Below are 57,128 nucleotides of genomic sequence, written 5' to 3'. Positions count from 1 at the left end.
CTAAAGGGATAGTTGCCATAAGGGGGAAATACTACTGTTAGTAAAGGACCATGGATAAGGTCGTTAATAGTTGCCATTATGCACATATTTTTTGCAAGGTGTTCGCCTTGAAGGGCAGACTGACAGGGACTCAACCCCAGTTCTCTTCGCATCCAGTGACAGTGCCAATAAAGTTTTTTGGTTTGTGCTCATAACTCACAATGGCCGTTAGAAGAGTGTATGCCTATAGTCTGAAATTGCCAGGGGGAAACTTGGTGTTTGTGTGTGCGTGTGCATGAAAGGTATTCGATCAGGGTCTCAACTTACTTTTGAGAGTTAGAATAAGGTTCAAGTATCACATTTGGTTGTGTATTGGCAATTTTTATCTTGTTATGTCAGTCACTGACAGTCACTCAATTACCAATGTCAGCTAACAATTTTTAGATTGGTAAATTAGTCTAGCCAGCTATCTAAACTTGTAGAAATCATGCGGAATACCGACCGGTCAAGCAGGGCACATGCCCAGGGGCCCTGACCTCCAGGGGGCCCCCATTGATTGTATTAGTCACTCTCACTCAGATGACGTTAACATGGCATAGGTCATGGCAAAATGTGTAGAATTGCAGGAAATTTGCTTTAAAACGGAAAAAAGTCATCTCCATCCCATGGCAAAATGTGTAGAATTGCAGGAATTTAGCTGTAAAACTGACATTTTTCTCTCTCTGACCCATGGCAAAATGAGTAGAATCGGATCATTTAGCTATTTGATTTTGAATTTTAGGACCCCTTTAGGTATGCTTATTTTTTTTATAAAATATTGAATTTGGCCTTTACTACTATAGCCCATAGAAACACATTGAATAACACATTCATAAATGGCAAAAAAGACAGTAAAAAAATCTATCATAAGGAACAAGGTTTTGAAGTGTCTGTCCTATATCTAGGAGATATAAGAAAGCTAATTAAATATTTTTGTTTTTTGGACACATATTTAACCCCTTATTTTTGTTGGCACAAAACTACCTCCATACTTCCATTCATTTGTATGGGTTACCTTCAGACGAGTCCCGTGACACTTGTCCTAGAGTGGTCACAATAGTTTGTAGGCCAAACCTTTTGAACACTACAGACGTTTTTGTGAGAAGACCAATTTTCGGGCTGTTTCATGGTCTTACAAACACAGCTGTAGCTCAGCCACCTTCCACCGGAAGACCGCCATAGGCGGATGCGGTGGATTGAGATGCAGACCATGCAAAAAAACGGATATCTCTAGCTTAAACTGATGGATTTTTATGGGGATTTTTTAAAATTATGCATCAATAGACTCTTAAACAGAGGGTTTCTACCTCCAGGCCATAATACTGTTGAACAGCTAACCCCTGGCTGTCTATCTGCACATACTGTAACTGTCATCTACCTGCACCTTTAGACTACTTGCACAGACTGTCAGTGGTAGAAAAAGTACCCAATTGTCATACCTGAGTAAAAGTAAAGATACCTTAATAGAAAATGACTCAAGTAGAAGTTAATACTACTTGAGTAAAAGTCTAAAAGTATTTGGTTTTAAATATCCTTAAGTATCAAAAGTAAAAGTATAAATAATTTCACATTCCTTATATTAAGGAAACCAGATGGCACGGTTTTCTTGTTATTTTAATTTACACTCCAACACTCAGACATAATTTACAAACAAAGCATTTGTGTTTAGTGAGTCTGCCAGATCACAGGCAGTAGGGATGACCAGGGATGTTCTCTTGATAAGTGTGTAAATTGGACAATTTTCCTGTCCTGCTAAGCATTCGAAATGTAACAAGTACTTTTCGGTGTCAGGGAAAATGTCTGAAGTAAAAAGTACATTATTTTCTTTAGGAATGTAGTGGAGTAAAAGTAAAAGTAGTCAAAAATATAAATGGTAAAGTGAAGTACAGATACCCCAAAAAACTACTTAAGTAGTACTTTAAAGTATGTTTACTTAAGTACTTTACACCACTGACTATTTTCACTGATTCTCTGCATTCCCACTTCTCACACACACACACACACACACACACACACACACACACACACACACACACACACACTCACACACCACTGCTGCCTCTATTTATTATTATTATTTACCACCATACCTTGTTCCTAATTAGTCACTATTCGCTTTACTACTTGTACACTGACATTGTATATTCACAGTATATTCTGTACATTTTACAATATATACTTCTTGTTTTGATTTTAAAAAACATTACTTTATTCTCTACTTTTTTCAATACTTTTTGTATTACTGACATAGTATTTGTATTTGTGACTGCTCTAGTTTTACTGCTCATTTTATTATTTACTGCAATGTTGAGGAAGCTCACAAGTAAGCATTTCATTGCACCGTTTACACTGTATCCTGTGCATATGACAAATAAACCTGATTTTAAATGTGTTTTGAATTGGCTCTAGCATGTGTAATGAAGTTGGAGAGGCTTTGATGGCTTTGGGGTCAAAGCAGTTTGTTAGTGCCCTCCATACCTGGGTTCAAATACCTGTGTATTTGAGTATTTGTTATTTAAATTACTTTTTTCTGTGTATTTTATTATTTTCAAATACACAGCCCAAAACAAGTATTTTTATTTTAGTATTTTAATGGTTATTTGTAAAAACCAAATAGTCTTCCAAATTGTATTTGAAAGTATTTTCAAATATTTATTTCAAATACTACAGTGCCTTGCAAAAGTATACATCCCCCTTGGCGTTTTTCCTAATTTGTTGTATTACAACCTGTAATTTAAATTGATTTTCATGTAATGGACATACACAAAATAGTCAAAATTGGTGAAGTGAAATTAAAAAAATAACTTGTTAAAAAAAATTCTAGATAAATAAATAATGGAAAAGTGGTGCGTGCATATATATTCACCCCCTTTGCTATGAAGCCCCTAAATAAGATCTGGTGCAACCAATTACCTTCAGAAGTCACATAATTAGTTAAATAAAGTCCACCTGTGTGTAATCTAAGTGTCACATGATCTGTCACATGATCTCAGTATATATACACCTGTTCTGAAAGGCCCCAGAGTCTGCAACACCACTAAGCAAGGGGCACCACCAAGCAAGTGGCACCATGAAGACCAAGTAGCTCTCCAAACAGGTCATGGACAAAGTTGTGGAGAAGTACAGATCAGGGTGGGTTATAAAAAAATATCAGACACTTTGAACATCCCACGGAGCTCTATTAAATCCATTATTAAAAAATGGAAAGAATATGGCACCACAACAAACCTGCCAAGAGAGGGCCACCCACCAAAACTCACGGACCGGGCAAGGAGGGCATTAATCAGAGAGCCAACAAAGAGACCAAAGATAACCCTGAAGGAGCTGCAAAGCTCCACAGTAATTGGTTGCACCAGATCTTATTTAGGGGCTTCATAGCAAAGGGGGTGAATACATATGCACGCACCACTTTTCCATTATTTATTTTTCTAGAATTTTTTTTAACAAGTTATTTTTTTCATTTCACTTCACCAATTTGGACTATTTTGTGTATGTCCATTACATGATATCCAAATAAAAATCAATTTAAATTACAGGTTGTAATGCAACAAAATAGGGAAAACGCCAAGGGGGATGAATACTTTTGCAAGGCACTGTATATTTCAAGTACAGAGGAAAGGGGAGGACGGCAGGAAGGGACAGAAGAGAGGAGGCTATTTTTACAAGATTAAGGGTGGGACACAGCCAGTTGAATGAGACATTAAATGTGATAGGAAAGCATCCAACAGGAAAGTGTGATTATTGTCAGGAAACAGAGACTGTGGAGCATGCATTGCTACAGTGTAGCCAGTATCAGAGGGAAAGAGAGAGGATGAGATCTAGTATGAGGGAGAAGGAGATACAGGAAATTAGTTTAAAGAGTATATTGAGTAGAACGTCATTATATATACTCTCAAATATTTAGTTATCTTTTTTAAGAGCAACGGGGCTAGCAGGTAGGATTTAGTTTCTCCCTGTCTCTGGCCCACACTCCAGTACAGTAGGTGGCGGTAATGCACCATAACGTTGGATGCCAACCGCCGATAAACCCCACTGAAGAAGAAGAAGTAAACAAGATTTTTAACTGAAAGAAGTGATATTTAAACCGTGAGCTGTGAAGGAGGTCGACACATTATTTGTGGTAGGTAAATGATTGGTTCTTTCATACTCTTTTATCTGAACAGATAATACAATCAGGAATGCATAGTGATGGGGAAACGAAGCTTCATGTGAAGCATTGAGGCTTTCCTGACAGTTGTGTAGGTTCGTTACGCGAGGCTTTGATCAACACTGTGTAACGTTTCACTAGTCAATGAGAGAAGTGAAAAATTATTCCTTAGTTGTTAATTTTCTCGAAATGTAAAGGAAAGGCACAACCTAGATTTGAGCCAATGTTTTATGTAGTTGAACATGTTAGTACTTCAACCTCGTGAAAGGGACAAACTGACACGTTTTAATTTTCGTCAAACACAACTTTATATCGAAGGACTGTCTTTGAGTCAGGGTTGCCAGGTTTAGCAAAAATGTCTAGCCCAAGACATTTTCCATCAATGGATTTCGATGTAACTTGTTTTGACTGCTATGATTAAGCAATAAGGCCCGAGAAGGTGTGGTATATGGCCAATATACCACGGCTAAGGGCTGTTCGTTGGGACATAGCCCTTAGCCGTGGTATATTGGCCATATACCACAAAGAACAGCCCTTAGCCGTGGTATATTAGCCATATACCACAAAGACCAGCCCTTAACCGTGGTATATACCGCAAACCCCTGTACCTTATAAACTGGTTACCAACATAATTAGAACAGTAAAAAGTATGTTTTTGTCATTTCCATGGTACACGTCTGATATACCAATCAGCATTCAGGGCTCAAACCACCTAGTTTATAATCGTAAATAAATCCAGTTTGTACATCCGACAGGAGAGTTTGAGTGATAAAAGTTGGACAGAGGATCTCGAAATCTCTGTGCAAGAAACACTTGGACGAACTTCAAAAAATGAATGTTGGGCTATTTTCGGGCAATTGTGCCGTTATTATGTGCCAGATGTTAAGACTACAAACCATTATAAATGGCCTATTTGCGAGATTTGAATTGGCTACTGACTAAAATCAGGGTTTATAACTTTGCCATGGTTTGCTGAGCTAGATGCAGGTAGCCTATAGGCTCTGATAGGCCAACGTCTCATTTCAGGGAACAGTCCACAATGAAACTGAATTAAATGTGGAGAATGATACATTTGCGATAGGGCTGCAGCACTCTCTCAACCAGTGCTCTCAACGCACACACCCCTCCTGCTTTCCACCACTCACTCGCAGCAGGTCACAGTGAAATATATATTTTTTAAGAGAAATTCCAAGAAGGAGCCCAAAAACCCGCCACCCGCGACCAATACATTTTCACACCGACATCGTTTTCAAAGTAGCCCAATTTGGCAGGAAATCTACGAACATGGCAACACTGCTTTGAGTTGACAGCGAGACGACCTTTAGCCCCGATGACGCATTTCTGCACATTCCCTTAGCTAGCCAACGTCGCCATGACATCGCCTACAAGTGTGAAAAAAAAAAAAAAGTGTGATCTGGGATTTCTATTGGAGAAGCTGTTTCTGCCTACCATACTGTACCGTCTTTGACTGAGCTATAATAAAACCGAAACCAATCAGGTGGTTGTTAGACTAAATAAACATCATTGATCACGTACTTCTGATAAAGCGATTGATGCATCGGCATACTGCTTTGAAGTACACTGCTTAGAGATTTTTATGCATGCCTCGGAGCTCAGGTATCAAACGTAACATATGGGAATGCAATGTTCATATCTCGTCTAATAAAGCTTTACAATGTATTTGACACAACGAAATTGACAAAATATCAGGCAAACTTTACACCACGCCGAGTGCAATCGAATCGGGCCTGGCTAGCTATCTCAAGTATAAGTAGCTTGCTAGCTGCGCTCGTTTCACGCACCTGGTGTGGTATTAGCTGGCAGCATGCTTAATGCAAATGTTGGTGGTCAGTTAATTTACACAAATCGTTAATGTTGCTAGCTAGATAGCTTACTTGCTACTTTGCATTCTAACCAAGAATAAGAGTGGCAAGTGCTTCTAGTTGTAAGCCATGAAGTCGACGTGTCCTAGCTAGCTAACGTTAAATGGCTAACAAAACCATGGCAAGCAAGCCCCAGAGCTAGTCTATTGCATTGACCCAGACCCATATATGGCCCTGTACAGAAACAACCCTGAGCACTAGGCACTTAGACCTGAATTAATTGAACAGGTAGCTAGGTATAGCCTTTATAATCATTGTTTTTGCTGCACCTTTCCCTCTCAGCAACACCACTTGCTCATTATAAAACTCTTTCACAGGGCCACTGTTAAATCAAAGTGTGGGACACAGAACTATGCAGCATGTATGTCTCCAAAAGGAACTCCAATGCCTATTTTGTCTCTGAAAGAAGGCCTACTTTGACCTCTGCCACAGAGACATGCCCACACAACTTTGCCGAAATGCTGCCCACGGAAATGAGCTTGAAGATTTTCAGCGAACTGGACATTGACAGCTTATGTAGTGCATTGTTGACCTGCAAACTGTGGCACCACATCATTGAAGACAGCGACCACCTCTGGAGGAATCACTGCCTGACTGTGCAAGCTTTCTGTCAACAGGAGATTGATGGGGACATACAGAATGGACTGTCATGGAAGGTGGGACTGTTGGTTTTAAAATATCTTCACCTCAATTATGCTAGACTACTGGAATGCCTGCCTACAACATCATTGCCAGATCGCAAATATCATAGACGTATCATAGACATCACATCCCCCTTACAAAACATTAACACAATAATGCTATTTGGATGAGTGTCATTTATCTCAATAACACAGGCCTTTGTCATGACTTAATTCTTTCTTATTAGGTCACCCTGGTGCGGAACTACAGGAGAGGCTTTCTGAAGAGCGAATGGTTAAGGGGACGATACAGCAACATTCGTTCTGCTGATGAACTACTGGACAGGAACATGTGCTCATTGGATGTCGAGACTTGGGGTGAGATTCTGGAAGCAGAGCTGGAGAGATAGATGCAATGCTGTAAAGAGATATGAGTGAACTCTTTAGATTTTCTTTTATAATTATGTCTTAAGCACTTATTGATTTGTTTTATACCTTTATTCTGTTTTTAAATGTGATTATGGTTAATAATCACAAACTTGTATATATTTTTTGTTATACATTAATATATGGTAGGCTACAAATATGGATACCCTTTAAAGAATTCCTAAATCAGTGATACAATTGTTCTTTCATTACACTGAATAAAGTGGGGTCATTAAGATGTTCATTTGCGCTTACATCTTTGTTTATAGTATAGCACTAAAGTGAAGCACTTTTGCTATTTGTCAGTATTTATTAGCTATTTAAACACCTTTGGTTGACTTCTAATTGGAGTTATACTGTATACAATAATACTCATAATGCACTGTATCAGATATATGGGGCTGGAGCCCTATATTTGCTATTTGAATACATTTTTACATGACTGTTCATGTGTTCACTTTATGTACATCCATGCATGTACATGTATTACTCACTCACTGTAGGCTATATCACCACGGATCACATACATTCATTGAGAGACATCATGATTTTGATGCACAAACAAATCTGGTGTGGTGCATAATATCTCCAATAGTCTAATTCAATTATTGTAGTTAGTACCATAATTATAAAGACAAAGTAAATTGCCATATTTAAACTCTCTGCCACTGTATCAAAAGCCACATCCCCAAATTAAACAGCAATGAAACTTCGGGCTACACTTTTGAAGGTTCTTTAACAAAGTTCCACTATTTCAGCAGCCTGGACAGGGTCAATTCGAATCAATTGACAGACTTTCTAAGGTTTCGAACAATATACAATGTCAGCACTTCGTACAGGGATAGCTAACAATATTCAAATGAATGGATTCAGACATCGCGCATTAGGATAGTTCACCCTCCATTGTTAATTGTTGTTTTATAGTTTAATACAGTGTGTTGGCCTACATCCTGCCGGTATGTCCATGCAAAGCATATAGCAACCAGAAACACCATCGAAAAACCTAAAAACAAAATACACTGAGTGTACAAAGCTCTTTCCATGACAAGGAATGACCAGGTGAATCCAGGTGAAAGCTATGATCTCTTATTGATGTCACCTGTTAAATCCACTTCAATCAGTGTGGATGAAGGTGAGGAGACAGGTTAAAATATTATTTTTAAGAGACATGGATTGTGTATGTGTGCCATTCAGAGGGTGAATGGGCAAGACAAAGATTTGCAGTGCCTTCAGAAAGTATTCATACCCCTTGACTTGTTCCACATTTTGTTGTGTTACAGCCTGAATTCAAAATTGATTCAATTTTTTTATTCTTACCCATCTACACACAATACCCCATAATGACAAAGTGAAAACATGTTTTTAGAAATGTATTAGTATTTATTTTATTTAAACTTTTTTTAAATACAGATATATCTAATTTACATAAGTATTCACACCCCAATACATGTTATAATCACCTTTGGCAGCGATTACAGCTGTGAGTCTTTCTGGGTAAGTCATAGGAGCTTTGCACACCTGGATCGTACAATATTTGCACCTTTAATATTTTTTGTAATTCTTCAAGCTCTGTCAAGTTGTTTTTTGAGCATTGCTAGATAGCCAATTTCAAGTCTTGCCATAGATTTTCAAGCCAATTTAAGTCAAAACTGTAACTAGGCCACTCAGGAACATTCAATGTCATCTTTGTAACTCCAGGGTATATTTGACTCTGAGTGTCTGTTGGAAAGCAGACTAAACCAGGTTTTCCTCTACGATTTTGCCTGTGCTTATTTTCATCCTAAAATACTCCTTAGTTCTTGCCGATGACAAGCATACCCATAACATGATGCAGCCACCACCATGCTTGAAAATATGAAGAGTGGTACTCAGTGATGTGTTGTGTTGGATTTGCCCCAAACATAACGCTTTGTATTCAGGACATAAAGTTCATTTATTTGCCACATGTTTTTCTGTTTTACTTTAGTGCCTTATTGCAAACACAATGCATGTTTTGGAATATGTTTATTCTGTACAGGCTTCCTTCTTTTCACTCTTTCATTTACGGTGCATTCGGAAAGTATTCAGACCCCTTGACTTTTCCACATTTTGTTACATTATAGCCTTATTCTAAAATGGATTAAGTTAATTGTTTTCCTCATCAATCTACACACAATACCCCATATATATATTTTTTTAAACAACAACAGATACCTTATTTAGATAAGTATTCAGACCCTTTGCTATGAAACTCAATTGAGCTCCGGTGCATCCTGTTTCCATTGATCATTTCTTTATTTTATTTTTTATTTAACCTTTATTTAACCAGGTAAGCCAGTCGAGAACAAGTTCTCATTTACAACTGCGACCTGGCCAAGGTAAAGCAAAGCAGTGCGATAAAAACAACAACACAGAGTTACATATGGGGTAAAAAAACATAAAGTCAAAAAAATACAACAGAAAATATATATACGGTGTGTGCAAATGTAGCAAGTTATAAATAAAAATAAATAAAAAGTTATGGAGGTAAGGCAATAAATAGGCTATAGTGCAAAATAATTACAATTAGTATTGACACTGGAATGATAGATGTGCAAGAGATGATGTGCAAATAGAGATACTGGGGTGCAAAAGAGCAAAATAAATAACAATATAGGGATGAGGTAGTTGGGTGGGCTAATTACAGATGGGCTGTGTACAGGTGCAGTGATCGGTAAGGTGCTCTGACAACTGATGCTTAAAGTTAGTGAGGGAGATAAGAGTCTCCAGCTTCAGAGATTTTTGCAATTTGTTCCAGTCATTGGCAGCAGAGAACTGGAAGGAATGGCGGCCAAAGGAGGTGTTGGTTTTGGGGATGACCAGTGAGATATACCTGCTGGAGCGCAGACTACGGGTGGGTGCTGCTATGGTGACCAATGAGCTAAGATAAGGCGGGGATTTGCCTAGCAGTGATTTATAGATTGCCTGGAGCCAGTGGTTTTGACGACGAACCCGTAGTGAGGACCAGCCAACAAGAACGTACAGGTCACAGTGGTGGGTAGTGTATGGGGCTTTGGAGACAAAACGGATGGCACTGTGATAGACAACATCCAATTTGCTGAGTAGAGTGTTGGAGGCTATTTTGTAAATGACATCGCCGAAGTCAAGGATCGGTAGGATAGTCAGTTTTACGAGGGCATGTTTGGCAGCATGAGTGAAGGAGGCTTTGTTGTGAAATAGGAAGCCGATTCTAGATTTAACTTTGGATTGGAGATTCTTAATGTGAGTCTGGAAGGAGAGTTTACAGTCTAACCAGACACCTAGGTATTTGTAGTTGTCCACATACTCTAGGTCAGACCTGTCGAGAGTAGTGATTCTAGTCGGGTGGGCGGGTGCCAGCAGCGTTCGATTGAAGAGCATGCATTTAGTTTTACTAGTGTTTAAGAGCAGTTGGAGGCTACTGAAGGAGTGTTGTATGGCATTGAAGCTCGTTTGGAGGTTTGTTAACACAGTGTCCAATGAAGGGCCAAATGTATACAAAATGGTGTCGTCTGCGTAGAGGTGGATCTGAGAGTCACCAGCAGCAAGAGCGACATCATTGATATACACGGAGAAAAGAGTCGGCCCAAGAATTGAACCCTGTGGCACCCCCATAGAGACTGCCATAGGTCCAGACAACAGGCCCTCCGATTTGACACATTGAACTCTATCTGAGAAGTAGTTGGTGAACCAGGCGAGGCCGTCATTTGAGAAACCAAGGCTATTTAGTCTGCCAATAAGAATGCGGTGGTTGACAGAGTCGAAAGCCTTGGCCAGGTCGATGAAGATGGCTGCACAGTACTGTCTATTATCGATCGCGGTTATAATATCGTTTAGGACCTTGAGTGTGGCTGAAGTGCACCCATGACCAGCTCGGAAACCGGATTGCATAGCGGAGAAGGTACGGTGGGATTCGAAATGGTCGGTGATCTGTTTGTTAACTTGGCTTTCAAATACTTTCGAAAGGCAGGGCAGGATGGATATAGGTCTGTAACAGTTTGGATCTAGAGTGTCACCCCCTTTGAAGAGGGGGATGACTGCGGCAGCTTTCCAATCTCTGGGGATCTCAGACGTTACGAAAGAGAGGTTGAACAGGCTAGTAATAGGGGTTGCGACAATTTCGGCGGCTAGTTTTAGAAAGAAAGGGTCCAGATTGTCTAGCCCAGCTGATTTGTAGGGGTCCAGATTTTGCAGAACATCAGCTGTCTGAATTTGTGTGAAGGAGAAGCGGCGGGGGGGCATGGGCAAGTTGCAGCGGAGGGTGCAGAGTTGGTGGCCGGGGTAGTGGTGGCCAGGTGGAAAGCATGGCCAGCCGTAGCAAAATGCTTGTTGAAATTCTCGATTATTGTAGATTTATCGGTGGTGATAGTGTTTCCTAGCCTCAGTGCAGTGGGCAGCTGGGAGGAAGTGCTCTTATTCTCCATGGACTTTACAGTGTCCCAAAACTTTTTGGAGTTAGTGCTACAGGATGCACATTTCTGTTTGAAAAAGTTAGCCTTTGCTTTCCTGACTGCTTGTGTATATTGGTTCCTAACTTCCCTGAAAAGTTGCATATCGCGGGGGCTGTTTGATGCTAATGCAGTACGCCACAGGATGTTTTTGTGCTGGTCAAGGGCAGTCAAGTCTGAGGAGAACCAGGGGCTATATCTGTTCTTAGTTCTGTATTTTTTGAATGGGGCATGTTTATTTAAGATTGAGAGGAAATTACTTTTAAAGAACAACCAGGCATCCTCTACTGACGGAATGAGATCTATATCCATCCAGGATACCTGGGCCAGGTCAATTAGGAAGGCCTGCTCGCTAAAGTGTTTTAGGGAGCGTTTGACAGTGATGAGGGGTGGTCGTTTGACCGCGGACCCGCTACGGACGCAGGCAATAAGGCAGTGATCGCTGAGATCCTGGTTGAAGACAGCGGAGGTGTATTTAGAGGGTAAGTTAGTCAGGATGATATCTATGAGGGTACCGATGTTTACGGATTTAGGGTTGTACCTGGTAGGTTCGTTGATAATTTGTGTGAGATTGAGGGCATCTAGTTTGGATTGTAGGATGGCCGGGGTGTTAAGCATATCCCAATTTAGGTCACCAAGCAGTACGAACTCTGAGGATAAATGGGGGGCAATCAATTCACATATGGTGTCCAGGGCACAGCTGGGGGCTGAGGGGGGTCTGTAGCAAGCGGCAACAGTGAGAGACTTATTTCTGGAAAGGTGGATTTTTAGAAGTAGAAGCTCAAACTGTTTGGGCACAGACCTGGATAGTATGATAGAGCTCTGCAGGCTCTCTCTACAGTAGATTGCAACTCCACCCCCTTTGGCATTTCTATCTAGACGGAAAATGTTATAGTTGGGGATGGAAATTTCAGAATTCCTAAGCCAGGATTCAGACACTGCTAGAACATCAGGGTTGGCGGACTGTGCTAACGCAGTGAATAACTCAAACTTAGGAAGTAGACTTCTGATATTAACATCCAAGAAACCAAGGCTTTTGCGATTACAGAAGTCAACAAATGATAGCGCCTGGGGAGTAGGAGTGATACTGGGGGCTGTAGGGCCTGGGTTAACCTCTACATCACCAGAGGAACAGAGGAGGACTAGAACAAGGATACGGCTAAAGGCTTTAAGAACTGGTCTTCTAGTGCGTTGGGTACATAGAATAAAGGGGGCAGATTTCCGGGCGTTGTAGAAAAGATTCAGGGCATTATGTACAGACAAGGATATGGAAGGATATGAGTAAAGTGGAGGTAAACCTAAGCGTTGGGTAACAATGAAAGAGATAGCATCACTGGAGGCACCAATTGAGTCGGTCTCCGCGTGTATGGGGGGTGGGACAAAGGAGCTATCTAAGGCAGGTTTAGCTGGGCTGGGGGATCTACAGTGAAATAGTACAATTAGAAATAACCGAAACAACAATAAGCTAAACATATTGACATGGGAGAGAGGCATAAAGCAATCACAGGTGTAATTTCAGAGAGCTAAGACAACAGCTGGTAATGACGACACAGTTTGGGCTGAGGCTAAACATAAACAGGATGTGGTACCGTAAAAAGGAACAGTCCAGCAGGCATCAGCTGTATAGCTGAGTTATCATAAGGTCCGGTGAACAGCAATAGGATAGTTCGGAGGTAGTTCGGGGGCTGCTAAAGCACTAGCGAGCAAGAGGCCATGGCTAGCGTGTGCTAGCGGGCCGGGGCTAGCAGATGGAATCTTCGTGGTCGACGTCGTAACGGGAAGCCTGTTGTAACCACATCAGACGATTTCGTCGGCAGACCAGTCGTGTAGGATCGGCGGGGCTCTGTGTCAACACTAGGTGGTCCCGTCCGGTTGACAGAGAGGTAGATAGCCAGGAGATGGGCCTAGCTCAGGATGATTAGCCAAACCACAACGTCCATTTTGTTGCAGCTAGCTGGTAGCGATGAATCCGGAGTTAAAGGTCCAGTGATTCCGGCAGAAAAACTGATACGTTCTGGGTCGATAACGCGCTGTGCAGACAGTGCAGACTGGCCGAATAATAGTCCAGGCTAGAGCTGGCTGGTAGGTGGTGCAGGCCACGGACAATGGTGAAAAACCGCTAACGGTAGCTGATAGCAAGTAGCTAGTTAGCTGGCTACTCCCGTCCGGTAGACCGAGAGGTAGATAGCCGCGATATGGGCCTGGCTCTAGGCTAGCTCGAGGCTAACTGGTGCTTGCATCGGGGGCAGTGGTGATTAGCCAAACAGCAACATCCATTCGGTTGCGGCTAGCTAGTTGCGATCCGGTGATTAATGTCCAGTGATTAAATTATTCCGGCAGAAAAATCCAATGTTCTGGGTGAAATACCGCTAACTGTGGCTAATAGCAAGTAGCTAGTTAGCTGGCTAGCTAGTTTCAACTGGAGATTCTAGATAAAAGGTAAGTCAATAATAGAATCCATTCCACATTGAGTGAGGTGGGTTGCAGGAAAGTATATTTTGTAGAAGGATGAAATGTCTGATAGGGAAATATGTACGAAAAATTAAAAAAAACAGGGTATTTACAGGCTATTTACAGACACACGACAAAAACAGGACTGCACTACTACGCCATCTCGCAAACATCCTTGAGATGTTTCTACAACTTGATTGGAATCCACCTGTGGTAAATTAAATTAATTGAACATGATTTGGAAAGACACACCTGTCTATATAAGGTCCCATGGTTGACAATGCATGTCAGAGCAAAAACTAAGCCATGAGGTCGAAGGAATTGTCCGTAGAGCTCCGAGACAGGATTGTGTCAAGTCACAGATCTGGGGAAGGATACCAAAACATTTCTGCTGCATTGAAGGTCCCCAAGAACACAGTGGCCACCATCATTCTTAAATGGAAGAAGTTTGGAACAACCAAGACTCTTCCTAGAGCTGGCCACCCAGCTAAACTGAGCAATCGGGGGAGAAGGGCCTTGGTCATGGAGGTGACCAAGAACCCGATGACAGAGCTCCAGAGTTCCTCTGTGGAGATATGAGAACCTTCCAGAAGGACAACCATCTCTGCAGCACTCCACAAATCAGGCCTTTATGGTAGATTGGCCAGACGGAAGCCAATCCTCAGTAAAAGGTACATGACAGCCCGCTTGGAGTTTGCCAAAAGGCACCTAAAGGACTCTCAGACCATGAGAAACAAGATTCTCTGATCTGAGAAACTAAGACTGAACTTTTTGACCTGAATGCCAAGCGTCACGCCTGGAGGAAACCTGGCACTATCCCTACGGGGAAGTATGGTGGTGGCAGCATCATGCTTGGCACAAATACAGGTGTGCCAAGCTTGTAGCGTCATACCCAAGAAGACTTGAGGCTGTAATCGCTGCCAAAGGTGCTTCAACAAAGTACTGAGTAAAGGGTCTTAATACTTATGTAAATGTAATATTTAATTTAGTTGTTTTTAATACATTTGCGAACATTTCTAAAACCCTGTTTTTGCTTTGTCATTATGGGGTATTGTGTGTAGATTGAAGAGGGGAAAAAACAATTTAATCAATTTTAGAATAAGGCTGTAATGTAACAAAATGTGGAAAAAGTCAACGGGTCTGAATACTTTCCAAATGCACTGTAGGTTAGTGGAATATTTGTATTCTGTTCCTTCTTTTCACTCTGTCATTTAAGTTAATATTGAGGAGTAACTACAATGTTGTTGACCCATCCTCAGTTGTCTCCTATCACAGCCATTAAGCTCTAATTGTTTTAAAGTCATCATTGGCCTCATGGTGAAATCCCTGAGCGGTTTCCTTCCTCTCCGGCAACTGAGTTAGAAAGGACACCTGTATCTTTGTAGTGACTGGGTGTATTGATACACCATCCAGTGTGTAATTAAAACTTCACCATGCTCAAAGGGATATTTTTTACCCATCTACCAATAGGTGCCCTTCTTTGCGAGGCATTGGAAAACCTCTCTGGTCTTTGTGGTTGAATCTGTGTTTGAAATTCACTGCTCGACTGAGGGACCTTACAGATAATAGTATGTGTGGGGTACAGAGATGAGGTAGTCATTCGAAAATCATGTTTAACAATATTATTGCACACAGAGTGAGTCCATGCAACTTATGTGACATTTTTACTCCTGAAATTATTTGGGCTTGCTCTAACAAAGGGGTTGAATACTTATTGGCTAAAGACATTTCAGCTTTTCATTTGTAAAATGTGTAAAAACATTATTCCACTTTGACATTATGGGGTATTGTGTGTAGGCCAGTGACACAAAATCTCAATGTAATCCATTTTAAATTCAGGCTGTAACACAACACATTTTTGAAAAATTCAAGGGGTGTGAATACTTTCTGAAGGCACTGTAAGTGCCTTTGAACCGGGTATGGACGTAGGTGCCATGCGCACCGGTTTGAGCATCCCTGTGGAACGCTTTCGAAACCTTGTAGTCAATGCCCCGACGAATTGAGGCTGTTATGAGGGCAAAAGAGGGTGCAACTCAATATTAGGAAGGTGTTCCTAATGGTTTGTAAATTCAGTGTATAATTACGTGCATTCAGATCAGATCTTTATTTGTAGGACTGTCTATGGCAGAAGGCTATGGATAATTTTAATCCGTATGGTGATTATCCTCAGTGAGGAACTGTGTAGGAGGGATGCAGCCATCATTATTAGTGATTTTACAGTTTTCGCCAGCTATACACGTCACAGCATCCTCTCTCTGGTGCGGTTGGAAATACACCATCGCTGCATCATTCCGCTTTCTCTTTAATAATTATAGGGGGCCCCCGAGACCATAATAGGCTACATTTCAATCATGGTCGACGATGTTCCACCGATTATAAATATTGCTATCGCGCTAAAAATTCAACCGAATGATGGACCGGTGTTTTTCAAGGTGGATGGGACCAGATTCGGCCAGAGCAGGACAGTAAAATTGCTTACAGGATCGAAGTATAAGGTTGAGGTGGTTATGAAGCCGGGCAATGCTGATGCCACGTAAGTAGAAAACACTCTAAATCAAGAAAACCACTGGAAATTTGCATTAGTAGTATTGAATTCGTTTACAATACACTCAAATTAAATTCACCAGTCAGTCTTATTATAGCCCAGGCGTCTGTGGATGCAGCCTGATGCAGGCGCTATATCCTGCCTTCCCAGAGTGTTTGATCAAATGTTTTTTTTCTGACGTATAGGCCTATGTATCTGCATGGTACTGTATCTCCAAATGGGTTGACTGCAAATGTATATCTGTATACCCCTTATATCTTACAGGCTATTTTACAATGCATAAGCTACAGCCTGGATGCAATAGCATAGGCTACAGTAGCCATCTGGGGGCCTACCCGATATTCTGCGTTAATAAATAATGTGTTGACGTGGTGTGTGAATGCATTTTTAATCAAATCAAGGACGGTGATGACAGAAAGCTGCCGATGGAAAATCAAACAAACAAGCTAGAATAAAGTTAAAATTGGTCTGCCATTAGCATATAATCAGGTAGGCTACAGGCCCATTGGGTGAGGTTGGGAATGATGCCCACTAACTAAAGGGTCTGTTTCACGATTCCCAGCACCATGAACATCGGAGGTATCACCCTCCCTCTGGAGCAGCAGTCCAAAGATGAGGAGTCAGTCGTTTACCATGGACAGTATGACACAGAGGGAGTGCCTCACACCAAGAGTGGGGACAGGCAACCTGTCCAAGTCAGCATAGAGGTAATCCAGTAGAATATTTCATCCTAATTGTATAATTAAGCGGTAACTAACTGAGTTATTGATAATTAAGTGGTGTCTTCTGGCAATATAAATGTAAATTTTCTCATATTTAGACCTAACTCAAAAGAGTGATATCATCACCAATAACTCATCAAAACTCTTATCAGGCATTTTTAAATGCATTTGTTGTAAGAAATGTGCTATTCTACAGCATAATCTGATTGAGTCCCTTCAATGAATGTCTTTCTTTTCTCTGTGTGTTTTTGTGTCAGTTTGGAAAGGCGGGCCAATTCGAGACAATATGGCAGGTAAAGTACTACAACTACTACAAGCGAGACCAATGCCAGTTTGGAAACAAATTCACCAATATCGAGTACGAATGCAAGCCCAATGAGACGCGCAGCCTGATGTGGATCAACAAAGAGGTGTTCAATTGAGGAGCACCAATCAACTCATCCTTCCAATACCCAGTAACGGAAGAAAAACAAGCAGAGGAGATGAGTTGCACACAATAACTCTTTTACCATCAACTTAAGGGGAAAAAGCCTTACTGTAGGCATGCGTTTCAAGTCACTGAGCACCATCATTGTCTGTTTTAGAGAGAGGGGGGCAGTTATCTACCATGCTGATCTCGGGGGTTGTTCTTGATTGGTTTTAATCGAGACACATAGTCAGGTTATTATCAGCAATATCATTGGGAATCACAGCTATACAACATCTGCTCTGTTGACTTTCAGCTCTGGCCACACGAGCTGAAGCTGTGGCCCTCCTGGACCAGGATTGAAGACAGCTGCGGGTGGAAATGTATCTAATCTGACTTATTACCTGTGATGTGAGTTGTATGAATAAATTGACATATGTGTTAGTTCTAGTGTTGTTTAATCATTTGAACAGTTCAGCTGTCTACTTCTGAACAGCACAATTGTGATTAGTCTATAAAGGGGTGAGACAGTTTTTTTGTTAACTTCTATATTATTTTATGGAGATATCCATATTCTAGAATCTATTAAGTGCTTCTATTCTTGTTATGTTGTGGGTCGCTATCATTGTTTTGTCTCAGTTTTGTCTGTAAATGTATGGCTGAATAAACCTATGCCTAAAGGTTTTGTTCTTCAGATGCAAAATGATATCAGATTGCCTAAAATGTTCCTTTTGTTATAGATGTAATTGAAAAGTGTGGATGTAAATAAACCCATACCAGTTATTAGCCTACTTGATTAACAGAATTGTGCAATAATTGGAATAAGTAGTTTGTTGTTGCTGTTGTTTAAATTGTTCTATTGAAGACACTAATTTCACAAAGTGTTTATGATCCATTTCTAATTTCCTTGTCCTCATTAGCAGTGTAAGCCCCCTAATTTACATGCCCACTTGCACATCCTATTCCAATCAGTTAGAAAAAATAGGCCTCATCTTTTAAATCTAGGACAGTATGGCTATTCATGCCTGTGAAAGAGAAAGCTGCAATAGTCAATCTCACAACCATACATCTTTATGGGCAAGCCTGTAGGTGTGGCATTCATTTTTACTGGTCGATTTTTCCACATATTTAAACATTAGTGCATAGGTCTACATTTAGAAAATGGATGAGGAAATAGGCCTACGTCGAAAAGCATTAAACTCATCCCTTACATTTTTTATTGATGGATAGGCTACAATTTTATGTAAATGTAACAATACATGGTTGGCATTCATACATTAAAAGAAAGAGACAGAGTACCCGGATGCACTGTATAGTCGCACCTCCCCCTATTCCCCTTTCAACCTCGCTCGCTCTCTACACCAACACAACCTCCTCTGCGGATCCACCGTAGCTACTGCAGTGAATCCGTCATCCGTAAAGAGAAAAGGCGAGCGCAAGTCAAGCTGGTCTATATTTATTACAACCAGAAATATATCCCTGAAACATAGTCTTAATTGACTGTGCAACGTTGTCCTTTCAAATTGTTTCCCTTGCGCAGTAGGTGAAGAAACCCAACCGACAGAATGGTAAGGAAAACTATAGCTAGCTATTCTAGTGTTGAACCAAATGTGTACAAAATCTTACACCATACTCATGCATAGCACTCAAGGCTATCCTAAATCTCGATGGCACTAGGTTCTACTCTTCCGACCAAATGAGCTTGAAAGCGTTTTGTCGCGTTACATTTTTGCACGCACAATTTCATGTTTACAGATATGACAATATGGCCAACGTTGTGTTTTGGTGATTTATCGCATTCTGGTGTGTTCTGAAAAGATAGATTAAGACTTCTCAAATGTGTGACAAGTAGCTAAACCAACCACCTAGCCAGTTAGCTAAGCTATAGGCACATGAATAATGGCGCGAGCTTGTGGGGGAAAAGTGAAACATCGTATCGTTTCTGAACCTGCAAGCAGGCAACACTAACAATATCGATAGGCTGTCACGCCTTAGTTTGCGCATAAATTAGATGTGCTTGTCAACTTGTATCGGCAATATTCCGCTTTATAACGCAGGTCCAACAAGGCTGGACTAGCACAAGTTACAACATAGCCTCAACAAATGGACACTTTTCCTGGTTGTCACTTATGAGAGCTGATCCGTATGTTAACGTGGTTCCCAATCAATACAGCTAACTAACTACTCGTGGAAATGTTTTAAAAAGAACAGGACTGTTAGTTAGTCAGTCACATTTATAAATGTTAAACTACATTTCCAGGAAGAAGCAATTTCTTCCCAAAGAGCCACCTTTTCTTTATATTACCTCTCGTTACATTATTTTTTTTATTTTTACCAGTCCTAGTACAGGGATCTGAAGAAATGGCTTTGCATCGGAGTTCCATTAAAAAAAATATTGATATCTTGTAGTTCACTGCTCTATTACCATTTCCTGTTCCTCCCAATTTCCAACAGTCATAGGCCTACATTCATTTCCCCTTGCATAGCCCATGTTTGGGGGGGTTAGTAGGCCACTTGATTATTAAGCATACATACCGGACCTGTATTCATTTCTGAAGAGCCTGCATTTAGCTCAGACCAAGTGTGCATAGTGGTTTCAGGAAAAAGAACACAAATGCATCAACCACAAATACCCTATAAGATCTGAATAATTGCTTCAAACTAAAAAAGCTTATTTCTCTAAAATTTTGTGCACAAATGTGTTTACATCCCTTTTAATGAGCCTTTCTCCTTTGCCAAGATAATTCATCCACCTGACAGGTGTGGCATATCAAGAAGCTGATTAAACAGCATGATCATTACACAAGTGCACCTTCTGCTGGGGACAATAAAAGGCCACTAAAATGTGCAGTTTTGTCACTCAATACGATGCCACAGATGTCTCAAATTTTGAAGGGTCGTGCAATTGGCATGCTGACTGCAGGAATGTCCACCAGAGCTCTTGCCAGAGAATTGAATGTTCATTTCTCTACCATAAGACACCTCCAACGTCATTTTAGAGAACAGTACTTCCAACTGACCTCACAACCACAGACCACGTGTAACCATGCCAGCCCAGGACCTTCACATCCGGATTCTTCACCTGCGGGATCGTCTGAGACCAGGCACCCGGACAGCTGATGAAACTGTGGGTTTGCACAACCAAAGAATTTCTGCACAAACTGTCAGAAACCGTCTCGGGGAAGCTCATGTGCGTGCTCGTTGTCCTCACCAGGGTCTTGACCTGACTGCAGCTCGGCGTCGTAACCGACTTCAGTGGACAAATGCTCACCTTCAATGGGCACTGGCATGCTGGAGAAGTGTACTCTTCACGGATGAATCCCGGTTTTAACTGTACCGGGTAGATGGCAGACCACGTGTATGGCGTTGTGTGGGTGAACGGTTTGCTGATGTAAACGTTGTGAACAGAGTGCCCCGTGTTGGCGGTGGGGTTATGATATGGGCAGGCATAAGCTACGGACAACAAACACAATTGCATTTTATCGATTGCAATTTGGATGCACAGAGATACCGTGACGAGATCCTGAGGCCCATTGTCGTGCCATTCATCCGCCGCCATCACCTCATGTTTCAGCGTGATAATGCACAGCCCCATGTCGCAAGGATCTGTACACAATTCCTGGAAGCTGAAAATGTCCTGCATACTCACCAGACATGTCACCTACTGAGCATGTTTGGGATGCTCTGGATCGACATGTACGACAGCGTGTTCCAGTTCTTGCCAATATCCAGCAACTTCGCACAGCCATTGAAGAGGAGTGGGACAACATTCCACAGGCCACAATCAACAGCCTGGTCAACTATATGGGAAGTAGGTGTCACGCTCCATGAGGCAAATGGTGGTCACACCAGATACTGACTGGTTTTCTGATCCACGTCCCTACCTTTTTTTTAAGGTATCTGTGACCAACATATACATATCTGTATTCCCAGATATGTGAAATCCATAGATTAGGAACTAATGCATTTATTTAAATTGACTGATTTCGTTATATTTCGATGTAACTCAGTAAAATCTTTGAAATTGTTGCGTTTTATATTTTTGTTCAGTGTACTATATACTCCTATAGGCTGTCACTGCAGGCAGCCAGGACTCGGGATGATGCTGATTTGGTTTTAATGGATTCTTTCGGTAGATGGATTGTACACTCAAGCTGTCTCTTTGAAACTACATTCCAATTGTAAGCAGGCCCTCAGTGAGAACTGCTGAAGTCAAGTGTATTAGGCTAATATATCACATTTTCATACAATGTGTTAAGTTTGCAGCGCTTGACAGATAATGCTGTCATGTTGCTCACAAGCACAATGTGTAGCTACCAACCTTGGCACATACTGTAACAGTTTTTCAATACAATGCGTGTCAGGAGACTGGTTTGCCTCTTCTTAACCCTTAATACAGACGTTTTCGATAAAACAAAGGGTATGGAAGAGAATTTTTTGGAAGAAAATACTCCTCACTTTCCGAACACAGTTGTAGTAATGTGAGAACTAACTGGTAACAATGTTGAATAGGCCTAGGCATATTTTTTTTAATGAGTCATTAGTGACAAATTAGTTGCCTGAAGGAAAGGATGTTGACAGTAACAAGTACATTCTTATTTTTATATGTTTGAGTTGGCAATTGTGGTACAAATTACGCAGCTGAGTTAGGCCTAAATCCAACCCATCTGCCCTCCCACCATTTTGCAACGTTATAACTACAAAACTAGCTTGACTTCTAGAACTCCCACTGTTTGGTTACCACACAGACGTGACCTTACACCAAGTAAATGGTGTAATCCTAAACCCCTCAATCCACTTTAATTTAATGCTCTATCTGTGTGACATGAAGTCAGAGGCACAGTACTGTTGCAGCATCAACACTATTGTGCCAATGATTTGAAAACACTTTGACCATGGACATCTATGGGCTTCTTGGAGTTGAGGTTAGCCTATATCAAATTAAGAAAGTGTGAAAGTACATTTGATATTCGCCAAACCAAAAGTAACATAGACCAATCATAGTGACAAAGGTCTCCATGTGCTGGATGTTCAAGCCTAATCCTAAAGTCCTAGGGCCATGTCCTTGTCCCTGTCCTTGAAACAAATCGAATGATGCTTTTCTTGACTTTTCCTTTGCTCTTTTATGACTTAAAATGATGGGATATGGAGCCATATTTTTTTTGTTATTGTATCTAAAGCTTAGCTAGATGGAAATACTCTAGAAAGATTTATGGCCATGTCTTTCTGGTTGTCAATTATCAGTATTGGGTTATAATAGGCTTTGTGGTCGGCAGCAAGTCGAAACAGGTCTCCTACTTTCGCTGTTTTGCATTCATCACAGAGAAAAGGAATTTCAGCTTGCTATCCCGATTTCAGATCTGCCACAGAGTCATCATAAGTACGTTCTGGTTGATGTGTGGATTTACACAGTGTAGCCTCGCTAGCCATTCTAACGTTTGGCAGACATTTCTATCCAAAGCAACAGTGCTTAGATTTTTTTGTATGTATGTGACCCGAGCAGGAACTGAACCCACGACCCTGGTGTTGCTAATGCCTCTTACCAACTGAGCCACAGAAGTGCTCTATGATATTCAGGAGATGATGCGCTCAAATGTTTTCACTGGGATTTAAATTGATAGTTATTTAGAGGCATTTAGGATAGTCCGTGCCTCCTTTTGGCTAAATATTCAGTCAAGGCCCAAGTCTTTATTTAATGAGGAAGCCACAGCCTTTTTCAATTCCTTTATGTCCCACAGAGATCCGGTAAGGCAAAGGCAGTGGATTGCCCTCATTTCCAGCTCTGGCAGAATCCAGTTCATTCTGTTGTTCTCATGCATAATGGAGAATGCCACTTCTTAGGGATAAACAGAATGCCTTGAGTGAGATGGACTGAGCATGGGTTTGAAATCTACCTGCTGTTTTAGAGGCAGGTGGCAGGATATTGTACCACTCTGTAGGGTTCATTTTGTTTCCCTATTAACGTACCAAGCTCACATCAACGTATTAGCACGTCGTCACTTTCATGTGTCAATGTTGAGATGGTAGTATACCCCGGATGTAAGGATCGGGATGGTGTTTGTTTTATGTGGTGCACACAATCAGGTCTTTAAATTAGATTGTCACCACTCAACACCCCCCCCCCCCCACCCCACCCCACAACTACCTTGATCGTCACTAAATCTGATTAGGAAGCTAAGACACTGGAGGACGCTATTTTGGTCTGTCCAGGGAGACTTGTTGCAATGTAATAATCAATGGTAAATGGCAATATTTCAGACCCTTGGTGCCAATGCCATCTTATTATAGCAACATCATTCCTATATTTGAAGAAAATACAGATTTGAATGGTGAATGTTATATGCTATGGTTTCCTGTCTTTATTTCTGAATAGACATTAAATCGGATCGTCATTCTCACAATTTTTCCTCTTTCGTTCTAGGGAAACGAAGCAAGTTATCCCTTGGAGATGTGCACACACTGTAAGTATTTGAGATTATGGCTGGCAACTTCTCCAACACTGCTGTCTGTGATTCAAACAATATCAAACAATATGCCCTGTATGTAATATCCAGATATGACTGGAGTTTAATCTTAATTTCTGCATGTGAGAGAAAAAAACGTGTTTGTTCATTTGATTGACCGAGAACTATTTTGATGTCAAAAGTTTAGGCTTTGGGATTGCATTGTCTCTGGTTTAAAGAGTCAACTCAAAGGCCAGAATCTACCATGGGTGTTGCAGTTCACAAAAGTCTGGGACACTTAAGCGGTAAACAACTGGTCCGGCCGGGGGAATCAATATGACAGCCAACGTTGAGCAGACCAATATATACACCGCCGCACGCTATACTGCATTCTTCAGGCCTCCGTCCTTCACAGTGTGACCCAGTCTCAGACGCTGCTGGGTGGCGTGAGCACTTTGCTGCCACGGCTAAAAATGCCTCCCCCCTCATAAAGGTCAGTTTCAGGGCTTGTGGGAGAGCCTTGTTTATTTTTAGTCTGAGTAATATTCAATTTTTAATTGGTTTGTCGCCCTGCTGTGCCATCCCCCCACCCTCATCAATCCCCCCACCCCTCAAGAGAAAAGGGGGCTAATTAGAGTTTCAGGACTGAACTTTCTGGCACTACTTTTTCGGGAACTCCCTCCTGTGGAGGATTGTGGCGTGCAGAGCCGGAGCTCGGACGTCAATGTTGGCCGGTGTCGAGTGTGTTCTGGTGGGGTGGGAAAACAGCGCAGGGCGCCCACCTCTGCACCTCCCTAACGAGCTGTTACGACGGCACTTGTTACTTTACTTGCCTTGAAACCCTGAACAATCTCCCTGTCTCTGTTTCTCCCCACCCAGTGCCCAGTCTTGTACAGAATGTGTTTGGTTGGAAAAGCAAATGCCAAACGCTCAGTTTTCAATCATTTTGAGAGAGACCGGACTATAACGTAGGACTTTGGCAAGGGTGCAAGTAGACGGTTCAACTTTCTGGAGTTGATTTAGAGGTCCCACTTCATAAAGACTTGCCACTTTGATGCTGGCCTCAGTTTTACATTTTCTCAAACAGCTTGGGCTTATGGACCAGCTGACACAACCCCTACCATCAAAACACACCTGTGTTTCAGAGTCCTGTCTGGGTTGTGCACCTGCAGGACAATAAAAACCAAAAGACTTCAACAGGTGTCTCAAATCTCATCCAGCCGATGGACTTCCCCACATTGGGATATTTTTGGGAGTCTACCACCCCCACCCTCCTGGGAGCAGGGCGTGGGGCAGCTGTTCACCGTGTCAAGAAGTCGCACAGCCTTAAATCAGCTGTGCGCTCTGAGCTGGCAGCGTCTGAACACTGGTAGCTCACCCCGATCCCTGTCTTGGTCCACTAGTCAGGGCGTTCATTAGTAGACCCCTAGAATGCTGGTCAGTTCAGTGTTTTTACCCCAAATGGTAAAAGTTGGATATGGGGAAGGGGAAGCTGATCCTAGCAGAGGGGAAACTTCTACTCGGAGGGTTGGGTGACTCCCTGTGCACGGCTGAAGCTGGGGCTAAACAGAAAACACTCTACTGGTCCTACAAAGACTGTTTTTTGCTTCAAGAAAACAACATGGTGACTCCCTGCATAACACCTTCAATTGAGTTGCAGACTTCCGCTTTTCTGTAGTAGTACCCACTAACTGTTCAAAAACTATGACCTGCTGCTCAATTAGCCCTCTGAAGTAAATTGTATCGAAATGATTTGAGATGCATCAAGAGAGTAAAAAGACAGAATCTAGTCAGTCTTTATTCACCCCCCCCCCAAAGTCTTAGCATCTGCTGAGAGCTTTGGGCGTGTCGTAAGGAGCACCAGTCAAGCATGGTGATGCAGCTTAACGAGCTACAAACCAGCACTTCAAGAAAAACGAACTTCTCATATATTGTAGAGAGACAGAGCTGAGAGGATTTATTCGGCTGTTTGGGAGAGCTGCAGTGCTTTGATGCGCCTCAGTGATTGCTGCTTTTTCAGTAAGATCAGCAGCGTGACTGGCACACATGTAGGAGGGGTTGTGTTTCTGCGGCAGTGAAATTAAGAGAGATGGCAGCCCATTTGAGATGGCACTCATCGTAGCCCCTTCACGTAAATGGCGGCGTAGTCACCGCTGCTGCCTCATTATCTGCCTCTTGTCAGATGCGTGTTTGGTTTATAGGTGTGATGTTGGCTAGCTTGCGTAGCCGTTATATCTCACTATGGGGGGGGGACATGATTTGTTTACAGGTCTCTAGAGCAAACCAGTGTCTAGAATGACTATAAAATTACTATTTAGACTCTTATGGGGCTACATCTTGACACCTGCCTGAATGCTAGTAACACTAACATAACAAATGGTTGATAATCCATTTGTGGTGGTAACCCTGTTCCTAAAATATCATAACCGGGTCTTGATTCAAGAGGACTCGAAGACCGTCTCAGAACGCTCAAGCGCACAATTGACTGCACTGGCTTCAGCATTAGCCTACTTGCTGTTGTGTATGTGTGGTCATTGGTTGTGAGGGAGATAAGGCCCAGTGAGCCGAATTATGAAACCTATGTGAATGTAACACGTCGTCTCCTCCTGCAGCTCAGTTTGTGTTGAAAGCCTCTCCAGCTGGCTGTCTGACTGCAGCCCTCAAAATACCCTCCCTCCCCTTCTGTGTGTTAGCTAGCAGGGCTTCCTTGTTGCTAGGGGTTTCCCGAGGGGAGGGCAGCACCAGCCATTTAGCTGTGTGTGTGTGTGAGGGGTGTTTCTTACTGCCTTGTGGCTATAAATACTTTTTTCCTCTATCTATTTGAGCTACACTCGTGGACAGAATAGTACACAGCACTCTCTGGCATATGCTGTTGTGCCAGTGTAATTGAATTAATGCAGTGCTGTTGGGGCCTGTGCCTCTGCAGCTGTATTTTTGTGTCCCCGCTAAAGAGGTTGTGTCAGGGGAGGAGCTATTGAGGTATTTTTTAATCTTTTCTCAGTTAGTCTAGAAACGTATATACAAGAGTCAGTCCATCATTAACGCTGAAATTATTCAGTTTATAAGTGAAATCAGTTTAAATAAAATGATCATCAATGGGCTGGCTATATCCAAATTATTTTCAATGGCATCCTTCCTTGTCTCAATGTTGGACTACTACTGAAGGGCTTTTGGGGGCTGGAAAAGAGCGCATTAGGCATCACTTTCCGGCTTATATTGATTTGTCTTCAATTCATTCTCAATTTAATGAATAAGGTTCTTAGTGTAGAGATATGAAATTACCAATGTATAAGCACCTGTTTCCTGGTAGTTTCACGTAGCCATCCAAAATGTTGTATTAACAACAACATCTAGAATGGGCTGCTTGATTCCAGCGGCTACATTTTGATTGGATGTTAGATTTCAAGAACCCTCCCCCCACACGCCTGTAGAAAGGCGCTGCGTGTTTGTTTTCTGATTTAGGTAGGACACATTTTGCAGAGTTGTATGCTAGTTTGCAACATTGCATAAAATGGAAGAAAACCTAGAGTAAAAACTGAATTCTGTTTTGCCAGAGGTGTGCTCTATACACAAAATCGAGTCGATGAAGGCATTACAACTTCTCTGCTTGAACACTCTACAAAAAAAGGGCGAAGTTATAAGTGGGAACCTTTTTGGAGCTCCGCCCAAGCAAGGAATTTGATTGGTTTGACGTGTTGTGAGACGTCACTGTGTTTCCAACAATTTTTTGCTACTTTCTACCATTTGATTTCACCAAGCTTTCCGTATAGGCAAGCCTAGTTCTCGATGAGGCTATTTGCCAGGTAACAAGTGTGGTGTAAATTTGACAGGTTCTAGCGTTGTAAAAGAAAAATGCTTTTGTATCCATCTAGCTGGAAGCAAGCATGAATATTAACCATGAACCAAGCAAAATTTGACATTACTTATCGTTTAAAATAATGTTCTACTTCTCTTTAGCTGGAGTTGAATTGAAGCATTTAGTTTATATCTGTATTATTTTAGAATTAGTGCTGACCTTGTATTGGCTTTGTTATCAGCGTTTGGAACTGCAGCGCCCCCTGGCAGTGAGGGATCTGGGGAATTTCCGTTATCTTTATTGAGCGATGCCCTGCCCACGTCGAAAGGTGCTGCCAACATTGTCGATAACACCCTACAACAGGAAGTCGGGGTGACTGGGAAATCTATCTAATGGCCGCAAACTAAGCTGTCCCATGTCGTAAAAGTCAGTTCATTCATATAGGCCGGCCACTTAGCCATGCTAAGCCCAAGGGAATGCTCACATATAGATGTAAAAGGGCATCAGTTTTCAGTGTAACGCTGTATTGGCACTGCACACATAGCCACCAAAGGGTTATTGGAGTTCTTGTGACACCCCACTCACTTGTGTTGTGGTACATCTAGTGGTGGGTCTCGGTTATGGCAGCAGTTGGTTCCTACTTGTTAAGCCTGTCATCATGGTACAACACTGCTGACTAAGACACAACTGCCATGTCGAGGTGCCCAGAGGAGCGGCTCAGCAAACCCAAACCATATCGGGTCAGAGAGAAACTCAGGATTGCCTGTAACTGTCAAATAAAGCTGATGCAAAAGACCTTGAGTCTGTAGATATGAATTGTGCCTCTAAGACTGATAAAAAATAGCTTGTTATTTACAGTGAGACTCTGTAAGTGATTAATACTAGTGCAAGGTTGATCATATTAACAAACTGCTGGAATATTATTTATCATATATGTAGAATTATATGTATTGTATGAGCCCCCTTTGATAGTCCTTGGTTGGAGGCCTTAAAAATGATATGGTGTTTAAACGCTAAACAGAGAACTGGATCAAGCATTGTGCTGCACAGAGCAGCAGCAGGGGAAAGGTTCATTCTTTGAAGTCCCGCCCCCTCACAGCTCACACTTAGTCTCACTTAAGTCCACCTCATGCTGTTGTGTCCACGTTACGATTAATGGATATCAGTCCAGTGATTAGTGTGTAAAGGAGGCGTCACGTGACCCAGTGAAAGCGCTTAGAGTGGGGGAACCGAAAGGTACGCTGCTACTGGAGCTGAAGGTTGGCCACCAGTATCAAACGACACTAGGTAGCTTGGGACAGCTATGATATGGCCAGCGCTCACAAGAAATCGGGTAAGAATCCATCGGGGACGGGTAAATCGATTCTAAAGGCAGCGAAGGACCATAACACCAGATGTAAGTGACCGGGCCGACCTGAACCGTTGTTTTCTTTTTCCCATGTGGCGAAAGTGTGCTTCCGAAACCCAGTGTGGTGGTGGTAGTAGCTACCCTAGCAAATGGAGTCTGCTGTGGAAGTTTTGTTCCCCTATATGTGAATAGGTCAGTTTTAACACCACCCTTCTCTCGCTCTCTCTCTCTGTCGCTCTCTCTTTCTGTCTCTCTCTGTCGCTCTCTCTTTCTCTGTCGCTCTCTCTGTCTCTCTCTCCTTTTCTATTTCAGTTGATGCTGATGAGATTAAGAGGCTAGGAAAGCGATTTAAGAAACTCGACCTAGATAACTCTGGCTCCTTGAGTGTGGAAGAGTTTATGTCCTTACCAGAACTCCAACAGAATCCCCTTGTACAGCGAGTTATCGATATATTTGACACAGATGGCAATGGGGAAGTCGACTTCAAAGGTAAGACTGATATGGGGTTATTCACCTTTTTAAAATTATAACTTCAAAAGAGCCTTTGTTGTCTGGTCTCTTTTGTGTAGGCTCTCCTTGTGGATAAAGACAGGTGCTGTTTCACCTTGAAATTAAATCACCAACCAAATTCTTAAATGTATAAGGTTTTTTCCAGGAAGTGTTAGCCTGCAATATGATATTATGCTGACCTACTTAAATCAGAAAATGCCTTAACAGTTGTGAAAGAGTTTGTTGTGCCGTTGGGCATTTTCCTCGAAAGCACCCGCTGGCTCTTATACAACTGAGTGAATGGAATAATGATCCGATGTGTATTCATGTCCTTGTTACTGTCCTTAATTGTTGGTTGACTCAAAATGGCTTCACGTTCTTTTACAGAATTCATCGAGGGTGTCTCCCAGTTCAGTGTCAAAGGTGATAAAGAGATGAAATTGCGCTGTAAGTATAATGCCAACTAATCTCAACTGCTTTCACTGTAAAGTTTCCTCTGATTACCCACCTTTGTTGATACACCAATGCTGAGCTAATAAAGCAAATGTTTGATTTGATTTCCTGTTAAAATTATCCACCTTCTCGGATGTTCAGAAGTTCTTCCTTCAAAATCCTCAAAATATGCATATTGGCAGATCATTCCAATGAAGCTGCAATGAAAACCTCTTCAAATAGAGGTCTGACACAATCTTTTGTCTTTCCTTATCCTATAGTTGCGTTCAGGATCTATGACATGGACAAGGATGGTTACATATCCAATGGAGAACTCTTCCAGGTCCTCAAGATGATGGTGGGAAACAACTTAAAGGACACCCAGCTTCAGCAGATTGTCGACAAAACCATCATCAATGCAGACAAAGACGGCGATGGGAGAATATCCTTTGAGGAGTTTTGTGCGGTGAGTCGAAGAAACAATGTTTTACTCTGTTGTAGGGTTGCACATTTCCTGAAACTTTCCATAAAATGTTTTTAAGTTTTTGAGAAATCCTATTTGGAGGATTTCCGGAACCAGTAGGGAATAATCAGGGAAGAAATCCTCCAAGGATTTATTCTAAAAACTCAGAACTTTCTGAAATGTTGCAATCATATTCCCATGATCGCGGTGCATCACTTCTGTTAAAATCCAAAGGTGTCTGTTGCATCCGTGACAGTTTCTTGCCCCTCCTCTGTCTTCCATTAGGTGGTGGGAGGATTAGACATACACAAAAAGATGGTTGTGGACGTGTGACTGACCTCACGGGCCCCCTCAAAACCCCTTTTCGCTTTCTTCTCCATTTCTGAGGATCTGCTCAAGGCGTCATCCAGCAACGCTCTCTGTGTATTTTTCAATGGAAGTATTTTTCTCTGTGAAGCCACCTTTTTCCAACCTGAGCCTTCTGAAGCCAACCATTTTTAAGTGTTATTGAACATGAATTCTCTCAATAACCCGGTGTAGCACTTTAAAAGCCTGAAGGACAGCTTTTTATCGTTGAGCGAGTATTTCAGTTTGGTGGAGGAAGGTTAGTGTGTTTCTTTTTCTTTCTTTTTGAGGCAGTTGGGATTTTTTTATATTTATTTTGGTCTTGGCTTTTTTGGGAGGGATGTGTATAGCTAGCTGTGATGTAACTTGACTTCAACACAACACAAAAATAGAGCATGAAGTGCCAATCAGAACATATAATAAACCGGTTGAATATAATGGTATATATCTTCTATCAAAATTCGGTATAATTGCTTATTTCAACGTGCATACTGCACGATTCAAACAATCCGATTACATTTTCAGGGCTAATGCTTTTCCTTCTTCTACTTTCACTCAATATTTTGAACAGCTAAGTTTAAGATCATGTAAGACAGCTTTTTTAATAAGGGGGATTGTACACTATATATGTTTATATTGTCAGGGACATCTATCATCTTGCTTTTGAAGATGGAGTGGAGTAGAGAAAATAATATTTACATTTCTGCACATACAAGCTTACGGTTTACTTCGTATTTTTTGAGTCACTGGTTGGTTATGCAAATACTTTTCACCTTAGTCTCTTATTCCAACAAAAAGCACGTCTTTATTCTGGAAGTTATGACATCACAGGCCATTAGAATATTCTCGTTAATGTGTTTTGTATTTATTGCTTTAACGTCAGCCATGTTAAGTTACAGATATGGATTGGTTACAGACTATCATATAGAAGTAGAGATGAGTGCTTTTGGTTTAAATGTTTGTGATACGGTAAATCTAGCTTTTTTGGGGTTGTATTTACCAACTTAACTGCAGGCAGAGCTGAGGTAACTTACAGTAAGTAGGCTATAGTTGGGACATTGAGAGATGTTAAGTTGGTTAGGCTTATGAGAGGCGTTGATTTCAACGTACACATTTTGTCTTCTTGACAACGTAATTTGGTTATATTTCATGAACATCTTTAATTCGGTTTCTCAAACATTGTATGGACTCTTGCCGTGAGTTGGCGTAATAGTGCAAAGTCACAGGTGTGCTGTCCCTCTTCCTCCCTACCTCTGACCATTCTCTTTTTTGTTTTTTTGTTGAGAAGATGCAACCAACAAAGGCATTTTATTACAACGCTACCAATGTTTTTTACACAGAGAGAGATAGGGGACAAGACAGAACCGGTTTTCTTTTTATCTGTAAATTTTATGGAATTAAACGTATTTCAGTTTGTGGCTCTGCTTTTTTGCTCAACTGGATGCACCAACGGTGCGGGTGTTGAAGTGCGTGATCCTGTGCCGCATGCGCCCGCCCGCCTCGCGCCACTGTTTTCTTCAATGGCGTGCTGCACGACGATGGCTCTGATCTGATCCTAAAAGGCCCCGAAGTCTTGTGGTGTGCTTGCATGACATGGAGTGTTCTATTTTTTTCTTTTCTTTTTCTTTGTGCATGTAGATCAATTTTTTGAAAAGCTCTATGTTTACATATGAATCTTAATGTTAATATATTATAACATGAATGAAAATGACATATACATGGATGTTGCCAAAAAAAGAATTGGTAAATGTTGAATAAATATGGAAATGACTAAAAGTAACTCCACTACATGTAACTGTTATTCTAAACAACTATAATCTTTTGGATACGTGTGTCATTTCTATTCCCGCAAAGCTTCACTTATGCCAGGGGAAAGCATTCAACATTTTATTTTTATTTTTTTACAGATATCTGTTATTAACATGGTAGTATTAGTGCTCCCTCCTTAGTTTTTGTTGTTGTTGGTCTGTGCTAAATAGGTCCACTATTGGATGAATGGGATCTGTATAGGTGTGTGTGTTTATTATGGGGTGTATAGGGTGGAGGCAAAAACGGTTTCAGTCTTAGGTTTTACTTTTCTTCTTATCCATCTCTGCATGCTGCGTCTGCTGTGGGAACCATCTGCTGTGGGAACCATTGAAACTTCATACATGAAAAAGAGAAATAAACGATTTGAAAGTTGTTACGGAGGCTGGGAATTGTGTGACAATACATGTACTGTGTGCATTATGTATCCATGCGTTCTGATCGTTGCAAGATGGTGCTTAAATTCAAATGAATGCAGTTGTGATAGCACACCGCAGAATAAGTGTGAATGCGCTTTGATAGAATGCCAGCCGATTTGTTAAAGACCAGCAGCAAAGGGATATTTGTTCTATGAAAGTGGGGGAAATGGGTTTGTATTGATGATTAGTATCCCCACATGTACAACAATGTTTTCATAATAGGACAAGACAATTCTATTGTACTGAAAAATGCACTCAACCAAGCAGGAGCAGAATGCACTCATGGGTATGTTATTGTTATACTATAAACTGACCGCTAGATGGCAACATAAGAACTAAAAAAGTTGCTATTTAGTGTCTGGGTGAATCTCAAAAGTATTTTCCTTGTGTCCTCTCCTTGTCTCCTCAAAACGGTTCCTTCCCTCTGGCCTTGTTTTTAGGAGGCGAAAGGACGTGTGTCTTCAGAGTAGTGTTTGTTATTAGTTACCTAACGGCTATCACGAGCTTGCCCTGCACTTAATATCTTGATTACTTTTACTGATGAGAGATTAAAGCAGTGTCATCTTGAGTGCTGCATCTTCCGTTCACATTGCCTTATGTTGCATGCAAGTACTGCACCCTACTGTGGTTTTTTTTTTTTACGGAAAAGAAGAGGCAGGAAATGTCTCGGAAGCTGGGTTTGATTTCAAGCTCAAGGCCACTGGAAAACCATCAATTGTAATCAGATACCCTTATTTTACAGTAAGACACACAAAAAAATTACCCATGGATGCGTGCGCTCACACATACATCATACTTCACCAGTGAACTAGATTCACCTACCCTCAGATAATGTGTCACTGTTTCCTGAACGGTCCTAATTGAGCTCATGCAGAATGTGGCCAGTTGTGCCTGTCACTGCCAATTAAAAGTCCCATTTGTATTCCTCAGCCGAGCCACACATGGACCTCCGAAAGACTGCCATTCTCATGGAACCTGCTCATCTGTTTGTGATTTGGACTTTCAGCGAGTCTCCAGATTTATTTTTACACAGCCCAACATGAAAGACCCCAAGAGCCAACTTCAAAAATGCCATTTTGGCCCCTCAAAATAATCTTACATAATAGCTGAACCCTACACAAATACAATTACGACCACTGTGTAATTTCAGACACGTTTTAGAAGGGGAGAATTTCCCTTGATTTCAACAAGTGTTTGGACAAGTGTGAGGTCGATTCCATTGCATGGTTCTTTAGATGGAGGATACAAAGGAAATGTACCTGAGAGTATGAATAATGCATAGAAAACTGCATTTATGGTATCACACAGTTTGTTGAACTTTTAACATTTTGCATCTGAAAGCTTTCATTGAACATTAGACAAAGACCATAGTTGTTCTTAGTAAATCCCAGCAGTACTGATGGCCATGGATAGATAACCTATGGAAGAAGCGCCAACTGTTGCACCTTTATTCTCATGAAATGAAACCGTACTCGATTTGAACCTCTGGTTGATCTTGAGGACCTTTATACTGTAAGGAAAACCTCTGGGAGGCTTAGTAGTTCAGGTTACTGAAAATGCCCCTGAAAAGGGACAGCATAAGTTGGAATGAACTCCAGACATCCTACAGTTACACTAGCACGGGGGGAAAATCTGCCTCATTTGTACAGATGTCATAATCAATTTCTCAGAGGTGTGAACGGTTAAACCAGAACTTCTAGACCAGAACCCATAGCTCAACCTGAAGCAAACTGTCGAGCAATAGAGAAAGTACTGTAGGTTGGCTTTGAAGTGAGAATATAGAATTGGTGAGAGTTGCTTGACAGGGTTGGGGTCAATTATAATTTAAATGTGGTGAAGTACAAATTGTTGATCGTTATGGAACTACACATCTCTCAGGCTTTGACATTGAATTTTGGAAAAAATATTGGCCTATCAATGTCTGTCATTCTTGAATCGTGTGATGAAATTCCCCCCAAAAAGAGAAGAATGTATAGCTTTCCAAAAACCCAACTCCCTTGGTGATAGATTCACTGTTAATGGAAACCACACTCTGACCGATCTCCCAGCTGAGCTACATGTGGTTCTGATTACTCTGGGCTACTTAGTTCCACAAAATTTCGTGCAGCCCAATAGTTTTTAAATGATTATGTCGGTTTTCCAGCTCTTTTAATGAGGTTCGCTCGTAAGTTGCCTGTGCCCTATGGGTGTTATTTCAAAAGCCATTTTCATCAAATTACCTGTATATTTGTTTGCTGTACATTAAAATCAGTAAATCGGGTAATAAGAATTACTGATTGAGCCTTAAAGATTATTCAGCTCGCATGGCAACCATCGTTAATATCCAAAATGCTTATTTTGGATTAACTCAACTCCATGGTGAAGAAAGTTTCTGATATACTCAACCACCGGAGTTGAGCAGAGACCAGGTTTTGTGGAATTCAGCTCAGACTATATCAATTTGCCCAAGGTCAATACTTTAAAAAATGTAAATTATGAAATGCTTACCTTGTACCTATGTTTGTCCTCTGTAGTTGCATGCCTTTATTTGTTTGCTGAAATCCATACTTTTTCAATAAACGTTAATCAAATACAACCACCGACTGTTTGTTCCTTTCTATTCCTCGAAGATGGCAACTGTGTAGTCTGTCTCCAAATACTCATAAAATCACACAATCTACAGATGGTGGAAAGTTGCCATCTTCGAGAAACAGAAATGAGCCAAATCTGTGCTTGTATTTGATTACAGTTTTTTCAAACATAGGTACAAGGTAAGCATTTCATAATTAAAAATTTTTGTATTCACCTTCGGTGAATCGAAATATTCTGAGCTGAATTCCACAAAGCCTGGTTTCTGCTCAACTCCATTGGAGGAGTTAATCAGAAACCCTACACCATGGAGTTGAGTTTAGTCAGCTAATTTTGTACCAAAAGTCTGTAGTTCCTTGTCTATGCTGCGTTAAAGCAACCAAATACATTAATTACCATCTATCAAGAATAAACTTGGTCTCGGCATCCATGCTAATATTAATCCAGTGAGATAATAACACAGTTTGTCAGCTTCCCATGTCAATGAGATTCGATATTGCTCAAATGACCTGCAAGCTTTCAGGTTTCCCTGAGATAGGTGAACTGACTGATCAGTTGATTCAGGCTAAGCAACAAAGACAGTTATTATACGAGGATGGTCCCTGGTCAAAGCAGTGCACTATATAGGGAATAGGGTGCCATTTGGGACAAAGGAAGCCTAGAAATATCAGTGTCCTCACTGATTGGGACTAGACTAATTAATGGAACGCCGTGAATTGGGGCAAAGAAGGGGTCATTGGGAGTTCAATGCAATTCTCAGATAACGTAATTTCACCTGAAGCGATTGTTAGGTGGCTGCAACAGGGAAACATTATCTGCAGTTAACACTTTCGGCCATCTTGTTCTAGGTGTCAGGTGGGCCATAAAACCACAAACTGTTCCCCTTAGGTGTGTCGTGTAGGAGGTGATATCAATACAAAACTCCTCCCAGTTCTCTTTAAAACATTTGCAATAGTGAACTGTGAAATAGTGTTATTTACATTTGGCAAGAGAGGGTCTAGTCAAATCCCTTTTACAAACGGATAATTTTTTATAACGAAACAACGTTGTGAGACAATAGCTTTGTGATTAAGTCCGGTAGGTAGGAGATTGGCATCTTGGTGCCACTGATTTGCAGCAACAATACTACCGGTACAGTTACACACCTGTCTGATGATAACGCGACTCTCCTTACATGTGCCCCAGCCGGGGTAGGTAGCAAGCCTATCTCTCCATCAGACAGCTGCCAGCCTACTAATGAAGGGACCTGACAAGTCCGTCCGGATGGGTTGACTGCATAGGCTGGGCTGCTGAGCAAGGTGCCTCGGAGCACTCCTCGGATGAAACTGAAACGCACTGAGTGGTGTGTGTGCTGGGTTGAATGATTTGCCAATCTTCATAGACTTAAAGATGCAGTTCAGAATCTTAAGCACTTACAAATTCGTAACATATCATACGAATTGCAAAAATAAATAAAAAATGTAATTGCAGGTGACGTAGTACAAAATTGTGCACAATTTTCGGGGACCCATTTTTGCTCGTGAGCACTACTTTCAAAACGACTGTCTGAATTTATACAAAAGTCCTGGAGCATCACTTTAACAGTAAGATTCCCTCAAGGTTTTGAGTGGTGTGTGTGTGCGCTGGATTGAAGGGTTCACCATAGACATTACAGTAAGATTCCTTTATTGTCTATGCTTTGTCCCATCAAGACGGTGAGCGGAGCTTGCAGACAGACCAATACAGCTCCTCGAATAACCGAGTGGAAAGGATCTATGTAATAAAGTGATACATGGTGTGGATGTGATTGAAGTGGGGCCAAATCCAACCGAGTGGACTGTTCAGTCAGGGCCAGATCCTGAGGCTCCCACGGTGCAAACTGATATTCGACTATGGCTGAAGGATTCATAAGATCCCAAGTTACAGGACCCTGAAAGGGTTCAGGTCTCTACTCACACGCTCTACCAGACTGCATGTGTGGTGTAGACGAAGGCAAAGCCACTTTCAAACCTTTCTAAAGCCCTGTTTATACCTGGTTCTAAGAGGCATAATTTGTTCTGATCTTGTCCACATTCTGATTGTGCCCACATTTTTAGACAGGTGTAGACGATTAAAAGATGCATTGTGATCTAATTGTGATCAGATCTTCCTGACCAACTCCGGAGGTAGCCGGGGACCCATTGTATCTGGATATCAATCAAGTGTAAACAGTTCTGAATGATCAAACTATTGAAATCATCATTATACAGGTCTCTAAATTAATTGACAGGTATCACCATTGGCTTATGGCATCAATTAATTGCTTAGAATTAATACATTAATATTATTTTGAAAGAATATCTGTCAAAAAATTTGCATACAGGGAGGGACCAGGATATCTGGTCACAATGTGGACAGACAAGAGAGACATTTTACAACCATGTGTAGATGCAACGGCTACAATGTGGGCACAATCAGATTGTGGATAGGATCAGGAGAAAGGACAGATGTTAGCACCAGGTATAAACAAGGCTTAAACCATGTGTGCATCCTAAATGGCACCCTACTCTCTATTTAGTTCCTTATGGCCCTGGTTAAAAGTAGTGCACTATACAGGGAATAGGGTGCCATTTGGGACATCGCCCATCTCTGTTGAAAGCACTACTCATTACTATGTGTGCCGGTCCTAAAGGAGCTCATCGTCCTGTGTTGGCTGTTGCATCGGACTGGTTATTTTGTGCTTAGTGACAGTAGTTCACTTACACTCAATTGTTGTATTCCACAATAATTAATTATGGTATGCTAAAGGAAGAGTGAACCTACATGATACAGAAACAAAAGGACACTAGATGTCACTGCTGTACACAAGATAGTATTGTCTGGAAAAAGGGGGGGAAATCTTTTTGCAACTTTAATATCTGTGTGCCATGTTTTGAGGCAGTTTCATTATTGTGCAAATGACAAACATTGTCCAAAAAAAAGACAAGGTAAACATAAGTTTTTCCTGACAGAGCACAAGGCGACTCGTGTTTTATATCGGAAAACTGCTCATGTTGTAATGCTATGTAATTTACACAACTGATATACAATATAATGAAAAGGTGACAGGACAGGCTTAGCCTATTCTGCAAACACAACTGATAACATACTCCCTGAAAAAAAGTTAATTTATTAAAATCTTTCCAACCGTTTAACGTAAATAAGAACATTTATATTAATATTATTAAAATCATTCAGGAATGGATTGAGTGATGTAAATGATGAGTTGGAACACAGAGAAAGGCAGCACTAGCCTCGTCCAACCATCCCAGTTTAGCGAGCTTACATTCTGTTTCGCTACGAAATCAGGATGGTAGTACGAGGCTACAACAACTCTAGTAGGTTTACTTTCAAGACCTCTGTATGGTCAGTCTAGCACAAGTCAGCGTTTAGAGTTGGCCAACACTGTCCAACTATAATTGGGAATCTTCTTGTATATGTGCACTGTCCCAGCCTCAGGTTGGAGCCCATAGCTTGTGGGCAGTCTGCATCCGTTGCCGTCTCCTCTCCATGGCCTGCTGTTTCTTCAGTTCAATCTCCACCACAGAACATTTCCCAGATGCTTCGGTCGAAGCGAATGCTGAAAAAAATGAGGATAGGCAGATGAGTCAGAGAAGGGTTACGCCATCATTGACTCTCAGTGAAGTACAAGTCTAATAAATATGACTTACTATTTTATCACAGCAATAGAAGGGTCCAATATTCTGGGCCCAAATGCTTTAATCGAAGGTCCACATAAAATAACGCATTGACCTCATAAAATATGCATTGACGTCAATACATTTACACGTTTCAAGTTGAGATTCAACCCTTTTTCACAGCCGCATAACACATTTCTTTGCTGTCTCAGACAATTCAAGGTAGCTTACCTTTGTTGGTCACAGGGATGACAGGGTTGGACGCGCAGCCAGACTGTCTCTTAAAGGTGAACTGAGTGGAGGTTTCAGTCACATTTACAGGTGACGGGAATGACGACGGCCGCGCTCCACTCCCAGTGCCTTGTTGATTAGCTGTGCTCCCAGCTACACAAGTGCTTTTGACCCGAGTACTTTTGTATGGCCCTTCTCCTACTGCAGGGTTCTGTAGCCTATACGTGGAGTTAGCGGTAGCATTTCCAGCTGAGGCATTGTAACTCGGTCTGTTAGAACCAGAGACCACAGTAACAGGTACTTTGTTGTTATGGAGAGAGTGGGTGAAAGTGTTACCGTTCCCAGGGGCCGATTGTGAATAAACTGAAATGTTGGGATATTTGAATTGTGTGGTCTCGGTCGTTTGATTTACATTGTATCTGCTGCTATTCAAAGGTGCAGAGACAAACTTCTGGCTTTCTGTCTGATTACTGGGCAGGGAATGGGAGTGTGTGATAACAGGGTCCTCCATGCTCTGTACCTGGCTTTCCAGGTTATCACATGCTTGGCACAATAGGTCATCGTCTTTGTCATCCCAGATGGAGTCAGAAGCGAAGAGAGAGTCCAAGTCGTCCTCTGGGACGACGCTGTGGCTAGCTGGGGCCTTGATACCGGTTCCCTTCATATTGTGGTTCTCTGTGGGCTTTTGGTAAGAGCTATTCTCAGCCTGAAGGGGCCACGTTGAATAAGAGTTGGTGGAGGTTGATGTGCTTGAGCTGGTTGAGATCGATGTACTTTGAAAAAGAGGCACCTGCGGCCAAGTCTTTATTCCATTAGACTGGTGCTGCGTTTGCTGGCTACGTTGGTAACTGGACTCCATAGACTGAGCTTTGTTGATTGGAAAGAGACTTGGTTGGTTTTGCTGTACGTTCCTATGTGGTGCTGGTTTGACAGTGTCGGAGACATGCCCTGCTTTTGGTAATGCCTCTGAGAGGATACTTTTCGCTTGTACATTAGGATTTGCTTCAAGCGTGAAAGTTTTTCTGTTTTTCACAGTTTCACTCTGTCCTTTAGACACAGCTGGTGTTGTCTCTCTACTTCCTTGAAGAGCATTTTTGGAAATGGCTGAGGGGTTGTTGTTTTCATGTTTTGTTTCATTCGACCCTCTTTGGGTCGAACAATGATTAGGAGTGGCAAAGAGGTCTGGGTTTTGGGTCATCTCAAAAACCAGCGAGTCATCCAGCAAATTGTCATTTTCCCAGTCGTCGTCAAAGTTATTATTTGCGGAGCTTCTTTTGACAGGATGTGATGAGGAGACGGTCGAAGTGTGGCCATGTATGGAATCAGGATATTTTCCAGGAATGGCTTTGGAGGACACAGTGAGAGCAGTCTTCACCTCCAAGGACTGAGGCAATGAATTCTGACTTAAATTACCACTTATGTGTTGAGTTGGTCCATCAAATAAAAAATCTAAATCATCTTCCATCTCATGGTCAGGAGGTATCTGGTCTTTGGAGTTTCTCATGCTGTTTGTTTTAAGGGCGGACTGTGGGCTTTCAGGTGTGACATTACTCAGTAAGGGCGGAGGCTGGTTCTCGTTGCCATCTAAATCCAATATGTCCTCCGAGTCTGACAGAAGCTGCAAACTCTGCTCGTGCATATCATTGACTCGTTCTTCATCTTGCCGAAACATGTTGAAATCAAACTGTTTCGCCAACTTTAAAAGGTCGTCCACTCCATTTGGCCTGTAGGGAAGAAAAAAATAATGTAGCTATTTGCAAGTGACAAGCTCTATTCTAATAACTGTACAATGTAGAAGAGAGGAGGAGCATGTTATATTGCCTTGGGGATTTCTTCTTGGCCTTGGGCTGCTGCATCTCTGGGGTGCAGGGAATAGCACTGTCTCCAATCCACTGGAGCAAGGATGACTCTGGAACTACAGGTCTCCCATGCTTAAATAAGATAAATTATACTAAATATTACTACAGTAAATATTTCAGAATAACATAACATAGTATCTGTGAGTATTGAGCAGCACTATACTAAGTAAGAGCCCAATGAAAAAGGTTGGATATATGATGAAGTATGAGAAAATCACATCACTGGGTCTAGTAATGAATATTGTTATAGCTTGAAATGTTTTATACATTTATTTGATGGCACACGTGTGGCTAGTTAGCCAGTGTTACTAACCTTGGGAGCTATCCTGTTGACGATTTCGGAAATGTCCACAATTCCAACATTTGCTGAGTACTTCTTGCCTCTTTTGCTACCTAAGAAAGAACATGAAAAAAGTTAAGACAAATAAGGTAAACTTTAAATTGATCATCACTGCTTAGCCTACTACATGTGTAGTTATATTGACATGTAAATATAATTGCCTGTCCTAAGGGGTGAAGGGGAGGTTGCATCCCAAATTATATCCTGTTGAAGTTCTGATTCATTAATTGGCGACTCTCCTTTGTTGAATACATTGTTGTATCTCGATCTTGTCACACGAGTTGGCGTCTTGAAATCTGATGGTAGAGATGTGAATGATTATGTAATTGGCTCACGTGGTAACAGTTAGCTATCTAAACTAAACAAAAAAAGTAGTTAGCTACATGACATTAGCTCCTAGCTAGTTTGCGAACTAAACTTCCTTCAACATGGAGTGGAGTTCAGTCTGCTACTAACTAGTTTGCGTTGGGCACCATCTAGCTAGAAAATAGCTAACGTTATATAACTAACTAACGTTAGCACAAGGAACGTTAATAGACCAACACTGCACATAAATTAGCTAGTTACGGTACATAGGAGCTAATAAGCTGTTTTCATAACTTACTGGCTACAGGAAGAGCTATTTAGCTAGCTGAATCGGTGACAAGTCAATTCAACACATCATGGCTTGCAAGCTACCGACCTTGACAGGTTTTTGGAGAATCAATGAGAGATGGAGTTGCCTGCGTTTGTCTGAGGCTTCTTCTCAGTCTGTTTGTTTTCGGCTTCCCACCACCTTGCTTGCTCTCGTCTAAACCATCTGTCATTCCCGACGCGGACGTTTCACAATATTTTCGCCATTCTGTCATATTGTTCGCAGGGATAGTACCTGGCATTTATAATCAAACTTCATATAAACATATGTAGGTACCAGAATATCTTTAAATACATCGTGTAATGTAGACAAGTTGTTTTAGACCACCAGACACTCAAACATTCCGCCATGTTGTTCCCATGATTCAGAAGTCGAACTGAACCATGATTCAGTTCGACTTCTGTTCAAGAAAGATTTGTTTTCGAGGTCATCCAATTTGCGTTGTTGCTGCGCATCACATACAGTCGTGTTCAAAAGTTTTGAGAATGACACAAGTATTTGTCTTCACAAAGTTCGCTGCTTCAGTGTTATGAGATATTTGTCAGATGTTACTATGGTATACTGAAGTATAATTACAAGCATTCCATAAGTGTCAAAGGCTTTTATTGACAATTACATTAAGTATATGCAAAGAGTCAATATTTGCAGTGTTGACCCTTCTTTTTCAAGACCTCTGCAATCCGCACTGGCATGCTGTCAATTAACTTCTGGGCCACATCCTGACTGATGGCAGCCCATTCTTGCATAATCAATGCTTGGAGTCTTCTCCGGACAAGATGTTTTCCGGATGCCCCAAACAATCGGAAAGGGGATTCATCAGAGAAAATGACTTTACCCCAGTCCTCAGCAGTCCAATCCCTGTACCTTTTGCAGAATATCAGTCTGTCCCTGATGTTTTTCCTGGAGAGAAGTGGCTTCTTTGCTGCCCTTCTTGACACCAGGCCATCCTCCAAAAGTATTTGCCTCACTGTGCGTGCAGATGCACTCACACCTGCCTGCTGCCATTCCTGAGCAAGCTCTGCACTGGTGGTGCCCGATCCCGCAGCTTAATCAACTTTAGGAGACGGTCCTGGTGCTTGCTAGACTTTCTTGGGTGCCCTGACGCCTTCTTCACAACAATTGAACCTCTCTCCTTGAAGTTCTTGATGATCCGATAAATGGTTGATTAAGGTGCAATCTTACTAGCAGCAATATCCTTGCCTGTGAAGCCCTTTTTGTGCAAAGCAATGATGACAGCACGTGTTTCCTTACAGGTAACCATGGTTAACAGAGGAAGAACAATGATTTCAAGCACCACCTTCCTTTTAAAGCTTCCAGTCTGTTATTCTAACTCAATCAGCATAACAGAGTGATCTCCAGCCTTGTCCTCGTCAACACTCTCACCTGTGTTAACGAGATAATCACTGACATGATGGCAGCTGGTCCTTTTGTGGCAGGGCTGAAATGCAGTGGACATGTTTTTTTGGGATTAAGTTAATTTTCATGGCAAAGAGGGACTTTGCAATTCATCTGATCACTCTTCATGACATTGCAAATTGCCATCATAAAAACTGAGGCAGCAGACTTTGTGAAAATTAGTATTTGTGTCATTCTCAAAACTTTTGACCACGACTGTACAAGCATGCATAGGGATACAACGACAACATACAACTAAAATAGTTACTGTTCCGAATTGGAAATGTTAGCTTTGTTATGAATTATTTTGTTGAATTTGGTTAAATAAAGGATACATTAAATTATTATTTCTTCATTATTATTATTATTATTATTATTATTTATCTATATATTCAATGGCGTAGTCCATGTTTATTATGAGGTCTAGATCTTTATATGGCACATCTTGCTCTGAAACCACAGTGGCCAGTTATCATCATGCCCATCATCCCACCTGGTCCCTTAACTAACTAGGCCTACTGTTATTATGATAGATTTCTAATGTCACTTGAATGTAATTATACATTCATAAAATGTAATGTAAATGGATAATGTCTATTTTTTTTACATTTCACCCAAGGGGGGAAAGCAATGACTATCTGAATGGACATTTCACTTTTTTGCTTTTTGTTCTTAAAAATCAAAATAACGTATGAGGTATTGTATAAATTGTATATCCATTTTTGTCCTGGCACCTATAATATATTTCATATGGGCCTCATCAGGCTCTTTCTCGGAAAAGACTGGAGGCAATGTCTGCTGCTGCAGCACGGTGAAAAGTCACTGTAACACCCTCTGTCACACCAAATGTGAACACTCCGCCCAAATGATACTGAGATGAAAGAGCAGGGGCCATAGGCCCGTCACTTCCAATTTAGGTATGAAGCGTCAAACCCTCAGCCAGGAGATGCCTTGGTGGCCTCTTTTGTTGGAAAATTCAAAACCAAAATGTCATTCGCCTTGGAGGGAATACCATGACTGTACAGAGCCCCACACCTCAACACATTGGCCTTACTTCATTTGTTTATCTAGCCATAGGTGGTTATATGGAACCTAATGGTGAAGCACCTAATTGGTGAGTTCATTAGGGGAATGTCATTGGTGTAAATGGAGCCTATTGCAGATCACAGTAACAGCTGTGGTAGTTTGGTGGAATTTCAGAGAGAACCCCAGCACCGTCTGCTCCTCTTGTGCCTGAGTGCTTTGCCACTGGCAGTGTGGGGGTTCATCAGAAACCAGTGGGCCTTACATTTGAAGGGCAAGATATAAGCATACAGATACATGTAATTCCTTGCAGGCTACAATGGGTGATATTCTGTACACATAGAATATGCCAAATATTTCCTGGCTCCTCTAGGCTAATGTTGTGTGTTTACACACTGTTGAGCTTCCAATGAGGGTAAAGTTAGTTATGTATCCCTTGGTGATTCCGGACTGTGACGAAAATCCTAGCATTCATCAACATCCCTTCACTTTGAAATGCCGTACCACTGCAACTGGCTCACGGCCAAAGACAGATATGCACAATATTTCATGGAGGGTGCCTTGGAATAGAATACCCTGCTGTGCTAAAGAAAACGTTGTGTTTCTATGCACTGAAAAATAATCCATCGCCGTGCTGTCAGAGGGAAAAAGGTACCTACCTGTTTTTTGCATTAGGAGTGGGTAGGCTTCTATGGGGCTGAATAACTTTTCCCAAAAAACATTTAAAATGTGAGCCGTGACAATGGCCTAGGCTCTAATAAAAGAGCACAGAGCTTTTAGGTTAGCAGATCTCTTTAGAGCCGTCTGAGATTATGTTCTGTAATCTCTCCTCAATCATTGTTTACTTAGGCCTACACTCTTAGGAAAAAAGGTTCCAAAAGGGTTCTTTGCGGAGGGATAGGGTTCTACCAATTACCGTTATTATCAGAAGAACCCTTTTTGGAACAAGGGTTCTTTGTATGGCAAAGGGTTCTACCTAGAACCTCCCGAGTGGTCTAAGGCTCTGCATCGCAGTGCTAGCTGTGCCACTAGAGATCCTGGTTCGAATCCAGGCTCTGTCGTAGCCGGCCGCAACCGGGAGACCCATGGGGTGGCGCACAATTGGCCCAGGGTAGGGGAGGGAATGGCCGGCAGGGATGTAGCTCAGTTGGTAGAGCATGGCGTTTGCAACGCCAGGGTTGTGGGTTTGATTCCCACGGGGGGCCAGTATGAAAAAAATAATGTATGTACTCACTAACTGTAAGTCGCTCTGGATAAGAGTGTCTACTAAAATGTAAAATGTAGAACCTTTAACATCCTAAGGACTGTTTTTGCAAGGAAGGGTTCTTTGATGATTCTTTGGAAGGCAAGAAGGGTTCTATATAGAACCATACAGTGGCTTGCGAAAGTATTCATCCCCCTTGGCATTTTTCCTATTTTGTTGCCTTACAACCTGGAATTAAAATGGATTTTTTGGGGGTTTGTATCATTTGATTTACACAACATGCCTATGGATTTCACATGACAGGGCAGTGGCACAGCCACCCACTGGGGAGCCAGGCCCAGCCAATCAGAATGAGTTTTTCCCCAAAAAAGGGCTTTATTACAGACAGAAATACTCCTCATTTTCATCAGCTGTCCGGGGACTGGTCTCAGACTATCCCGCAGGTGAAGAAGCCGGCCATGGAGGTCCTGGGCTGGGGTGGTTACACATGGACTATAGTTGTGAGGCTGGTTGAACATACTGCCAAATTCTCTAAAACGGTGTTGGAGGAGGCTTATGGTAGAGAAATTAACATTTCATTATCTGGCAACAGCTCAGGTGGACATTCATGCAGTCAGCATGCCAATTGCACGCTCCCTCAAAACTTGAGACATCTGTGGCATGGTGTTGTGTGACAAAACTGCACATTTTAGAGTGGCCTTTTATTGTCCCCTGCACAAGGTGCACCTGTGTAATGATCATGCTGTTTAATCAGCTTCTTGATATGACACACCTGTCAGGTGATGGATTATCTTGGCAAAGTAGAAATGCTCACTAACAGGGATGTAAACAAATATGTGCACTACATTTGAGAGAAATAAGCTTTTTGTGCATATGGAACATTTCTGGGATCTTTTATTTCAGCTCATGAAACATGGGACCAACACTTTACATGTTGCGTTTATATTTTTGTTAAGTATAATTCAGGATTTTAGACAAATCTGACGGAGTTGATCAAATATCCGGACACATCTTTTAGGAATCACAGTTTTGAGAGAAATTGTTTTTAATGTCACAGAGGGCTATTGCAAGAAACGATATAAGATTATTTAAAAAACTGGGATCCTTTGGTCGGGACAAGGGCATTTCCAGGCATAGAGCTGACATGGAAGTGAATAATATTGAAATTATTTAGAAAACTCCCAAACAAAACCCTTATAACATTCTCCTAAATGTAAATTTTAAGCTCAAATAATGCTACAAAATCAAATTTGTTCAACTGTAAAATTTAAGTTTCCCTACCAGACTATGATTGTCCTGACTTTCAAGAATCTCTGAGCTAATTTCCTGCGATTCTACACATTTTGACATGAGGCAGTTTTAAAGCTAATTTCCTGTCATTCTAAACATTTCTTTCATGGCTTATGACGTGTTCATATGCTATCTGGGGGGCCTGACCTCCGTGGGGACTCCAACCCCCTTCCCCTCCCAAAATATATATTTATAGCTTGTGGGGACGCAACTATTGTCTCATAAAGTATTTATTTTAGTTTTTCCTGGTATTTTTAACAGGCCTCCAAGAAACTGTCATTGTGTTTCAGACACATTTATTTGAAGAATAAAATAAAAGAAATTAGGCAATTTAACAGTAATGAGAAATAGGGTGCTTTGTTGAAATCTCAGAATTCCCCCAAAACTGGAAAATGGCTGCTTCCGTGGAAACATTTGGCCCAAAATGGTGTCATCCAGAAAGAAAGAAAAAATCACTTCAAAGTGATCAGGAATAAAGATGTCCTAATTCAAAACAGTGGAGTCATTGCTTAACTACTGAAAGACAAGGATATTTCTGGAGAGAATGTCGCCTGAGAAAAGCATGAAGCACTTTTTCATTGAAAAACACTTAACTCAATGAAACATGGGTGTTGGCCCTTGACTCAGAGAAGAGGCTAGATGAAGCAAAAAAGACAACCGAGCAGACACGATGTCACAACTGCATTGAATGCCTTCCTTTGACTATCAGAATCACTTTTAATATTGGGAGATGTGCAGCTAAACCCTTGGCCACTCTTGAAACAGAACTTTATCGATAAACACATTTGTTAAGTCTCCCAGAGCGTTGGCATACCGTTTACACACGCTGCACTTGAAATATAATATTTCGAGAGCCCCCTTTAGATTTCCACTTCAACACACACTTTAATGTGTGAAAATTACTCTCAGTTACAGTTTCATTACCGGACCATAAATTATATGATAAGTGGCTCAGTCAGATCCAACTGAAAGCGCTCCAAAAAGTTACCCCTAAAGTGCCCACTTATTCGCTTCAATGTAAAATATGCATGTGTTTAGGTTGAGTTTAATACAGCATTTATTGCCACTGACTGGTCTGAGCCATTGTAATGTAATGCATGTCATATGGCTCTCAGTTCCTAGTATTGTGAGAAATATGAATGGGAGACACAGAGCACAACTCAATAAGTTGTGTGTCCTGAGGGAAAAGGGCAGCATTTGCCAGTTATGTCAAGAGGTGCCAATGAGATCTCCAACCATCCTTAAACTATGCTTAAAGCAACTAACATTGCATGCACATTGATTGCCTCATTTTGTTTGAGTTAGGCTAAAACAGTCCTCCTCCACTGCAAGCAGGAAGTGGCTAAAACAGTACTCCTCCACCGAAAGCATGAACTGTCAAAACTTGACTCTTAACAGAGCACATATGTCCTACATGTGATGGATAATTGAGAATGGGGTTATTTTAGGCTTTGTTAGGATACATTACAGTACAGCAGCAGAACCCATTTCAATCAATTGATCTTGTTAGGGCTTCATTAAAAACAACAAACACTGTAATATCAAGGGTCTGCACTAAAGCATGTTCATGAAGCACCATTATTATTCAACCTCCAGACCACCTGTCATGTGATGTTCTTACACCTACCTGTATTCATAAAGCATTTCAGAAAAGGAGTGCTAATCTAGGACCTTTTGCCTTTTAGATCATATTGTATGAGATTACAGGGGGGACCTGAGTGTAGAACAGCACTCCTACTCTGAGTTGCTTTATGAATACAGACCCAGATCTACTATGAGAGGGTTCAACTGAGCACTGTGTGTGTACAGCAGCATAACTTGTTTCCCAGACTAATTTCATATCTGGTTCCCTGGAGGCAAAGTGAAGCCTGCTTGGCTGTTCCAGGACAAGGGCTGTTTCAATTTATGGAGAAGCTTTACTGGACTATCGGGAACCAGCCTGCAATCACCGCACTGCAATGAAAAACTGAGATTATCCCGTCTTTGGCAATAGTTGCTTTTATTTTGACTGTACATATTTGAGATATTACATTTCCCACACATGTCATATTGGTCTTCATAAGACTGTTTCATCCATCTGTGCAACTTTTATGGACACTATTTCTCCACTTGCTTGCGCCCCTGAGAGATGAACGTAAAGTGTGCTACCATCAGAGAGATGTAAAAAGTTAATGGAAATTAACTTCCTTTACAGAAAGGAGTTGAAGAGGACTTTTAGAACAGGGGCGTTGTCCTGCTATAGCCTACGAACATTTTGCAGCACAATGCTATTGCAACAGGTTTAGGTTTCTAATGGTACATGTGGTGCCGACTCATCCACCAGCCGGATCTCTATCTGCAGTAGCAATTAGCCTTGGCACAAGGTTACATGTGATGCCATATCGATACAATAGAAGAAGAAAAAATTGCACACAAAAAACGATTAAAAGCAATACAATAAACTTAATATGGAGAGTGCATCAAAAGCTGCTAAGATCTACCTTGATATGCATAGAACTTTTGCTCAAACTGTTTGATACATTCAAAGGCTCCACAAGCTTTCCTTCTTTCAATATCACCTCTATATCACAATCAGAATTGCAGAACCCACCACGGTGCTTCTATTTCCTGCAGGGGGTGCGGCGGCGGCTGGTGGTGACCCACTCCGACAGGGATCATTATGACTGTTTATGTCTCTTCCATCCTGGGGCCGGCCCGGCTCCTGTGTCGCCATGCTTCGCCTGCGCCCACTCCCGTGATGGATGACCAACCGAGGCAGCCTTATTGGAAAAAGGCTTGATTTACAGCAAGGCTGGCTGCCACCGGGCTAATGGCTTAATTTCTCTCTCTACTCCGCTCGGCGGCACGTGATGTCATCAGCCCCAAGGTCGTTTGTTAGTTGAGCCCCGATATGTCTCTTTGTTGTGGTGTCCAGAGGAGTATGGGGGGGAGGGGGGGGGGTTGATGTGCCTTTGATCAGTGGTACTTGCGAGACCATATGTGTGTGTGCACTCTATGAGCTTTTACCTTAATTACCTTGATTCGGATGATTATTTATATATGCAGCGCTTTATTATATACACTTCATTACGCTTGTGTTACAGTCACCCCCCACCATTGCCGCCTTCTATTTGCCTCCACTCATTCACCCGTGTTGAGTTGCTATTTCAACTCACTGGCGGCATGTCAGCCTACTACTCCCAGTCCCACCTACTTTAAATGAGGACCATCAAACAAGTGTAGTATATTCTCCGCATATATGATATCAAACATCTCCTAACTCACGTTACACTGCAGACGACAAAAAAAAAGAATACTCTTCAGGGGTATTTGGTTTCTATTGACAAAGCGACTTGCTTTTCAGCTAACTAGCTTACCTAATTGAGCCATCTCTAAAGGTAAATGGACAAGCGTTGGGCCAAGGCACTCAGTGTCATTAGGAAGATTAATTTGAGTTTCCCCGCGTGCCAGTTTTCCTCTTTGCTATTGATTATTTGTCATTTGGTGTCATTAGGTGTATTGGTAAACAAGAAAAATGAATGGAGTCTAGACAGACTGGGAGTGCAAACAAAGGAGGAATCATTAACTGGAAGGGATGGTGATTTAGAGGTGCTAATGAATGGCGGCCATTTTGAACTGCACCTTTCTTGTGAGCTCTTTAAACTTGTAATGCCTTTTTTCATAGGCATAAACACTAAAACACACACTAGATAAGAATAACATCAACATCATGTGCCATAACACTCTTTAAAAAGTATAATGGTAGCTTGTGAATGGTTTCTGAAACTATTATGCCATTTAGCAGACGTTTTTATCCAAAGCGACTTACAGTCATGTGTGCATACATTTTTATGTATGGGTGGTCCCGGGGATCGAACCCACTACCCTGGCGTTACAAGTGCCATGCTCTACCAATTGAGCTACAGAGGACCACAATGAGCACTTGTTGTCTCTCAAATACATCATTACAATTTTAGCCATATTAGCATAGACATGACATGTCAAAACAAGACTATTATATATTACATGTGTGAGGACTTAACAAATTCTTCATATAGACGGGTTGGCTGACAATGTCAGGAAAATGATGTGCACATATCGAAAGGGCCGGAAGCCGTGTGGTGTTATGATTCTGAACGGTCAGATAGCTAGCAACAATGATAAGAAGCTGCCAATGACAAAAAGCTGCCACTAGCTGAAACGAGGTGGCTCATATCAGATAGTTTTACCTTGTTCTTGATACCATGTCTTGTTTTGACATGTCATGTCTATGCTAATATGGCTACAATTGTAATGATGTATTTGAGAGACAACAAGTGCTCATTGTGCAAATTTATTTTAGTTTTCAATAAATATCCTGAGACTAAATCTAGTTTACATGTTGTCAACAATCTAATCCAACCCTGTCTGTTTTGCCCCATAGTTGCACAGGTGTTGGTTTTGTTGCTAAACAACCAACCTGTCTATAAGCTTTATAACTTCTTCATTTCAAACCACACTCTGCCACTGCAAGGACCCTGTACCGCTACCCTCTGAATGACATACAGGAATGGCAGTCATCTTTGATATGTTTGCCTTTGGTGGGTAAATCATGGTAATTGTTCCTTTAAATGCAGCAACTTCCTGCCCACTGGGTCAATGTCTCCCGTCTGCGTTACCCGACCTCCCGCCTTCCTCTCCCGGGGGTAACGATGATCCACGCCTCCCTGGATTCCTTGATCCTCTGTCCGTCACCCAATACCTTCCCCCTCCACTGGCGCAAGGAGGTACAGCATTTAATCCCATCTTAAATCAAGAATGTAATTAAGAGTAATAAATTATCACATTTCTATTTGAACGCACTTGGATTCTACAGGCGGCCGGGAAACGTCCTAGACTTTCGGAGACAAAGATGTTGGACGCTTTTCAAGAGTGGGAATGAGCTCATGGCGAGTGTTATTCTAAAGCAGACTATTGATGGGCTAGGTCACGCACCCAGACCAAGACCTGGAGGAATGGAAGGGGAAAACCTTGCTTTTTAGATTGATGCCTTGCTGGAATTTGGTTCTGTTCAGACTAATGTTGGTTATGTGAGTCCAAATTAGGAGCTGCTTTGTTTATATAAACCCCTTACCTCTCTCTGGGCTTTTCGCCTATAGCCAGAGAGGGGTCATTCCATGGGCACTCACTACTCCCATCATTTCGAAGGCATATATATCTCCGTCTGTATCTCTCGCATTCTTTCCTATTGAGCGAACGCACAATGCGGGGAGAAGGGCCTCAGAGCGTTGCTTCAAATCAAAGTTCACCACACACATACACACACACACACATTACGCACACACATACTGACATGTGCACATATGAACACACATACACACGTGCACATACACACATACACACACCTCTCTCCCTCCCTCCACCCCAAAGCCTGTTGAGTACGACGGACCTGTCAGACAAGAGGCCGCTGGGGTACTTGTGGAGGGAAAGTGCCTTACGGAGAGAAGTCTGGAATGCACAAGCCTTTAGCGTAACCGGAAAATCCGCCAAAAAAGAAAACACTGCAAACCTATTCATTATCCACCCCGTGAGACTTTTTTTCCAACTTCGAGACTAGTAAAATATCTCCATACCTCATGGGCCAGTGATTACGTGTGCATTACCGATTGCGCTCTTGCGAAAGGGTGACAAAATCCCATCATACACCCCATCAACTCTCAGAGACTAATTATCTGTTGGAGAGGACTATATGTTTACAATGTACACACTGTGGGCTGTGGGCCAAATGGCACCCTATTCGCTATATAGTGCCCTATGGGCCCTGGTCAAAAGTAGTGCACTATGTAGGGAAAAGGGTGCCATTTGGGAGGCACACTGCATGATGTTTTGACTGCCTGTATCGACACGCCTCCATACCACGGCATTAGCAGAGGATTAGAAAACCAACTGAAAAAAGTATGCTAAAGTAAGTGTAGCATGAGTATGGTTAATTCAAGTCATTGGAAGACATGACGTTACATTGAAGCTATTCCATGGACACTATTCTAGAGTCACTAAGGTGTGTACGAAATGGCACGCAATTATCTAGTGCACTACTTTTCACCCGAGCCCTATGGGCCCTGGTCAAATGTAGTGCACTATATAGGGCTCTGATCAAAAGAAGTACAAAAAAGGGGCTGAATAGCACCATATAGGAAGTAGCAGACAAGAGAGACAGAAAAGGCTATGTGTTTTGGTTTCAATAATCACTTATTGGTCATTATCAATTAGGTAGGTTGAGGGGCCCGGGCCCATAGCAGCCACTGTGTAAATACACTGGCAAAGTTCAGCCAGCAGAACTCTTGACAAATAAATGGCCCTGTCACAGACAGCCTTTCATTAATCTCAACTTGTCATCCTTGTTTATTCAGGTCGGGGGGTTGGAAATCCAAGAATATTACATCTTGTATCTATAAGTTTATACATGTTAAAGATGAAGTCCGGAATCTTAAGCACAACAAATTCGTAACATATTGCACAAATTGGATTCGTAACATACTGTTTCACTTGAATTGCAACATTTGTAAGATATCATACAAATTGCAAAATTGTTAAAGTTGCACTATGCAGAAATCGCTCCGCCATTTCCTGGTTGCTAAAATTCTAATAGTTTGCCAAATTTCAGTTTATGTTACAAAACAAGCAGTCATTGTGTAGAGAATCATTGTACCATCTAAATCGCTGTGGCATATATTTTCCATAACCAAAAATATTGTATTTTCAGCTGTTTGAAGCTGGTGCACAAAACCCAAAGTAAAAGACGCAAAAACAAAACTTAAGAACGGGAAGCATACTTTAGAATGGCTTTTAATGAGAATGACAGATCTAGAAATGTTTTATGTGAATTTGGTCGGGTCGCCCAAAAAGTTACATATTGTAGCTTTAACATATCAAACGAAATGAATGACTTAGTACAAAATTGGATGGTGTAGTACACAAAAAAACAGAGTCTGTTTTGGCTCGTGAGCACCACTTTCAAAACTACTGTCTGAAATTATACAAACATTTGAGAGTCCATCATTAATGACAATGGTTTATTTGATATCTTTTATTTTTTTAGATAAACATAGAACAGTGATCTGACTGTACAGGACCTTTTTCACAGTAGCACCACATTCATCATAAATACCTCTTCCACAATTTTTCTGACATTTTGCATTTTTCTTTAAGCCTTCCTTACATTTAATTTGAAAAACGGCCCTGTACCCGAAACACAGACAAGAGTGATTGATTGTTTTTGTGCAGGTTTGAAATAGCGACCAAATTATTTTTCTTGAGGGGATAAAGGTAGTAGTTGCCTTAGGTGGCCAACCAGCACAGATATTAGCCACGCTATCTGTCCTCACAGAGATAACATTGTCAGTCTGACTCACTCTGTCACTCGGAACCCGATAACAACTTTAACCTAACCATCTTTCAATGTTTTGGAAGTTTCTGCTGCTTGTACCAGCATGCCATAGTTGCATGTCAGTCTGCAAGGAATTTTTATGTCAAAATCTTCTATACCTTTAACGGAATGTTCACTTCTGAACTTCACAACATTGGTAACGAGATATTGACCTTACTAGTCAAGACTTGTGAAATTGTTGTATGTAACTATATGGAGAATTCAGAAGGCAAAACTAGTAATGTAGCATTCGTTGTTTTGCAGTTGCTCTGAAATTGTTATATGGATTTGAATGGAATCTAATGGAATTTAATTTAATTGAAATTGAAATGAACAGAAATTCATTTCATAAAATGTAAGTTATCTGATCTGAAGTGAACTAAATGAAATATTCCCCAGATAAAGTATTTCCATGGTCAGTGGAAATCTTCGTCTTCATCCTCTTCCTCTCTCCTCTGGTAGGTCCAGGCTGAGGTGAGGTAGTGGCCATGCCTTGGCCCCTGCAGCACCTTGACACATAGAGACCCAGAGCAGTGACCCACCTCAGGAGACCAAGTCATCCGTCACTGCATGTCGGGCCCCCAGGACCCCAGGGGTCGTGGCCTGCTGATTCCATCCATTGTTTCAGGGTGACTGCTTCTCCTAGTTGCCTCAAATACAAAGGCTATTTACACACTGGCTCTGAGATGTCTCCAGTCCTCATCTTGATTGCCATTAGCATTACTTGTGTGCATCTTTAAGTATGGGTTTCTTTGTTTGACGTTTTGTGACAAATTACTTTGTTAAAAGCTCTAAATTAAAATGAAACTTAATATAATTCATTGTGATAGATTAGATGGACTAGATACAGTGCTTTCAAAAAGGATTTATACCCCTCGATTTATTCCACATTTTGTTGTGTTACAGCCTGAATTCAGAATTGATTATATAAAAAAATTCTCACCCATCTACACACACGTTTCATAATAACAAAGTGAAAACATGTTTTTAGAAATGTTTGCAAATGTATTGAAAATAAAATACAGAAATATCTAATTTCCATAAGTATTCAATACATGTTAGAATTACCTTTGGCAGCGATTCCAGCTTTGAGTCTTTCTAGTCCTTGCCAATGACAAGCATACCCATAACATGATGCAGCCACCACCGTGCTTGAAAATATGAAGAGTGGTACTCAGTGATGTGTTGTGTTGGATTTTCCCCAAACATAACGTTCATTTCTTTGCCACATTTTTGGCAGTTTTATTTTAGTGCCTTATTGCAAACAGAATATGAGTATTCTCTACAGGCTTCCTTCTTTTCACTCTGTCAATTAGGTTAGTATTGTGGAGTAACTACGTTGTTGATCGATCCTCAGTTTTCTCCTATCACAGCCATTAAACTCTGTAACTGTTTTAAAGTCACCATTGGCCTCATGGTGAAATCCCTGAGCAGTTTCCTTCCTCTCCGGCAACTGAGTTAGGAGGACACCTGTATCTTTGTAGTGACTGGGTGTATTGATACACCATCTAAAGTGTAATTCATAACTTCACCATGCTCAAAGGGATATTCAATGTCTGCTTTTTTTTCTACCAATAGGTTGCCTTCTTTGCGAGGCATTGGAAAACCTCCCTGGTCTTTGTGGTTGAATCTGTGTTTGAAATTCACTGCTTGACTGAGGGACCTTACAGATAATTGCATGTGTGGGGTACAGAGATGAGGTAGTCATTCAAAAATAATGATAAACACTATTATTGAACACAGAATGAATCCATGCAACTTATTATGTGACTTGTAAAGCTAATTTCTACTCCTAAACTTATTTAGGCTTACCATAACAAAGGGGTTGAATACTTATTGACACATTTTTAATTAATTAGTAAAAACTTCTAAAAACATAATTCCACTTAGACATGATGGTGTATTGTGTGTAGGCCAGTGACACAAAATCTCAATTTAATCAATTTAAAATTCAGGCTGTAACACAACAACATGTAGAAAAAGTCAAGGGGTATGAATACTTTCTGAAGGCACTGTATATCACTACTTTGTTGATTGATTTTAGCTTAGTTCTGAATTTATTACAGAGTAATAAATCAACACTGAAATTGCCACACACCGTAATCCCTAAAGTGGCCCCACACAAACTTGATGTATTTTATATTTGTTGTTTACACTGCACTTTTAGCATATTTAATGAAGTGACATGATGAATCCTCAGCTGGAGGAAATCTGCTACTGATGTCTAATCACACATTTAGGTTTGCGTCCCAAATGGCACCCTATTCTTTATATTGGGCACTAGTTTTGACCAGAGCCCTATGGGCCCTGGTAAAAAGTAGTGTACTATGTAGGGAATAGGGTGCCATTTGGAATGTAATC

The 57,128-nt window shown here is 41.4% G+C and overlaps 3 protein-coding genes and 1 pseudogene across 4 annotated transcripts; 3 read left to right on the top strand and 1 right to left on the bottom strand.

Moving 5' to 3' along the window:
- The first annotated feature begins 4,049 nt into the window (after nucleotides 1–4,049).
- Nucleotides 4,050–7,338, top strand: LOC311113561 (F-box only protein 48-like). The gene is made up of 3 exons (XM_084156810.1): nucleotides 4,050–4,138; nucleotides 6,366–6,704; nucleotides 6,917–7,338. Exons 2-3 carry the CDS (start codon nucleotides 6,408–6,410, stop codon nucleotides 7,076–7,078), a joined length of 459 nt encoding a protein of 152 aa, XP_084012936.1. The 5' UTR covers nucleotides 4,050–4,138; nucleotides 6,366–6,407; the 3' UTR covers nucleotides 7,079–7,338.
- An 8,805-nt stretch (nucleotides 7,339–16,143) lies between these two features.
- On the top strand, nucleotides 16,144–18,287 carry LOC311113560 (CB1 cannabinoid receptor-interacting protein 1-like; annotated as a pseudogene). The gene is made up of 3 exons (XR_014615943.1): nucleotides 16,144–16,523; nucleotides 17,098–17,242; nucleotides 17,515–18,287. The product of XR_014615943.1 is annotated as a CB1 cannabinoid receptor-interacting protein 1-like (transcript).
- A 774-nt stretch (nucleotides 18,288–19,061) lies between these two features.
- Nucleotides 19,062–33,160, top strand: LOC311113305 (calcineurin subunit B type 1). The gene is made up of 6 exons (XM_084156522.1): nucleotides 19,062–19,231; nucleotides 24,085–24,124; nucleotides 29,563–29,739; nucleotides 30,127–30,186; nucleotides 30,453–30,637; nucleotides 30,920–33,160. The coding sequence occupies exons 1-6, from the start codon at nucleotides 19,229–19,231 to the stop codon at nucleotides 30,965–30,967; spliced, it is 513 nt and encodes a 170-aa protein (XP_084012648.1). The 5' UTR covers nucleotides 19,062–19,228; the 3' UTR covers nucleotides 30,968–33,160.
- A 5,463-nt stretch (nucleotides 33,161–38,623) lies between these two features.
- LOC311113295 (ewing's tumor-associated antigen 1 homolog) lies at nucleotides 38,624–42,876 on the bottom strand. Its single transcript, XM_084156514.1, has 6 exons — nucleotides 42,520–42,876; nucleotides 41,999–42,133; nucleotides 41,811–41,890; nucleotides 41,460–41,569; nucleotides 39,639–41,362; nucleotides 38,624–39,349 (listed from the first exon to the last, which is right to left on the bottom strand). Exons 1-6 carry the CDS (start codon nucleotides 42,710–42,712, stop codon nucleotides 39,225–39,227), a joined length of 2,367 nt encoding a protein of 788 aa, XP_084012640.1. The 5' UTR covers nucleotides 42,713–42,876; the 3' UTR covers nucleotides 38,624–39,224.
- Between the last annotated feature and the right edge of the window lie 14,252 nt (nucleotides 42,877–57,128).

This window comes from Coregonus lavaretus (genome assembly GCF_964263955.1).
Source record: "Coregonus lavaretus genome assembly, chromosome: 40".
Lineage (NCBI taxonomy): Eukaryota > Metazoa > Chordata > Actinopteri > Salmoniformes > Salmonidae > Coregonus > Coregonus lavaretus.
Note: the sequence above shows the minus strand (reverse complement) of the source record. Positions and strands in the feature narration are given on the sequence as shown.

Bases quoted from the DNA above. Each gene is read 5' to 3' on its own strand.
- LOC311113305 (XM_084156522.1), top strand. The intron at 30,187-30,452 runs GTAAGTATAATG...CTTATCCTATAG, and splicing joins TAAAGAGATGAAATTGCGCT to TTGCGTTCAGGATCTATGAC. The intron at 30,638-30,919 runs GTGAGTCGAAGA...GTCTTCCATTAG, and splicing joins CCTTTGAGGAGTTTTGTGCG to GTGGTGGGAGGATTAGACAT.
- LOC311113561 (XM_084156810.1), top strand. From the start codon at position 6,408: ATGTATGTCTCCAAAAGGAACTCCAATGCCTATTTTGTCTCTGAAAGA. The intron at 6,705-6,916 runs GTGGGACTGTTG...CTTTCTTATTAG, and splicing joins AGAATGGACTGTCATGGAAG to GTCACCCTGGTGCGGAACTA.
- LOC311113295 (XM_084156514.1), bottom strand. From the start codon at position 42,712: ATGCCAGGTACTATCCCTGCGAACAATATGACAGAATGGCGAAAATAT. The intron at 41,891-41,998 runs GCAATTATATTT...GTTCTTTCTTAG, and splicing joins CCCTTCACCCCTTAGGACAG to GTAGCAAAAGAGGCAAGAAG. The intron at 39,350-39,638 runs GTAAGCTACCTT...CATTTTTTTCAG, and splicing joins CATCCCTGTGACCAACAAAG to CATTCGCTTCGACCGAAGCA.